Source organism: Salmo trutta, chromosome 24 (assembly GCF_901001165.1).
Source record: "Salmo trutta chromosome 24, fSalTru1.1, whole genome shotgun sequence".
In the NCBI taxonomy this organism is placed as follows: Eukaryota; Metazoa; Chordata; class Actinopteri; order Salmoniformes; family Salmonidae; genus Salmo; species Salmo trutta.
The window spans coordinates 28241702-28302649 of record NC_042980.1 but is presented as its reverse complement, the minus strand read 5'-3'; the positions used below and the strand labels follow the sequence as shown (position 1 = coordinate 28302649).

At 41.8% G+C, this 60948-nt stretch overlaps 3 protein-coding genes and 2 non-coding genes across 7 annotated transcripts in view; 3 read left to right on the top strand and 2 right to left on the bottom strand.

Annotated features, from left to right (window-relative positions):
- The first annotated feature begins 1092 nt into the window (after positions 1 to 1092).
- Positions 1093 to 43072, top strand: LOC115161036 (WD repeat and FYVE domain-containing protein 2). The gene is made up of 12 exons (XM_029711713.1): positions 1093 to 1486; positions 7390 to 7457; positions 7711 to 7784; positions 8467 to 8521; positions 8800 to 8950; positions 19362 to 19474; positions 30990 to 31116; positions 31537 to 31642; positions 32084 to 32185; positions 32428 to 32558; positions 40173 to 40281; positions 40417 to 43072. The coding sequence occupies exons 1-12, from the start codon at positions 1350 to 1352 to the stop codon at positions 40444 to 40446; spliced, it is 1203 nt and encodes a 400-aa protein (XP_029567573.1). The 5' UTR covers positions 1093 to 1349; the 3' UTR covers positions 40447 to 43072.
- A 6299-nt stretch (positions 43073 to 49371) lies between these two features.
- Positions 49372 to 53252, bottom strand: dhrs12 (dehydrogenase/reductase (SDR family) member 12). Its single transcript, XM_029711711.1, has 10 exons — positions 53075 to 53252; positions 52667 to 52800; positions 52212 to 52294; positions 51426 to 51518; positions 51134 to 51215; positions 50948 to 51009; positions 50583 to 50687; positions 50344 to 50434; positions 50064 to 50201; positions 49372 to 49905 (listed from the first exon to the last, which is right to left on the bottom strand). Exons 1-10 carry the CDS (start codon positions 53128 to 53130, stop codon positions 49793 to 49795), a joined length of 957 nt encoding a protein of 318 aa, XP_029567571.1. The 5' UTR covers positions 53131 to 53252; the 3' UTR covers positions 49372 to 49792.
- A 220-nt stretch (positions 53253 to 53472) lies between these two features.
- On the top strand, positions 53473 to 53581 carry trnal-caa (transfer RNA leucine (anticodon CAA)). Its single transcript has 2 exons — positions 53473 to 53510; positions 53536 to 53581. It is a non-coding gene; the product is annotated as a tRNA-Leu (tRNA).
- Positions 53582 to 54049: 468 nt separating this feature from the next.
- Positions 54050 to 54160, top strand: trnal-caa (transfer RNA leucine (anticodon CAA)). The gene is made up of 2 exons: positions 54050 to 54087; positions 54115 to 54160. It is a non-coding gene; the product is annotated as a tRNA-Leu (tRNA).
- Positions 54161 to 54691: 531 nt separating this feature from the next.
- Positions 54692 to 60948, bottom strand: part of rubcnl (rubicon like autophagy enhancer) — a 7469-nt gene continuing 1212 nt past the window's right edge. For 2 of the 3 annotated variants that reach the window (XM_029711708.1, XM_029711709.1), the window contains exons 3-14: positions 60368 to 60948; positions 60149 to 60225; positions 58284 to 58476; positions 57903 to 57957; positions 57627 to 57762; positions 57223 to 57362; positions 57025 to 57089; positions 56199 to 56437; positions 55725 to 55786; positions 55225 to 55378; positions 55003 to 55093; positions 54692 to 54905 (exon numbers count right to left, since the gene is read on the bottom strand). The exon at positions 60368 to 60948 is cut by the window's right edge and continues 80 nt beyond it. In XM_029711708.1, coding sequence (XP_029567568.1) covers positions 54802 to 54905; positions 55003 to 55093; positions 55225 to 55378; positions 55725 to 55786; positions 56199 to 56437; positions 57025 to 57089; positions 57223 to 57362; positions 57627 to 57762; positions 57903 to 57957; positions 58284 to 58476; positions 60149 to 60225; positions 60368 to 60948 — 1897 coding nt within the window. In that variant the 3' untranslated portion in view covers positions 54692 to 54801. Of the gene's footprint in view, positions 54906 to 55002; positions 55094 to 55224; positions 55379 to 55724; positions 55787 to 55899; positions 55979 to 56198; positions 56438 to 57024; positions 57090 to 57222; positions 57363 to 57626; positions 57763 to 57902; positions 57958 to 58283; positions 58477 to 60148; positions 60226 to 60367 lie in introns of those variants that run through there. The other variant, XM_029711710.1, reaches the window with a different exon arrangement.

The window sequence follows — 60948 nt, the reverse complement described above, 5'->3', positions numbered from 1 at the left end:
TTCAGAAATGTTTTATTCAAGCCAATCAATAGAGCTTGCCAGCTTGTAGTCCTAAAAAACGGAAATGAGTTCTACCTCTGGTTCGTCGAACATTCCTATAGGGGAAGTTAATGGGAAAAGAATGGAGTTTTGGGATAATCACCAGAAATTAGGTTTGAGGTAGAAAATAAGGTCAGTGTTAAACACAGGCTTAGGAAATCTTATACGTTTTGTTCTATATGAGACAATAGCATTCAGTTAACATGACCTTTATGAATCCTTTGTGCTTGTTTTGATTACATAAATGCTTCAAAATTCACAAAGAGTGATGTTAGCTGATGAAGATTATCTCATAGATAAAACGTATAAGATCTCCTAAGCCTGTGTTTAACACTGACCTTATTTTCGGCGTTTATCCAAAAACCATACAAAACCCCCATTCATTTCCCCATAAACTTTGAAATGTCATATGTCATTGCTTTGACCATGGCGGACGGAGTTAGCCTGCCTCCGTTAGTGCCTACAAAAATATGGCAATAATATTGCTCTCTATTTTAGCCTTTTTTTTGCAGAACTGTTTACATAGTAGGGATGCTGAATATCACATAACTGAAATGATTTCATCAGTATGTGATCATTTTTAGAATTTGTACTATTTGCATATACAGTAACAAGTAAAACTTTTATAATATTGATTTTCCGGTAGCCTTTCCATTCTATTTTTTTCGATATCTATGGCGCGAACATGGGCGTCGTTGTTCAATGTCCTGTCAGCTGACTAGCAGCATCTTTGGCTGTTACACCACTCGAGTCGCTGTGTTCAAACAGTTTCTAGCTTGCTAGCTACTTACTACAACCTCGAACACCCATGCGGCTTGACTAGGGTGTTATGTTACGAAGGAGCTAAACACCTCCCTCCGGCTTTGCATTTCCCCATAGGCTTTGAAACGTCATTGCTTTGACCTATGAGCCATTGCAAATGTTGGCCTGCCTCCGTTAGTGCCTACAAAAATACGCCATTAATATTGCTCTCTATTAAGCATTTTTTTGCAGAACTGTTTACATATTAAGAATGCTGAATATCACATAACTGATGTGATTTCATCAGTATGTGCTCATTTCTATTTTGTTTTAACCATTTGTACATACAGTAACAAGTAAAACATTAATAATATTGCAACTTCCGGTGGCCTTGCGTTCTAGTACATGCGCGTCGTAGTAGGTGAATGTCTTGTCAGCTGACTAGCAGCAACACACGGGTCGCTGTGTTCAAACAGTTTCTAGCTACTACAACCTAGAATACCTATGCGGCTCGACTAGGGTGTTATGTTACGGAGAGCCAAAACTGGCGAAGGAGCTATACCTCCAGCATGGCGGCAGAAATACAACCCAAACCGCAGACTCGGACGCCTGTTCTGCTCAATAAAATTGAGGCTTCCCAAGATGTTGTGAACACGGCGGTTATAATTCCAAAAGAGGACGGGGTGATCAGCGTCTCTGATGACAGGTAGGATGATACTGCTTTACTATATCCTTTTATGAGACCATGTTTTCAAATATGTGACTAGCTAACGTTACAATATTACATGCATTTTGCACAATTTCTATATAAACATGTCGCTACTGACGCTATAAGATCCCTATCACTAAGTGGGTTTTCCCTGTGAACAGACCGCTCGGTCATTGCTCGGGTTTATTTATGTGACGTTAGCTGACTAAACTCAACGGTGAATAACATTTATTATTAACTCCACAAACGTTGAGCAGAGACCAGGCTTTGTGTTATTCAGTTCCGACGACATCGATTCGGTAAAGGTCAATACTTATATATTTTTTTTAGTCATTTAGCAGACGCTCTTATCCAGAGCGACTTAAAGTAGTGAATGCATGAAATGTATGCATTCACTACATTTTTTGTTGTTGTTGTACTGGCCCCCCGTGGGAATCGAACCCACAACCCTGGCGTTGCACACACCATGCTCTCTCTACCAACTGAGCCACAGTATATATATATACGTACCTTGTTCTTATGTTTGTCCTCTGTAGTAGGGTGTTGGGGGTAAAATAAACATCGCTTGAACTGAGCATAACCAATGATACAACAGAATCTCAGAAGCATAGTACACTTTGCTTCATGTATGTAATTTATTTCACCTTTATTTATCCAGGTAGGCAAGTTGAGAACAAGTTCTCATTTACAACTGCGACCTGGCCAAGAATATAGCAAAGCAGTTCGACACATACAACAACAGAGTTACACATGGAATAAACAAAACATACAGTCAATAATACAGTTGAAGAAAATCTTATCATTGCTGAGATAATACAATTTGTGTGTCCGAATTCTGGGTCAAAGGTTGTTAGAGAAAGTGTTTAACAAAAATGGCACCAAAATGACAAAGGTGGGCTCAGATTAACTAACAAACATTTCAGGATATGAATTTCCTATCAAAATGACATTCAGGGTTATACAATGTGCATTTTAAAATGAAATAGGATTAAATATATATACGTATGCATTTGGGTTCCCGAGTGGCGCAGCGGTCTAAGGCACTGCATCTCATTGCAAGAGGTATCACTACAGTACCTGGTTTGAATCCAGGCTGTATCACATCCGGCCGTGATTGAGAGTCCCATAGGGCGGCGCACAATTGGCCCAGCGTCATCTGGGTTTGGCCGGGGTAGGCCGTCATTGTACATAAGAATTTGTTCTTAACTGACTTGCCTGGTTGGATAAATAAATGAAATGTGCACATTGGCATGTAATATGCAATTTAGCTGTTAATTTATGCACATTTCATGTTGTACGCAATAAATCATTGACATTCAAGTTATTTATTTTGACCTAATGCAATTAATCACACACATATGCTACTGAACTAACTTTTAGGGTTTTAGTGTGTTTATAACAGCAACTCTTATGTAATTCAACTCAACATACTCATTATCTTTCTTCTGCCCATCCCTGCTCAATAACTTTTGAGCTAGAGACACCAAGCTAACATTACTGACTACTTCAAACTAGATTATCAGACAAAATATTTTTTATACTATTTCTACTTTTTAAACCATAGCAATATATGCATATAATTGAATGCATTCCAAAGGCCATAGATTTTCAATGGGGAAATTTCTGTTCGCAGCTCCTCCCACACCTTCTATGCTAGACTCACTAGATTTACCCCCCCCCCCCCCCCCCCCCTAGTCTACACAAAGTGTGTGTGTGGTGGCGGCTAACCTTCCTGAGCTACTCTAGCTAAGGTGAGGTTGCAGGTGTTCATAAATGTGTGCACAACAAACCACTTCCCAAAATAGATTCTTGGTTGGCCCAATTTTTGTTTTAGCATCGAAGGTATAATATTTCATACAAGCAGGTGTCATTACAGTAGGTGCATATCTTAATGGCAAAAAAACATGCCTATTAATATCAAACTAAAACAGAATGAGCATCTGTGCTTTTCACACAACATTAAACTGTGTGTGATTACATTATATACGGATTAATTGGTCAGAAGAGGCCATCTAGACAAGCAAGATATCTGTTAAACATGTTTCAAGTTTGAATGTCACATCCACAAGTACGGTGCAATGCCTTTCTTGCAATCTGTAAACCCAACAATGCAGTAATCAATAAAAACGGGGAGAATATCAAACAAAGTAGAATGAGCATCTGTAATGTCACACAACAACCAATGTGTAGATTGATAAGTTTAAGCTCTGAGCATAATGATCATTAACATCTGTCCCACCTTACCCCTCCCTCACATAGACTTAGACTAGTGTGTGTGTGTGTGTGTATACAGTTGAAGTCGGAAGTTTACATACACTTAGGTTGGAGTCATTAAAACTCGTTTTTCAACCACTCCACAAATTTCTTGTTAACAAACTATCGTTTTGGCAAGTAGGTTAGGACATCATCTTTGTGCATGACACAAGTCATTTTTCTAACAACTGTTTACAGACAGATTATTTCACTTATAATTCACTGTATCACAATTCCAGTGGGTCAGAAGTTTACATACACTAAGTTGACTGTGCCTTTAAACAGCATGGAAAATTCCAGAAAATGTCATGGCTTTAGAAGCTTCTGATAGGCTAATTGACATAATTTGAGTCAATTGGAGGTGTACCTGTGGATGTATTTCAAGGCCTACTTTCAAACTCAGTGCCTCTTTGCTTGACATGAGAAAATCAAAAGAAATCAGCCAAGACCCCAGAAAAAATTGTAGACCTCCACAAGTCTGGTTCATCCTTGGGAGCAATTTCTAAACGCCTGAAGGTACCACGTTCATCTGTACAAACAGTAGTACGCAAGTATAAACACCATTGGACCACGCAGCTGTCACACCGCTCAGGAAGGAGATGCATTCTGTCTCCTAGAGATGAACGTATTTTGGTGCGAAAAGTGCAAATCAACATATAGCACAAACACAAGGTACCAGTCAAACGTTTGGACACTTACTCCATTCAAGGGTTTTTCTTTATTTGTACTATTTTCTACATTGTAGAATAATAGGGAAGGCATTAAAACTTTGAAATAACACAGCAATTGAGACTGCATTGATTCCATGTATCTTTTTCCACAAAACCCATATCGTCCAAAAAGTTAGACTTTTGAATCATCTGTCCATAGAACATTCTTCCAAGACTCCCGATGCTTTTTTTTAGCAAAGTTGATTAAACTTTTTGGATGACATGGGCCCCATTATGCCTGGCAAAAAACAAACACAGCGTTCTACAGTAAGAACCTCATACCAATGGTCAAGCATGGTGGTTGTAGTGTGATGGTTTGTGGATGCTTTGCTGCCTCAGGACCTGGACGACTTGCTTTAATAGAAGGAACCATGAGTTCTGCTCTGTATCAGATAATTCTACAGGAGAATGTCAGGCCATCTGTCTGTGAGCTGAAGTTGAAGCGCAGCTGGGTCATTCAGCAAGACAATGATCCAAAACACACAATCAAGTCTACATGGAAATGTCTAAAAAGCAACACATTTTACGTTTTGGAATGGCCTAGTCAAAGTCCAGACCTAATACCAATTGAGTTGTTGTGGCAGGACTTAAAATGAGCAGTTCATGCTTGAAAACCCAAAAATGAGTTAAAGCAGTTCTGCATGCAAGAGTGGGCCAAAATTCCTCTACAGCGATGTGAGAGACTGATCAACAACTACAGGAAGCATTTGGTTGCATTCATTGCAGCTAAAGGTGGCACAGCCAGTTATTGAGAGTGTAAGGGGGCAATTACTTTTTCACACAGGGAATTTGGGTGTTGCAGAACTTTGTTAAATAAATAAAATACGTTTTTTTCTCTTATTTGTAAGCTCAGGTTCCCTTTATCAATTATTAGGTTTTGGTTGAATATCTGGTTACATTCAGTATAAAAAATATGCAAAATCAGAGAATCTGAAAGTGCAAATATTTTTTCCACAACGCTTTATTTCAGTAACATTTATTGAAAAAGTATGGTTTTCAGCAAACAAAGGCATACAACTACAGAAGACAAAATTAGGCACAAGCATCTCATATTTTTTGTTGTTGAAGTATTGACCTTGGGTGAAATCGCTGTATCCAAAGCTGACTTCCACAAAACCTGGTCTCTGCTCATATCTGTTGGTTGAGGTCATCAGAAACTTCCTTCACAATGGAGTTTAGTCAGCTTGAGCTTATTTTGTATGCAGCATGTCGTCATGGCTCTTTCTGGCTGGTCGTGGTCACCTAGCGTCTTCGCTCCGTTAGACCTGTACACATTGGTCTTGATGTGTACCAATGTCACCCCGCTTTAAAACTAAGAGGCAGAGAGAGAGATGTATCTTATCAGAAACCTGACTTCTACACTGTCTGTCTATCGACCACTGATGTACTGTCATGCAGACGTTGCAGAAAAACAACCGGGCTTGTCAGTCAGCTGACATGAAAGCCCACTGGTCATCTCTCTCTATTGTGTAATAAAATCCCCACAGTCTCAACCACATGCTCATTCCAGTCATTCAAAGGTCACATAAGTAACAAGTAATGATCGACCTGTCAATTCGTTATTGTGATTTTACTCGTGTTCATTTTCTTTATGAATTATTAAAGGGAAATTTAAAAAATGTTCAACTTCATATTCATCATACAGTATGTGAAAATTGCACATTTCTATGTTTTGTATTAAAAAAGATGGAGGAAGATAGAATCAACCAATTTAGTAGGCAATGCCTACTCATAATTGGTTAAAATAACATGATGTAATTGTTAACACTTATTATTCCCCTCGTATTTTCCACAAAACATAGAAAACGCTCCATTTTCACATACAGCTCTGGAAAAAATTAAGAGAACACTGCAGAATTATCAGTTTCTTTGGTTTTACTATTTATAGGTTTGGGTAAAATGAACATTTATTTTATTTTATAAACTACTGACAACATTTCTCCCAAATTCCAAATAAAAATATTGTCACTTAGAACATTTATTTGCAGAAAATGATAACTGGTCAAAATAACAGAAAATATAGTGTTGTTAGACCTCGAATAATGCAAAGAAAATAAGTTAATATTCATTTTCAAGCAACACAATACTAATGTTTTAACTTAGGAAGAGTTCAGAAATCAATATTTGGTGGAATAACCCTGATTTTCAATCACAGCTTTCATGTGTCTTGGCATGCTCTCCACCAGTTTTTCACATTGATGTTAGATGACTTCATGCCACTCCTGGCACAAAAATTCAAGAAGCTCGACTTTGTTTAATGGCTTGTGACCATCCATCTTCCTCTTGATCACATTCCAGAGGTTTTCAATGGGGTTCAGGTCTGGAGATTGGGCTGGACATGACAGGGTCTTGATCTGGTGGTCCTCCGTCCACACCTTGATTTACCTGGCTGTGTGGCATGGAGCATTGTCCTGCTAGAAAAACCAATCCTCGGAGTTGGGGAACATTGTCAAAGCAGAAAGAAGCAAGTTTTCTTCCAGGACAACCTTGTACGTGGCTTGATTCATGCGTCCTTTACAAAGACCAATCTGCCGATTCCAGTCTTGCTGAAGCTCCCCCAGATCATCACCGATCCTCCTCCAAATTTCACTGTGGGTGTGAGACCTGGAGAGGCCTACAAGCCACAGTGTTTCGCACCCACTGTGAAATCTGGTGGAGGATCGGTATTGATCTGTAATTATGCATTTCTGTGTAGTACAGATCAGGGACCCATGATGCAATTTCGTTACCGGGTCTAAATCCACTTCAACAAAATCGTTTTTTTTTTTTCAAACTCAAGGTGCCATGTTATAGCTGACACCCCATTCTTTCAGCAGACATCTTTTGAATCTTAATTTCGGAGCAGATATTTAAGAGTTTTTGGGAAACGTGGTTGCATAAAAACCAAAGGGAGATTTTACCGTAATACCGTTACCAAAGTTTGCATCTGACCCGCAGGACGATCCGGATATGGTTGAAGAGAGACAGTGGCCAGTACTGGCCCAGCATCTATCACACTATGTCAGGTGAGTACTCATCTCTCATTAGCTACTCATGCATGCATGGAGTTAAGCATCTAGGCCTAGCAACTCCATTGGCCTCATTTTGTGAGCTGTCATTAGCTATTCTGTCTGTATGGAATCTGTTTTAGCATCTGTTCCAGTTTTAATAAAGTATAGGATATATTTCATTGTAACGTCATGCTGGGTGCCTTTTTGCTCCCACACACTTATATACACACCAACTTTTCTTAGACTTGTCATTTCTTTCTTTTTGTAGCTTCATGCTCCTGTATGTCCTTTAACCCAGAGACCAGGAGGCTGTCTGTGGGAATGGAGAATGGAACCATCTCTGTAAGTGACAATTTCTGTAGTTTTAACATGCACTCATGTATGGGCGTTACATACTTTTCTACTAAGCACCCAGCCTCAATCCTGACACACTGGCTACCAAAGCTTGTACCCCAGTGTCAGGGTCAGATTGGGGGCTGGTTGTCATGGTTTCACATCAGCGGGTCACTGAGTAGCTACTGTGTGTTACTCTTTCACCGAGTCTTTGCTTCTCCAGACATCCAGCACTGATCGATACTCCCAGAGGGTTTGCATCTCTGAGTAATCTCTTGCATGATTGGCTAAGCAGTTAGGTGGATCAATCAACACTGGGATAGTAAATATGCTTTCATCTTCAGGAATGGCTTGGTCATCCAGGCAGTTTCACTGGGACATTTAAGCGAGTTATAGAATAATTGCCCTCACAGTTTTGTAATTGGTGATCTTATTGGACGTGTAGGCCTGGGTTGCTGTAAAACCCTTTGTCATTATGTGTAGATTATGGGATTTATTTGCAGAATAAATTGCATGTCTAAAAATAACATGGATATAATTTTAAAGCTAAGCATTTCCCTTTTTGCTTAGAGCTCATCGTAAGGTTATTTTAAGCGTTGGGTAATTTTAACCCAAAAGTATGTCCCATATCAAATAAATATTGCGCTACTTCTTGGGAAAACCTGTGAGTGACATACTTCCTGTGTTTCAGGAGTTCATCCTGTCTGAAGACTACAACAAGATGACCCCGGAAAGGACCTATGAGGGTGAGAAAGGAAGTGTAGACAGGCTGTGTTCTCTGTGTGACTCAGCTGACTCCGGTCAATGGCAGGAAGGGATTAAACCAGTCAAAATAATGGATTTTTTTCTGTTCATGGCACTTTGCTTGGTTTTATCTGCAAGACTTCTAAAAGCAATAAGCTAAGATTGAGGATGCAAAGAACACCAGTCCATCTACTGTATACTATGTTTGGTCATATTTACCAGAATTTTTTTGTTTATTATCATGACATTGTGTTTCATAATTGTGTTTTTTTTTTTTTAGCCCACCAGGGCAAAGTGACAGTGGTGCTGTTTGTGTTGGAGATGGAGTGGGTCCTTAGTACAGGACAGGACAAGAACCTCACCTGGCACTGCTCTGAGAGTGGAACACAGCTGGGGTTATACCGCACCATAGCCTGGGTCTCTGGACTACAGTATCCTTCATCAGTTAGAAACAACCTATTCTACTCTTTCTATGCTATTCACATGATGTTGCTATGCCACACATGCAGTCGTGGCCAAAAGTTTTGAGAATGACACAAATATTAATTTTCACTGAGTCTGCTGCCTCAGTTTGTATGATGGCAGTTTGCATATACTCCAGAATGTTATGAAGAGTGATCAGATGAATTGCAATTCATTGCAAAATCCCTCTTTGCCATGCAAATGAACTGAATCCCCCAAAAACATTTCCACTGCATTTCAGCCCTGCCACAAAAGGACCAGCTGACTACATGTCAGTGATTCTCTGGTTAACACAGGTGTGAGTGTTGACGAGGACAAGGCTGGAGATCACTCTGTCATGCTGATTGAGTTCAAATAACAGACTGGAAGCTTCAAAAGGAGGGTGGTGCTTGGAATCATTGTTCGTCCTCTGTCATACATGGTTACCTGCAAGGAAACACGTGCCGTCATCATTGCTTTGCACAAAAAGGGCTTCACAGGCAAGGATATTGCTGCCAGTAAGATTGCACCTAAATCAACCATATATCGGATCATCAAGAACTTCAAGGAGAGCGGTTCAATTGTTATGAAGAAGGCTTCAGGGCGCCCAAGAAAGTCCAGCAAGCGCCAGGACCGTCTCCTAAAGTTGATTCAGCTACGGGATCGGGGCACCACCAGTACAGAGCTTGCTCAGGAATGGCAGCAGGCAGGTGTGAGTGCATCTGCACGCACAGTGAGGCGAAGACTTTTGGAGGATGGCCTGGTGTCAAGAAGGGCAGCAAAGAAGCCACTTCTCTCCAGGAAAAACAAGGGACAGACTGATATTCTGCAAAAGGTACAGGGATTGGACTGGTGTAAAGTAATTTTCTCTGAATCCCCTTTCTGATTGTTAGGGACATCAGGAAAAAAAGCTTTTTCGGAGAAGACAAGGTGAGCGCTACCATCAGTCCTGTGTCATGCCAACAGTAAAGCATCCTGAGACCATTCATGTGTGGGGTTGCTTCTCAGCCAAGGTTGTGGGCTCACTCACAATTTTGCCTAAGAACACAGCCATGAATAAAGAATGGTACCAACACATCCTCCGAGAGCAACTTCTCCCACCATCCAGGAGCAGTTTGGTGACGAACAATGCCTTTTCCAGCATGATGGAGCACCTTGCAATAAGGCAAAAGTGATAACTAAGGAAACTCCTCAGACCTTAATCCCATTGAGAACTTGTGGTCAATCCTCAAGAGGCGGCTGGACTGACAAACTCCAAGCATTGGTTATGCAAGAATGGGCTGCCATCAGTCACGATGTGGCCCAGAAGTTAATTGACATCATGCCAGGGCGGATTGCAGAGGTCTTGAAAAAGAAGGGTCAACACTGCAAATATTGACTCTTTGCATCAACTTCATGTAATTGTCAATCAAAGCCTTTGACACTTATGAAATGCTTGTAATTATACTTCAGTATTCCATAGTAACATCTGACAAAAATATCTAAAGACACTGAAGCAGCAAACTTTGTGAAAATGTATATTTGTGTCATTCAAAACTTTTGGCCACGACTGTACAATGCCTTCAGAAAGTATTCACACCCTTTTACTTTTTCCACATTTTGTTGTTACAGCCTGAATTTAAAATTGATTAAATTAAAAACATTTCCCGGCCTACACGCTACCCCATAATGTCGAAGTGGACTAATGTTTTTTTAAATGTTTACAAATTAATTAAAAATGAAAAGCTGAAATGTCTTGAGTCAGTAAGTATTCATCCCCTTTGTTATGGCATGCCTAAATAAGTACAGGCGTAAAAATGTGCTTAATAATAATATCTCACAAGTTGCATGGACTCACTCCTGTGTGCAATAATGGTTTTTAACGTGACTTTTGAATTACTATCTCATCCGTACCTGACACATACTATTATCTGTAAGGTCCCCCAGTCGAGCAGTACATTTCAAACACCGATTCAACCACAAAGACCAGGGAGGTTTTCCAATACCTCGCAAAGAAGGGCATCTATTGGTAGATGGGTAAAAAAACAGACATTGAATATCCCTTTGAGCATGGTGAAGTTATTAACTACACTTTGTATGGTATATTAATACACCCAATCACTACAAAGATACAGGCATCCTGACTAATGCAGTTGCCAGAGAGGAAGGAAACTGCTCAGGGATTTCACCATGAGGCCAATGGTGACTTTAAAACAGTGTTTTTAATGGCTGTGATAGGGGGAAAAAATGAGGATGGAGCAACATTCTATTTACTCTACTATACTAACCTAATTGACAGAATGAAAAGTAAGCCTGTACAGAATAAAAATATTCCAAAACACGCATCCTGTTTGCAACAAGTCACTAATGTAATATTGCAAAAAAATGTGGCAAAGCGCACAACTTTTTGTCTTGAATACAAAGTGTTGTGTTTGGGGCAAATCCAACACATGACTGAGAACCACTCTCCATACTGTCAAGCATAGTGGTGGCTGCATCATGTTATGGGTATGTTTGTAATTGTTAAAGACTGGGGAGAAGAAATGGCGCTAAGCACAGGCAAATCCTAGAGGAAAACCTGGTTTAGTCTGCTTTCCACCAGACACTGGAAGATTAATTCACCTTTCAGCAGGACAATAACCTAAAACACAAGACCAAATCTACACGATTTGCTTACCAAGAAGACAGTGAATGTTCCTGAGTGGCCGAGTCACCCTTTGCCTTGATGACAGCATTACACACTCTTGGCATTCTCTCCACCAGATTCATGAGGTAGTCAACTGGAATGCATTTCAACTAATAGTTGTGCCCTTGTTAAAAGTACTTTGTGGAATTTCTTTCTTTCCTTAATGTGTTTGAGCCAATCAGTTGTGTTGTGACACGGTAGGGGTGGTATACAGAAGATAGCCCTATTTGGTAAAATACCGTGGACATATGGCAAGAACAGCTCAAATAAGCTAAGAGAAACAACATTCTGTCATTACTTGAAGACATGAAGGTCAGTCAATGCGGAAAATGTCAAGAACTTTTAATGTTTCAAGTGCAGTCGCAAAAAACATCAAGCGCTATGATGAAACTGGCTCTCAAAAGGACCGCCACAGGAAAGGAAGACCCAGAGTTAGCTCTGCTGCAGAGGATAAGTTCATTAGAGTTACCAGCCTCAGAAATTGCAGCCCAAATAAATGCTTCACAGAGTTCAAGTAACAGACACATCTCAACATCAACTGTTCAGAGGAGACTGCGTGAATCAGGCCTTCATGGTCGAATTGGTGCAAATAAACCACTACTAAAGGACCCCAATAAGAAGCTGAGACTTGCTTGGGCCAAGAAACACGAGCAATGGACATTAAACCGGTGGAAATCTGTCCTTTTGTCTGATTAGTCCAAATTTGAGATTTTTGGTTCCAACCACCGTGTCTTTGTGAGACGCAGAGTAGGTGAACGGATGATCTCCACATATGTGTTTCCCACTGTGAAGCATGGAGGAAGAGGTGTTGGGGTGCTTTGCTGGTGACACTGTCAGTGATTTATTTAGAATTCAAGGCACACTTAACCAGCATGGCTACCACAGCATTCTGCAGTGATACGCCATCCCATCTGGTTTGTGCTTAGTGGGACTAGCATTTGTTTTTCAACAGGACAATGACCCAACACACCTCCAGGCTGTCTAAGGGATATTTGACCAAGAAGGAGAGTGATGGAGTGCTGCATCAGATGACCTGTCCTCCACAATCACCCGACCTCAACCCAATTGAGATGGTTTGGGATAAGTTGGACCGCAGAATGAAGGAAAAGCAGCCATCAAGTGCTCAGCATATGTGGAAACTCCTTCAAGACTGTTGGAAAAGCATTCTAGGTGAAGCTGGTTGAGAGAATGCCAAGAGAGTGCAAAGCTGTCATCAAGGCAAAGGGTGGCTACTTTGAAGAATCTCAAATATAAAATATATTTTGAGTTGTTTAACACTTCTTTGGGGTACTACATGATTCCATATGTTATTTCATATTTTTGATGTCCACTATTATTCTACAATGTAAAAAAAATAGTTAAAATAAAAAACTCTTGAATGAGTAGGTGTGTCCAAACTTTTGACTGGTACTGTAAATCTGCTTTAGAATCTATGGCAAGACTTGAATGGTTGTCTAGCAAAGATCAACAACCAATTTGACAGAACTTGAAGTATTTGGAGTAGAATGGGCAAATATCTTTCTACCCAGCTGTGCAAAGCTCCTAGAGACTTATGCAGAAAGACTCACAGCTGTAAATGCTGATTAAGATGATTCTAACATGTATTGACTCGGGTATGAATACTTATGAGATATTTCTGTATTTCATTTTCAGTACCTTTTCAAAAATGTCGAAACATGTTTTCACCTGTTTATTTAACCCTTATTTTACCTGGTAAGTTGACAACCTGGGGAATAGTTACAGGGGAGAGGAGGGGGGGTGAATGAGCCAATTGGAACTGATGGGGTATTGTGTGTAGATGGATGAGGAAAAAATAAATACATTTAATCCATTTTGAATTCAGGCTATAACACAACAATGTGGAATAAGTCATGGGGTATGAATACTTTCTGAAAGCACTTTATCTTAACAGATACTTATGTGAAATGTAAAGCCATAAAACATACACTGCTCAAACAAATAAAGGGAACACTTAAACAACACAATGTAACTCCAAGTCAATCACACTTCTGTGAAAACAAACTGTCCACTTAGGAAGCAACACTGATTGACAATAAATTTCACATGCTGTTGTGCAAATTGAATAGACAACAGGTGGAAATTATAGGCAATTAGCAAGACACCCCCAATAAAGGAGTGGTTCTGCAGGTGGTGACCACAGACCACTTCTCAGTTCCTATGCTTCCTGGCGGATGTTTTGGTCACTTTTGAATGCTGGCGGTGCTTTCACTCTAGTGGTAGCATGAGACGGAGTCTACAACCCACACAAGTGGCTCAGGTAGTGCAGCTCATCCAGGATGGCACATCAATGCGAGCTGTGGCAAGAAGGTTTGCTGTGTCTGTCAGCGTAGTGTCCAGAGCATGGAGGCGCTACCAGGAGACAGGCCAGTACATCAGGAGACGTGGAGGAGGCCGTAGGAGGGCAACAACCCAGCAGCAGGACCGCTACCTCCGCCTTTGTGCAAGGAGGAGCACTGCCAGAGCCCTGCAAAATGACCTCCAGCAGGCCACAAATGTGCGTGTGTCTGCTCAAACGGTCAGAAACAGACTCCATGAGGGTGGTATGAGGGCCCGACGTCCACAGGTGGGGTTTGCTTACAGCCCAACACCGTGCAGGACGTTTGGCATTTGCCAGAGAACACCAAGATTGGCAAATTCGCCACTGGCGCCCTGTGCTCTTCACAGATGAAAGCAGGTTCACACTGAGCACGTGACAGACGTGACAGAGTCTGGAGACGCCGTGGAGAACGTTCTGCTGCCTGCAACATCCTCCAGCATGACCGGTTTGGAGGTGGGTCAGTCATGGTGTGGGGTGGCATTTCTTTGGGGGGCCGCACAGCCCTCCATGTGCTCGCCAGAGGTAGCCTGACTGCCATTAGGTACCGAGATGAGATCCTCAGACCCCTTGTGAGACCATATGCTGGTGCGGTTGGCCCTGGGTTCCTCCTATTGCAAGACAATGCTAGACCTCATGTGGCTGGAGTGTGTCAGCAGTTCCTGCAAGAGGAAGGCATTGATGCTATGGACTGGCCCGCCCGTTCCCCAGACCTGAATCCAATTGAGCACATCTGGGACATCATGTCTCGCTCCATCCACCAACGCCACGTTGCACCACAGACTGTCCAGGAGTTGGGGGATGCTTTAGTCTAGGTCTGGGAGGAGATCCCTCAGGAGACCATCCGCCACCTCATCAGGAGCATGCCCAGGCGTTGTAGGGAGGTCATACAGGCACATGGAGGCCACACACACTACTGAGCCTCATTTTGACTTGTTTTAAGGACATTACATCAAAGTTGGATCAGCCTGTAGTGTGGTTTTCCACTTTAATTTTCAGTGTGACTCCAAATCCAGACCTCCATGGGTTGATACATTTGATTTCCATTGATTATTTTTGTGTGATTTTGTTGTCAACACATTCAACTATGTAAAGAAAAAAGTGTTTAATAAGATTATTTATTTCATTCAGATCTAGGATGTGTTGTTTAAGTGTTCCCTTTATTTTTTTGAGCAGTATATTTCAAGTGGTAATGGCTTTTGACTGTCTCCTTCACCTCAAACAAGTGTATGTTTTTATAACAACGAAGCGCTGTGGGGTAGACCAGAGAGGGAGCCAGATTAGAGTCCAAGTAGTTTTTCTTATTGGGGGATGCTAACAACAGCCTTCAGTCATACGGTCACCATGGCAACGGTCCAGAGAGTTTTCTGTAATTGCGAGATGAAAGGTTTGGGTCCACTCCACTGTGGAGGGCACTCAATCCCAACCAGCTCTGTGAGGTCATAAGACTGACTACTTCTTCAGCCAGGGATAAACACTTCCCATGTTAAATACAGCAAAGCAAAACGACGTTGGATTTCAGCTGACATCATTCGTATGGGCGCCATTTTTTTTGCTTTGTTTGCCTTATTACAAACCTAAAGGAGGCACTGTCCAAAATTGTTGAAATTTAAAAAAAATCGGCTTGGAACGTGTATTTTCTTTAGTATGTCATCCAGCTAATTCTCCATAACAGCCACTGTTCTGAGTTGGCCTAGGGTCAGATTAGTACAGCAACCTTTTTCAGAAGAAGGAGAAATGACATGCTCTGTGAGAAGATTTGTCTTTTTTTCTCTCTGACTGTTATTGTTCTGGCCTCTTGTATCCAGGTCACAGGGAGAACTGTGTTCCTGGCTGCGCCCTCAGGTCACTGAAAGGACTCTCTTGAGCTCAGAGACTAAGTATATATGATTTTGTAGCTAATGAACAGTTGATTGTTGTGGTAAGTTTACTGAAATGGGATCTTTAGTTTTTGTTGTATATGCAGTCAACCTTTCTCTGACTAGAATGAACCACATACACATATCAGATCCAGGTTTCAACAAGGTAACACTTTGAGAATAGAGTAAATGTGTGTGAAGTTGCTCAGATGCAAATTGTTCAGTTAAAGCAGCAATCCGTAGTTAAACAATGATAAAGCATTTTCCAGCCCATGTTTAGGTAAAAAGATTAGAAATGTAACTACTCAAATTCATAGACAGAGCTATGGATGCAAGGACTGACCATTCATGATATCACAATTATAGTTTTAACCATGTTCTTTAAAAAACAATTTACATTTACTTTATTTACTTACATTGGAGTCAAACAAGCTCATTATTTTCAGTTCTGATGTGGTACGACAGTTGAACTAAGGTCATGAGGCATTTATATGTTCTTCCTTAATCTATGGGTACATATCATTCATTTATAAAGCCAAAAAATAAATAAAAAAGATGTATATTTCACCTTTATTTAACCAGGTAGGCAAGTTGAGAACAAGTTCTCATTTACAATTGCGACCTGGCCAAGATAAAGCAAAGCAGTTTGACACATACAACAACACAGAGTTACACATGGAGTAAAACAAACATACAGTCAATAATATAGTAGAAAAATAAGTCTATATACAAAGTGAACAAATGAGGTGAGATAAGGGAGGTGAAGGCAAAAAAGGCCATGGTGGCGAAGTAAATACAATATAGCAAGTAAAACACTTGAATAGTAAATTTGCAGTGGAAGAAAGTGCAAAGTAGAAATAGAAATAATGGGGTGCAAAGGAGCTAAATAAATAAATAAATACAGTAGAGGAAGAGGTAGTTGTTTGGGCTAAATTTTAGATGGGCTATGTACAGGTTTAGTAATCTGTGAGCTGCTCTGACAGCTGGTGCTTAAAGCTAGTGAGGGAGATAAGTGTTTCCAGTTTTAGAGATTTTTGTAGTTCGTTCCAGTCATTGACAGCAGAGAACTGGAAGGAGTGGTGAACGAAGGAGGAATTGGCTTTGGGGGGGACCAGAGAGATATACCTGCTGGAGCGCGTGCTACAGGTGGGTGCTGCTATGGTGACCAGCAAGCTGAGATAAGCGGGAACTTTACCTAGCAGGGTCTTGTAGATGACCTGGAACCAGTGGGTTTGGCGACGAGTATGAAGTGAGGGCCAGCCAACGAGAGCGTACAGGTCGCAGTGGTGGGTAGTATATGGGGCTTTGGTGACAAAACGGATGGCACTGTGATAGACTGCATCCAATTTATTGATTAGGGTATTGGAGGCTATTTTGTAAATGACATCGCCGAAGTCGAGGATCGGTAGGATGGTCAGTTTTACGAGGGTATGTTGGGTAGCATGAGTGAAAGATGCTTTGTTGCGAAATAGGAAGCCAATTGTAGATTTAACTTTGGATTGGAGATGTTTGATGTGAGTCTGGAAGGAGAGTTTACAGTCTAACCAGACACCTAGGTATTTGTAGTTGTCCACATATTCTAAGTCAGAACCATCCAGAGTAGTGATGCTGGATGGGCGGGCAGGTGCAGGCAGCGATCGGTTGAAGAGCATGCATTTAGTTTTATTTGTATTTAAGAGCAGTTGGAGGCCATGGAAGGAGAGTTGTATGGCATTGAAGCTCATCTGGAGGGTAGTTAACACAGTGTCCAAAGAAGGGCCATAAGTATACAGAATGGTGTTGTCTGCGTAGAGGTGGATCAGAGACTCACCAGCAGCAAGAGCAACATCATTGATGTATACAGAGAAAAGAGTCGGCCCAAGAATTGAACCCTGTGGCACCCCCATAGAGACTGCCAGAGGCCAGGACAACAGGCCCTCCGATTTGACACACTGAACTCTAACAGAGAAGTAGATGGTGAACCAGGCAAGGCAATCATTTGATTGCCTTGCCAGATTTTGCAGCTCTTTCAGAACATCAGCTGACTAGATTTTGGGAGAAGGAGAAATGGGGAGGGCTTGGGCGAGTTGCTGTGGGGGGTGCAGTGCTGTTGACCGGGGTAGCCAGGTGGAAAGCATGGCCAGCCGTAGAAAAATGCTTATTGAAATTCTCAATTATAGTGGATTTGTCGGTGGTGACAGAGTTTCCTATCCTCAGTGCAGTGGGCAGCTGGGAGGAGGTGCTCTTATTCTCCAAGGACTTTACAGTGTCCCAGAACTTTTTTGAGTTTATGTTGCAGGAAGTAATTTTCTGCTTAAAAAAGCTAGCCTTGGCTTTTCTAACTGCCTGTGTATATTTGTTTCTAACTTCCCTGAAAGGTTGCATATTACGGGGGCTGTTCGATGCTAATGCAGAACGCCACAGGATGTTTTTGTGTTGGTTAAGGGCAGTCAGGTCTGGAGAGAACCAAGGGCTATATCTGTTCCTGGTTCTACATTTCTTGAATGGGGCATGCTTATTTAAGATGGTGAGGAAGGCATTTAAAAAAATTAACCAGGCATCCTCTACTGAAGGGATGAGGTCAATATCCTTCCAGGATACCCGGGCCAGGTCGACTAGAAAGGACTGCTCGCTGAAGTGTTTTAGGGAGCGTTTGACAGTGATGAGTGGAGGTCATTTCACCTCTGACCCATTAAGGATGCAGGCAATGAGGCAGTGATTGCTGAGATCTTCGTTGAAAACAGCAGAGGTATATTTAGAGGGAAAGTTGGTTAGGATGATATCTATGAGGGTGCCCGTGTTTACGGCTTTGGGGTGGTACCTGGTTGGTTCATTGATAATTTGTGTGAGATTGAGGGCATCAAGCTTAAATTGTAGGATGGCTGGGGTGTTAAGCATGTCCCAGTTTAGGTCACCTAGCAGCATGAGCTCTGAAGATAGATGGGGGGTAATCAGTTCACATATGGTGTCCAGAGCACAGCTGGGGGCAGAGGGTGGTCTATAGCAGGTGGCAACGGTGAGAGACTTGTTTTTAGAGAGGTGTATTTTTAAAAGTAGAAGTTCAAATTGTTTGGGTACAGACATGGATAGTAGGACAGAACTCTGCAGGCTATCTCTGCAGTAGATTGCAACACCGCCCCCTTTGGCAGTTCTATCTTGTCTGAAAATGTTGTAGTTAGGGATGGAGATTTCAGAGTTTTTGGTGGTCTTCCTAAGCCAGGATTCAGACACGGCTAGGACATCCGGGTTGGCTGAGTGTGCTAAAGCTGTGAATAAAACAAACTTAGGGAGGAGGCTTCTAATGTTAACATGCATGAAACCAAGGCTATTACGGTTACAGAAGTCATCAAAAGAGAACCAGAACAGCAATGGACAAGGCATATTGACATTAAGGAGAGGCATGCTTAGCCAAGTGATCAAAAGGGACCAGTGAGTAGTGAGGTCGGTTGCGGTCATGTCGATTCAGACAAAAATGAATGTAGCAACTGCAGATTGCCTCTTTAAACAGTCATTGCCACTGTCACGTTTTTGCTGGAGACCGTCCTTGACACAACCTCTCCCAGGTTTGATGTGGAGACAAGGCACGCCTTTGTGGGTGACCACTCTGGTCAGGTGACCATCCTGAAGCTGGAGCAGGACAGCTGTAGTCTGGTCACCACCTTCAAAGGACACACAGGTACTACTACTACATCCCACATTGGAACACAACACTCGTCCCCTACTATCCCATCCTCCACCAGCCTTAAAACTCCAGCTGGGGGGGTTCGCCCTTTTTGGACTACTCCATTGGTTCATTGTGGAAGCCAAATAAAGTGACCCTAAATATTTGAAAGAAAACAAAATACTATTTTAAACCCAGGTCTGGAAAAATCATGTAGATTTTACAAGTAGGTCTGTTACCCACTGACTGTCCCTCCCGACCACTCGATCCCCTGCCAGCAATGACAGAGCTAATGAGCTGTGTGAGATATACAACCCGGAGGACAACCCTCACAGCTATTTACAAACCATATGTTCTGATCTGGGGTCAGCTGTTGTAGCATAGTCACATCTCCTCCTTCCTATATTGACAGAAGCGCGTGTGACTGACAACTGCTGACAGCACCACTATTCCAGGCCTGTCTCTTATCAGTAGAGTTACACATTAGGGTTGAATATTTTCCCTGTATTTTACAAATGTTCCATCCTGAGAATAAATCACTTTTCTCCTGGGTAACCAAGTATTTCCCTACATAACCGGAAGTGTCATTCAAAAGCATTATGAAGCATATAAATATGTCTGGGTTTTATTAGGGCTTTGATCAGCATGAAATTTATACCTTTCATAATACACTACTCAAAAAAATAAAGGGAACACTTAAACAACACAATGTAACTCCAAGTCAATCACACTTCTGTGAAATCAAACTGTCCACTTAGGAAGCAACACTGATTGACAATACATTTCACATGCTGTTGTGCAAATGGAATAGACAACAGGTGGAAATTATAGGCAGTTAGCAATACACCCCCAATAAAGGAGTGGTTCTGCAGGTGGGGACCACAGACCACTTCTCAGTTCCTATGCTTCCTGGCTCATGTTTTGGTCACTTTTGAATGCTGGCGGTGCTTTCACTCTAGTGGTAGCATGAGACGGAGTCTACAACCCACACAAGTGGCTCAGGTAGTGCAGCTCATCAAAGATGGCACATCAATGCGAGCTGTGGCATGAAGGTTTGCTGTGTCTGTCAGCGTAGTGTCCAGAGCATGGAGGCGCTACCAGGAGACAGGCCAGTACATCAGGAGACGTGGAGGAGGCCATAGGAGGGCAACAACCCAGCAGCAGGACCGCTACCTCCGCCTTTGTGCAAGGAGGAGCAGGAGAAGCACTGCCAGAGCCCTGCAAAATGACCTCCAGCAGGCCACAAATGTGCATGTGTCTGCTCAAACGGTCAGAAACAGACTCCATGAGGGTGGTATGAGGGCCCAATGTCCACAGGTGGGGGTTGTGCTTACAGCCCAACACCATGCAGGACGTTTGGCATTTGCCAGAGAACACCAAGATTGGCAAATTCGCCACTGGCGCCCTGTGCTCTTCACAGATGAAAGCAGGTTCACACTGAGCACGTGACAGAGTCTGGAGACGCTGTGGAGAACGTTCTGCTGCCTGCAACATCCTCCAGCATGACCGGTTTGGCGGTGGGTCAGTCATGGTGTGGGGTGGCATTTCTTTGGGGGGCCGCACAGCCCTCCATGTGCTCGCCAGAGGTAGCCTGACTGCCATTAGGTACCGAGATGAGTTCCTCAGACCCCTTGTGAGACCATATGCTGGTGCGGTTGGCCCTGGGTTCCTCCTAATGCAAGACAATGCTAGACCTCATGTGGCTGGAGTGTGTCAGCAGTTCCTGCAAGAGGAAGGCATTGATGCTATGGACTGGCCCGCCCGTTCCCCAGACCTGAATCCAATTGAGCACATCTGGGACATCATGTCTCGCTCCATCCACCAACGCCACATTGCACCACAGACTGTCCAGGAGTTGGCGGATGCTTTAGTCCAGGTCTGGGAGGAGATCCCTCAGGAGACCATCCGCCACCTCATCAGGAGCATGCCCAGGCGTTGTAGGGAGGTCATACAGGCACGTGGAGGCCACACACACTACTGAGCCTCATTTTGACTTGTTTTAAGGACATTACATCAAAGTTGGATCAGCCTGTAGTGTGGTTTTCCACTTTAATTTTGAGTGTGACTCCAAATCCAGACCTCCATGGGTTGATAAATTGGATTTCCATTAATAATTTTTTTGTGATTTTGTTGTCAGCACATTCAACTATGTAAAGAAAAAAGTATTTAATAAGATTATTTTTTTGATTCTGATCTAGGATGTGTTGTTTGTGTTCCCTTAATTTTTTTTGAGCAGTATATTTCCCCTAATGATATTAGCCTACCTCTTTCTCTCTCTGTTGCTTTATTCCTTCGTCGCTTTCAACATTTAAATGAAATACATTTCGTTGTCCTTATCTTCATCATTCTAATGGGGTCTTTGAATAATATAGGACTAGTATTAGATGCAGAAGGCTTTCACTTGTCTTCATGAAGATTGAATGGTTATGGGTCTGAATAAATAACTGTTATAGCCTACCACCATCATGCGTTCACACTTCTTTCTAACTACCCATGAGTTATATTGGCTGTTGTATTTAACATTCAGCAAAAAACAGCTTGCATCTCTCCTCGAATAGTCTATTGGTATAAGAAATGCTAAAGAAGTTATGTCCCGCAAGCGATTCTAGTCTAGCTGTTCCTGCATGGGACTCCAAGAGTTAAGGAGTGTTTTTTAAGGAGAGGCCAGCAGAGCACAGGAGCTTCCGTTGTGCGCAAGAGACAGAGGCTATAAGTTAGAAGCTTATAATGCATAACCCATTAATTAGTTCAACATAAGGCTAATACATTGAATTTATTACCTGAAAGAGTAGGCTAGGATACAGTGGTTTCTGAAAGTATTCAAACCCCTGGACTTTTTCCACATTTTGTTAGGTTACAGCCTTATTCTAAAATGATGAGGGGAAAAAACGATTTAATACAATCTACACACAATACCCCATAATGACAAAGCAAAAACATTTTTTTGTTGCAATTTTTGCTAATTTATATACTTTTTTAAAAACTGATATCACATTCACATAAGTATTCAGACGCTTTACTCAGTACTTTGTTAAAGCACATTTTGGCAGCGATTTCAGCCTCGTGTCTTCTTGGGTATGACGCTACAAGCTTGGACCACCTGTATTTGGGGAGTTTCTCCCATTCTTCTCTGCAGATCCTCTCAAGCTCTGCACAGCTATTTTCAGGTCTCTCCAGAGATGTTCGATTGGGTTCCAGTCTGGGCTCTGGCTGGGCCACTCGAGGATATTCAGAGACATGTCCCAAAGTCACTCTGGCATTGTCTTGGCTGTGTGCTTAGTGTCGTTCACCTTTTGGAAGGTGAACCTTCGCACCAGTCTGAGGTCCTGAGCACTCTGGAGCAGGTTTCCATCAAGGATCTCTCTGTAATTTGCTCCGTTCATCTTTGCCTTGATCCTGACTAGTCTCCCAATCCCTGCCGCTGAAAAACATCCCCACAGCATGATGCTGCCACCACCATGCTTCACCGTAGGGATGGTGCCAGGTTTCTTCCAGACGTGACACTTGGCATTCAGGCCAAAGAGTTAAATCTTGGTTTCATCAAAACAGAAAATCTTGTTTCTCATGGTCTGAGAGTCTTTAGGTGACTTTTGGCAAACTCCAAGTGGGCTGTCATGTGCCTTTTACTCTTTTACTGAGGATTGGCTTCTGTTTAGCCACTCATAAAGGCCTAATTTGTGGAGTGCTGCAGAAATGGTTGTCCTTCTGGAATGTTCTCCCATCTCCACAGAGGGAATCTAGAGCTCTGTCAGAGTGACCATCGGGTTCTTGGTCACCTCCTTGACCAAGGCCCTTCTCCCCCGATTGCTCAGTTTGGCCCGGGCGGCCAGCTCTAGGATAGAGTCTTGGTGGTTCCAAACTTCTTTCAGTTAAGAATGATGAGGCCACTGTGTTCTTGGAGACCTTCAATACTGCATAAATGTTTCTGTGCCCTTCCCCACATCTGTGCCTCGACACAATCCTGTCTTGGAAGTCTACGAACAATTCCTTCGTTTTTACTTTGTCATTATGGGTTTTTGTGTGTAGATTGAGGAGGAAAAAAAATATTTTATACATTTAGAATAAGGCTGTAACATAACAAAATGTGGAAAAAGTCAAGGGGTCTAAAATTATTTTCAAATGCACTGTATAGAGTAGAGGTCGACCGATTTTTTAATGATTTTTCATCGCCGATACTGATCAATCGGCCGACTAAAAAAAATTTACAAAAAATAATAACCTATAAATTACAAAAAAAATTATATAAATAAAGAAAAAAGTAAAATATTATATATATATATATTTGTTATATATATGTGTATGTATGTATGTATATATATATATATATATATGTATATATATATGTATGTATGTATGTATGTATGTGTATATATATATTATATATATATATATATATATATATATATGTGTGTAATAATGACAATTACAACAATACTGAATGAACACTTTTATTTTAACTTAATATAATACATCAATAAAATCTATTTAGTCTCAAATAAATAATGTAACATTTTCGGTTGTAGTTATTTTTGGAATTATAGGACTATTTCTCTCTATACCATTTGTATTTCATATACCTTTGACTATTGGATGTTCTTATAGGCACTATAGTATTGCCAGCCTAATCTCGGGAGTTGATAGGTTGGAAGTCTTAAACAGCGCAATGCTTGAAGCACAGTGAAGAGCTGTTTGAGTGAATGCTTACGAGCCTGCTGCTGCCTACCACCGCTCAGTCAGACTGCTCTATCAAATATGAAATCATATACTTAATTATAATATAATAACACACAGAAATACGAGCCTTAGGTCATTAATTTGGTCAAATCCGGAAACTATCATTTCGAAAACAAAATGTTTATTCTTTCAGTGAAATACGGAACCGTTCCGTATTTTATCTAACGGGTGGCGTCCCTAAGTCTAAATATTGCTGTTACATTGCAGAACCTTCAATGTTATGTCATAATTATGTACAATTCTGGCAAATTAATGGTCTTCACACAGTTCGCAACGAGCCAGGCAGCCCAAACTGCTGCATATACCCTGACTCTGCTTGCACAGAATGCAAGTGAAGTGACACAATTTCCCTAGTTAAAATAAATGTATGTTAGCAGGCAATATTAACTAAATATGCAGGTTTAAAAATATGTACTTGTGTATTGATTTTAAGAAAGCATTTATGGTTAGGTACACATTGATGCAACGACAGTGCTTTTTTCGCAAATGCGCTTAAATCATCACCCGTTTGGCGAAGTAGGCTATGATTCGTTGATAAATTAACAGGCACCGCATCAATTATATGCAACGCAGGACAAGCTAGATAAACTAGTAATATCATCAACTGATTTAACTAGAGATTTATGTTAAGATTGATTGTTTAATGCTAGCTAGCAACTTACCTTGGCTCCTTGCTGCACTCATGTAACAGGTAGTCAGCCTGCCACACAGTCTCCTTGTGGAGTGTAACCTTTCGGTTACTAGTCCAACACTCTAACCACTAGGCTACGCTGCCGCCCCTGTTAGCATAGGGTTATACTGTATATCAATCTAGACCAGGATAAAAAAAATAATGGAGTTGATAGAGAGACTGCTGGAGTGTGCTCGCTGTGCACTGATTTAAACCGGCGATATTCGAGTGAAAGGCTGTTTTAAATCTCTGCAGCTGCAATAAAAAATGTTATGTTTACAATTGAAAAAACAAGGTAACCCTGAAAGTCAGATGGAGATTGTTAAGATGGCGCTGGAGGGGATGGCTGTTTCATGGGTTCTTAACCAACCGTGCTATTTTGTTTGATTTTTGCATTGTTTGTAACTTATTTTGTACATAATGTTGCTGCTCCCGTCTCTTATGACCGAAAAGAGCCTCTGGACATCAGAACAGCGATTACTCACCTTGAACTGGACGAATACTTTGTCTTAAATGAGTCGGACAAGAGGGATTTAATCAAGACACCTGAACAGGCCCTCATCCGTCATTTGCAGGAGAAATAGACAGAGGTTTTGTAGAAGGAGATCGGGGTGCCTTGTGAGGATCCGGCGATGAGTGGCTAATCTGCCTTTGCCATCAGTACTACATATTATTTTTTGTCTTTTTAGTATTTTTTATTTTATAAAACATATTTTTTTTGTGGGTGGATCAGCTTTGATATTGCAGATGGTTGCTTCCATCAATGTAATTGTCTGCATCATTTCCAATCCCCCATATATTTTTTGTGGTAAATATATACACACACACTACCATTCAAAAGTTTGGGGTCACTTAGAAATGTCCTTGTTTTTGAAGGCAGAGTTCCTCTGTCCAGTGTCTGTGTTCTTTTGCCCATCTTAATCTTTTCTTTTCATTGGCCAGTCTGAGATATGGCTTTTTCTTTGCAACTCTGCCTAGAAGGACAGCATCCCGAGTCGCCTCTTCACAGTTGACGTTGAGACTGGTGTTTTGCGTGTACTATTTAATGACGCTGCCAGTTGAGGACTCAATTACCTTGACTAACCAGTACCCACTGTATATAGCCTCTCTATTGTTATTTTACTGCTGCTCTTTAATTATTTCTAAATTTAATTTTTTTTGTATTTTATTTTTTATAAAACTGCATTGTTGCTTAAGGGCTTGTAAGTAAGCATTTCACTATAAGGTGCATTTCACTACACCTGTTGTATTCGGCGCATGTGACAAGTAAAATGTGATTTTATTTGGAGATGGGTAAATTAGACACGCATTCTGTCTTTAGATTACTGTAGCATAGGCTATGCTGCAGCAAATGTAGGCCTACCTGTCACAAGAAAAAGAAGTGACCGTGTTGGAATGATAGGTCTACATGCATTGTGAACTGCGCTTCATACTGCGATGGGTCTGTCCCCACTCTGAGCGTTGATTCAGCATGCAGAGGTGGTAGAGAAGCCAGATTTAGACATCGCATATAATTGAACTGTTCCATTTCACGCCATGCTGTTCATATAAATAATTTATTATAATTTACCGGTTTCTCTCAGTTATTTATTCCGGGAAAAGGGAGTGGTTTTGGGCGGTAAATCTCGGTAACCGGGTTCTCGCCATTCAACCCTATTACACGTTTGCCATTATGCAATTATCTGCCTGTTAAACACACCTGAACATAAGTAAGAATTAAACACGAGGGTGCTCAAGCATATGTTTATTACAAGAAACACATCTAACTGACCTTGAACATGAAAAATTACAAATAAAGTGAATAGGCCAATTTTACTATTCTTCCTTTAACTCCCAAGAGCAGAGGGGTTGCCATCCTCAAAAAATAAACACTATTTAAACTTTTTTTTTTTAAGACAGAAGGGCACTTCATCTTAATTCATGGTACAATCAACAATCAATCATACACCATACTGAATTTATATGGTCCCAATACTGGCTGTCCTCAATTTTTGTATTTAATCTTCAAGCATTTACAAGAATTCTAATTGGGAACTTTAACACTGTTCTTGACCCACTAGTTGACAGATCCCATGGCACATGCATTCAACAAGCGCCCCAGGACCATTAAAGACTACATGATAGAACAAGGTATGGGGGATATTTGGCACCTCTTCAATCCAGACGAGAGAGTATACCTATTTCTCACCTCATCATAAAACGTATTCCCGTATAGACCTTTTCATCAGTAATGCATCTTTGATGTCCCAAATGTCCAATGCTACGATGGGAAACTGCTAAAGTTGTACTTAGAGTAAAAATGATCTCATTCTGCTCAGCAAAGAAGGAAAATAAAATAGGAACTTGAGAAAAATGTCAATGCTCTTGATACCCTCCTTGCATCCATTCAAACCAATGATATTCCTAAGCGACTATTACAGGCCAGACTCAAACTTAATTAAGTTCTTATTTCAGCAGAAACAGGCGTTTAGTTATAAGAACACAACAAAATAGCCATGAACTCAGGAATAAGTCTGACAAGTTCTTGCTCTCGAACAATTAACACATTCTGTAGTATCTCAGGATATAAGATTAACTGGGGCAAATCAGAGATCCTCCCTATAAATCTATTTTATTGGGACTCTAGACAAAAATGTCCCCTTCAGATGGTCATCTCAAGGCATTAAATATCTCTGAGTACAAGTACCACACAGGCTAGATAAATTGTTTGAATATAATTTCCCTCAACTATTGAGACAGAGAAAGGCTAGAATTAAACTTAATATATTACAATACTGTAAACCCAATGGCAGACTAGCAGCACCAGACTTTCTAAATTATTATTTGGCCTTTGAAATTCAAATCAAATCAAATGTATTTATATAGCCCTTCGTATATCAGCTGAAATCTCAAAGTGCTGTACAGAAACCCAGCCTAAAACCCCAAACAGCAAGCAATGCATGTGAAAGAAGCACGGTGGCTAGGAAAAACTCCCTAGGAAAAACTCCCTAGAAAGGCCCAAAACCTAGGAAGAAACCTAGAGAGGAACCAGGCTATGAGGGGTGGCCAGTCCTCTTCTGGCTGTGCCGGGTGGATATTATAACAGAACATGGTCAAGATGGTAAAATGTTCATAAATGACCAGCATGGTCAAATAATAATAATCATTGTAGTTGTCGAGGGTGCAACAAGCACGTCCGGTGAACAGGTCAGGGTTCCGTAGCCGCAGGCAGAACAGTTGAAACTGGAGCAGCAGCATGGCCAGGTGGACTGGGGACAGCAAGGAGTCATCATGCCAGGTAGTCCCGAGGCATGGTCCTAGGGCTCAGGTCCTCCGAGAGAAAGAAAGAAAGAAAGAGAGAATTAGAGAGAGCATATTTAAATTCACACAGGACACCGGATAAGACAAGAGAATACTCCAGATGTAACAGACTGACCTTAGCCCCCCGGCACATAAACTACTGCAGCATAAATACTGGAGGCTGAGACAGGAGGGATCAGAAGACACTGTGGCCCCATCCAATGATACCCCCGGACAGGGACAAACAGGCAGGATATAACCCCACCCACTTTGCCAAAGCACAGCCCCCACACCACTAGAGGGATGTCTACAACCACCAACTTACCGTCCGAAGACAAGGCCGAGTATAGCCCACAAAATCTCCACCATGGCACAACCCAAGGGGGGGCACCAACCCAGACAGGAAGACCACGTCAGTGACTCAACCCACTCAAGTGACGCACCCCTCCCATGGACGGCATGGAAGAACACCAGTAAGTCAGTGACTCAGCCCCTGTAATAGGGTTAGAGGCAGAGAATCCCAGTGGAAAGAGGGGAACTAATTAATAACATAGCCAAATGACCCAATTATCGAAGTGTAAACTCTCCTTCCTGGATTGATATAGAAGACTCCTGCGTAAAACCACTTAAGATTCAAAATCTTCCCAATATTTTTCAATCTGTTGAAAACTGCCCTTTTCCAATCCCTTCACATTAAATACACTGGAAGCATGGACAAGCATCCACCAGTTACTTAATAAAGGACATTTAATTTAAGTACTGAACAAAAATATAAAACGCAACATGTAAAGTGTTGGTCCCATGTTTCATGAACTGAAATAAAAGATCCGAGAAGTTTTCCATACGTACAAAAAGTGTATTTCTCTCAAATTGTGTGCACAAATTAGTTTACATCTCTGTTAGTGAGCATTTATCATTTGCCAAGATAATCCATCCACCTGACAGGTGTGGCATATCAAGAAGCTGATTAAACAACATGATCATTACACAAGTGCACCTTGTACTGGGGACAATAAAAGGCCACTCTAAAATGTAACACAATACAATGCCACAGATGTCTCCAGGTTTTGAGGGAGCATGCAATTGGCATGCTGACTTCAGGAATGTCCACCAGAGCTGTTGCCAAATAATTTAATGTTAATTTCTCTACCGTAAGCCGCCTCCAACGCTGTTTTAGAGAATTTTGCAGTATGGCCAACTGGCCTCATAACCGCAGACCTCATGTAACCAGCCCAGGACCACCATATTCGGCTTCTTTACATGCAGGATCGTCTGAAACCATCCACCCGGTCAGCTGATAAAACTGAGGACTATTTCTGTCTCTAATAAAGCCCTTTTGTGGGGAAAAACTCATTCTGATTGGGTGGGCCTGGCTCCCCATGGCTGCGCCCCTGCCCAGTCATGACATCTATTGATTAGGGCCTAATTCATTTATTTCAATTGACTCATTTCCTTCTATGAACTATAACTCAGTAAAATCGTTGACATTGTTGCATGTTGCGTTTTATATTTTTGTTCAGTATAGATACAGAAAAGGATTCATTTGAATAGCTCCTCAAGTGTTCAGTACTTACAGATTAAACAGCTACTTAAATCTAAATCGCAATTCAATCCGAAGCAACAACATATCTCAGAGCTAAGCCGATTGCTCTTAGACAACCCAAGTTCAATAAATATTACTTCCAAAATGTTTCCTCCCTAGAGAAATGGAACCAGCGATTTGGACATCTCCCTTAACAGGGAAGCCCAGAAGAAAGTATTTACCACCGCCCACAGCATCTCATGTAATACGAAAATTAAACTTATCCAGTACAAAGTCCTACATAAATTCCACAATATCTATGGAACTTGGTGGCTGATGGGGCTTGTTGATTCGCTTCTGTGACTTTTCTGCCAAAAACACCTTCCCGACACTCATCTCCATGCGTTCTGGCTTTGTCCCATCATTGAGAATTACTGGAAAAAAGTTCTCAGCATTGTCTGTCATCCTCCATATTACCATGTTTTCATCCCCTTCACTCTGTATACTACACTATTTTGATGATGACGACCCCTGTATTTCTTCTAAGGACTATTTTGATCTCATTAACAATCAGAAAAAAAGTGATACTGTTCAGCTCGAAAAGCAGATCCAATGTTTCAACCATACACTGGCTTAGTTTATGGTCTGACCTAGCCTCACTGGAGATATCCATCTTCAAACTAAATAACAAACTGAAGGACTTTTACACAATCTTGGAACCATTTCTATCCTACACTGCCCCCAGGCAACCCCAAATATGGCACTTCCTACCTAATTATTATATCTCTTCTAACTGGCTACTTATCTACTAGTCTGGTCCTTTGTTGTCCCCTCCCGTCTTGTCCTGTCTGGTCGTCTCTTGTTTTGACTTCTCCCTATTTTCTTTAAATCATTTTTATTTTATTTTTACCCTACTTTTCTGCTCTTTCTTACTTTTTGGTGGTAATTTACTTTCACAATAATAAACAGTTATATGTACATGGGATGGTGGAAGAGCTACGGGACTGGAGTGGGTGTTAAGAGGACAATAGATAATATTTGGTGCCTGGTGTACTGGCTTATATATATATTTGACGTGATGAATTTGCACCATATTTTAAAATTACAAGTAAATAATCAAGTTCTCCTTCTGTTATGGGGGGGTGGATGTGCATTTGCTGTCTTACCAAGAAGTAGAAACTCAGTGAACCGTTTTAGTTTGTTTCTTTAGTTTGTTCCACTTGGTGCAGCCTTGACCAGGTCAAGTTAAAGATCCAGTGGCTGGGAATGTTCGTTATCACCAGCACGATCTAAAGAATGTGTGTTAAGTGTTCTGCTCTCTCTAGGCAACGTGACGGCACTGTGTTGGGACCCGGCCCAGAGAGTGTTGTTCTCTGGCAGCTCAGATCACTCCATCATCATGTGGGACATCGGGGGACGCAAAGGCACCGCCATAGAACTGCAAGGACACAAGTAAGACTTGCACACTGAATGTCAACATGGTCGTCCAATATAGTCTTCAAATGTAATCCCAATGTAGTATTAAAACCTCAATGTATTCATCTGGATGATACAGTCTTAGAAACGGTTGAAATGCCTCTAGTAGTCTCCTAAGGGGCGTTTCTGTTAAGTAATGATCCATAACTTTAGGCTGATACATGTATAGTCATGCAGTTGGAGAAGGTGTCTGAGTCCGCAAAATGGAAAACCGAGAGCACTTGTGGATAGAATGTGTGAAATGTAATCATCAAATCAAGCTTTATATACTGTGTGTGTGTGTGTGTGTGTGTGTGTGTGTGTGTGTGTGTGTGTGTGTGTGTGTGTGTGTGTGTGTGTGTGTGTGTGTGTGTGTGTGTGTGTGTGTGTGTGTGTGTGTGTGTGTTAACTATGCAGTGATAAGGTCCAGGGCCTGTGCTATGCGCCACACACACGTCAACTGATCTCCTGCAGCTCAGACGGCGGCATCGTCATCTGGAACATGGACGTGACCAGACAGGAGGTGAGGGAGGGATGGATTGATAAAGTTAGAGGGATGGAGCAGAAGTAGGGAGGAATTGAAACCTCAAGGCAGTGAGACGGATGGCGGGGGGGTGTGAGAGAGAGACCTGAAACAGACCGAGTGGCTTTAAACCACAGCCATAGATGCACAGACAGAGAGAATGACAAACTGAATGAAAATGTGAATGTTCATGTACTGAATGCAAATGAGGTGTTCAGTGCCAACATGGCAGATAGTTTGCTGAATCTTTGTAGACTACCTATGGCTTTGGTTGGCTCTAACCATCTCTCACTTAGGTTATACCTAAGCACTGATTATGGGTCAGTTCCCTTTATTAACTCCCAAAGGTTAAAGGTTAGGATTGAGAAAGGGAAAGCTGATTCTAGAAAATGACTGTATTCAAGGTCTGTTTTCAACTTGTGTATCTGTGTGTTCCCACAGACCCCAGAGTGGCTGGACAGTGACTCGTGTCAGAAGTGTGAGCAACCATTCTTCTGGAACTTCAAACAGATGTGGGACAGTAAGAAGATCGGCCTGCGCCAGGTACAGTGGGCTCCATACTGTCACTGTCACTCTGGGGTGTAGTTCACCTATTGTCCATAAAAGGGCAGGAGAAGTCCTTATTTTATGTTCTTCCTATGGCATGGTGAAATACAGAAAAACAGCCCTGGTGTGGCCTCATCTGTTTGTGAGTCTACATGAGTGAGATATATGCACATTGTCGTTATCTTCCAGCCGAGTAGGCCCAACCCAAGCCTCAGTATCTCCTATCTCCTCTCCCCCAGCACCACTGCAGGAAGTGTGGGCAGGCTGTGTGTGGAAAGTGCTCTGCCAAGCGCTCCACCATCCCTCTCATGGGCTTCGAGTTCGAGGTGCGGGTGTGTGACAGCTGCCATGAGTCCATCACAGAGGAGGAGTGAGTAACACACACAACTGTGCACAAAAAAGCTAATAACATCAGTGGTGTAAAGTACTTAAGTAGAAATACATGACTTTGCCAAAAGTATGTGGACACCTGCTTGTCGAACATCTCATTTCAAAATCATGGGTATTAATATGGAGTTGGTCCCCCTTTGCTGCTATAACAGCCTCCACTCTTCAGGGAAGGCTTTCAACTAGATATTGGAGCATCCATTCAGCCACAAGAGCGTTAGTGAGGTTGGGCACTGATGTTGGGTGATTACGCCTGGCTCGTAGTCGGCGTTCCATTTCATCCCAAAGGTGTTCGATGGGGTTGAGGTCAGGGCTCTGTACAGGCCAGTCAAGTTCTTCCACACCGATCTCGACAAACCATATCTTTATGGACCTCGCTTTGTGCACGGGGGCATTGTCATGCTGAAACAGGAAAGGGCCTTACCCCAAACTGTTGCCACAAAGTTGGAAGCACAGAATCATCTAGAATGTAATTGAATACTGTAGCGTTAAGATTATGTGTTGGAGTTAGTGTTGGAGTGTATCCCCTGACTATTCTTTAATAAAAATAAAATAGTGCAGTCTGGTTTGCTTAATATAAGGAATTTGAAATTATTAATACTTTTGATACTTATGTATATTTTAGCAATTACATTTACCTTTTGATGCTTAAGTATATTTTAAAAGAAAATACTTATTTAGATAGGTAGCTCTCTATCCACAATATAGCAGAGTATGTAAAGCCATAACACATACTTTTTTTCAGCAACAGATTATGATCGATAATATCGAAAGCTGAACTGAAGTCTTAACAATACAGCTCCCACAATCTTCATATTAATTTCTTTCATCCAATCATCGGTCTTTTGTGTCGGTGTGTCAGTGCTGTACACCGTTCTGTGCCATACATGTTAGACGACCTTCCCCATAAAGCATGCTGCTGTTAATCAGTTTACAGTGAAATAAAATTGTATCTGGTCAAACACCATTTTTTCCAAAAGTTTACTAAGAGCCGGTAGTAGGCTGATTGGTCGGGTGTTTGAACCAGGTAAAGGGTGCTTTGCTCTTCTTGGGTAGCTGAATGATTTTTGCATCTCTCCAGGTCTGAGGTCACACACCTCTTCCACACTCACTTTACAGAATTCAAAATTACAATGCTTGCCTTTCATTATCAGGTCAGTTCTGCATGAATATGAAGACTAAGTTTGTTGTTGGCATGTCATGCCTAACATGCTGACCAAACCGGCCATCGTGCGCACGTTGATTTTGTTCACTCACACCAGAAGCGATCAGGACACGCAGGTTGAAATAGCAAACAAACTCTGAACCAATTATATTAATTTGGGGACAGGTCAAAAAACATTAAACATTTATGGCAATTTAGCTAGCTAGCTTGCTGTTGCTAGCTAATTTATCCTGGTATGTAAACATGGGTTGTTATTTTACCTGAAATGCACAAGGTCCTCAACTCCGACAGTTAATCCACAGGTAAAACGGTCAACCAAATTAGTTTCTCGTCATGTCCCCTCCTTCCTTAAGGCTTATTTTCCTTCTTTGGACTTTATATGGTGGTTGGCAACCAACTTTACAGCATTACTACAACCTACTGGAGTGTGGCTATAAGTTCATCTTTCAATCACCCACATGGGTATTTGCTCCTAAAAACCAATGAGGAGATGGGAGAGGCCGGACTTGCAGCGCGTTGAGCGTCATAAAATAAAACCATTTTTTCTATTTTAGCGCCTGGCCACGCAGACGCTCACTAAGGTGTGCGAGCAGTGTGGGTGCAATGATTGAATAACATGTATGTGTACATTTATTTTGCAACGCTCGCGCACGCGACCCGAGCGCTGTGGTCACCATGTAAGTTTGCTAGTTTGGGCAATGATAAAGTTATTCAAGTAGTAGGCAATATCAGAGGGTTTTGTGATGAATGAGTCATTTGATTCAATGAAGGATGGAGCAGAGTTTGCCTTTTTGCCTAAAATGTCATTTAAGGTACTCCAAAGCTTTTTACCATCATCCTTTATCATTTATCTTTGTTTCGAGGTAGTGTTTCTTATTTTTGATTAGTCACATGACTTCTCAATTTGCAGTATGTTTTCCAATCAGCTGTGCTGCCAGACTTAATTGCCATTCCCTTTTTCCTCGACCCTCTTAACCATATCGTTTTTCAATTCCTCATTAATCCACTGGGATTTAGCAGTTTTGACAGTCAGTTTCTCAATGGCTGAATGCTTATTGGTAACTGGAAGAAGCAATTCCATAAGTGCGGTATCTGGTTGCTCCTCATTAAACACAAAAGACCAGCAAATATTTTTTACATCTTCAACATAGGAATCCCTAGAAAACATTTTGTATGATCTCCTGTACACTTTTTTAAGACCAGCCTTTGGAACTTTGGTTTTTCTAGATATGGCCACTATATTATGATCACTACATCTGATGGGTGTGGATACTGCTTTAGAGCAGATTTCTGCAGCATTAGTAAAGATGTGATCAACACACGTGGATGATTTAGTACCTGTACTGTTTGTAAATATCCTGGTAGGTTGACTAATAACCTGAACCAGATTACAGGCACTGGTTACAGTTTGAAGCTTTCTTGAGTGGACAGCTTGATGAGAACCAGTCAATTTTTAGGTCACCCAGAAAATAGACCTCTGTTGATATCACATACACTTTCAAGCATTTCACGCATGTTATCCAGATACTGACTGTTAGCACTCGGGGGTCCTTATAGCAACTTCCCACAAGAATAGGCTTTAGGTGAGGCAGCTGAAATTATATTAAATCAACAGCATTTGACTTGAGATCCTCTCTAAGCTTTACATGAATATGACTCTGAATATATACAGCAACACCTTCCCCATTGGCATTTCTGTCTCATCTGTAGATGTTATAACCATGTGTTGCTACCATTGTGTCATCAAATGAATTATCTGAGAGTTTCAGAGATACCCAGTATATTTTTTATTTTTTTATTTCACCTTTATTTAACCAGGTAGGCTAGTTGAGAACAAGTTCTCATTTACAACTGCGACCTGGCCAAGATAAAGCGAAGCAGTGTGACAGAGACAACAACACAGAGTTACACATGGAGTAAACAATAAACAAGCCAATAATACAAGCAAGTCAATGACACAGTAGAAAAAAAAGAAAGTCTATATACAGTGTGTGCAAAAGGCATGAGGGGGTAGGCAATAAATAGGCCATAGGAGCGAATAATTACAATTTAGCAGATTAACACTGGAGTGATAAATGAGCATATGATGATGTGCAAGTAGAAATACTGGTGTGCAAAAGAGCAGAAAAGTAAATAAAATAAAAACAGTATGGGGATGAGGTAGGTAGATTGGGTGGGCAATTTACAGATGGACTATGTTCAGCTGCAGCGACCGGTTAGCAGCTCAGGTAGCTGATGTTTAAAGTTGGTGAGGGAAATAAAAGTCTCCAACTTCAGCGATTTTTGCAATTCGTTCCAGTCACTGGCAGCAGAGAACTGGAAGGAAAGGTGGCCAAATGAGGTGTTGGCTTTGGGAATGATCAGTGAGATATACCTGCTGGAACGTGTGCTACGGGTGGGTGTTGTTATCGTGACCAGTGAACTGAGATAAGGCAGAGCTTTACCTAGCATAGACTTATAGATGACCTGGAGCCAGTTGGTCTGGCGACTAATATGTAGCGACATCCAGCCGACTAGAGCATACAGGTCACAGTGGTGGGTGGTATAAGGTGATTTGGTAACAAAACGGATGGCACTGTGATAGACTGCATCCAGTTTGCAGAGTAGAGTAATGGAAGCTATTTTGTAGATGACATCGCCAAAGTCGAGGATCGGTAGGATAGTCCGTTTTACTAGGGTAAGTTTGGCGGCGTGAGTGAAGGAGGCTTTGTTGTGAAATAGAAAGCCGATTCTAGATTTGATTTTGGGTTGGAGATGTTTAATGTGAGTCTGGAAGGAGAGTTTCCAGCCTAACCAGACACCTAGGTATTTATAGTTGTCCACATATTCTAGGTCAGAACCGTCCAGGGTGGTGATGCTAGTCGGGCGGGCAGGTGCGGGCAGCGAACGGTTGAAAAGCATGCATTTGGTTTTACTAGTGTTTAAGAGCAGTTGGAGGCCACGGAAGGAGTGTTGTATGGCATTGAAGCTCGTTTGGAGGTTTGTTAGCACAGCGTCCAAGGAGTATACAGAATGGTGTCGTCTGCGTAGAGGTGGATCAGGGAATCGCCCGCAGCAAGAGCGAGATCATTGATATATACAGAGAAAAGAGTTGGCCCGAGAATTGAACCCCATAGAGACTGCCAGAGGTCCGGACAACATGCCCTCCGATTTGACACACTGAACTCTGTCTGCCAAGTAGGTGGTGAACCAGGTGAGGCAGTCATTAGAGAAACCAAGGCTATTGAGTCTGCCGATAAGAATACGGTGATTGACAGAGTCGAAAGCCTTGGCCAGGTCGATGAAGACGGCTGCACAGTACTGTCTTTTATCGATGGCGGTTATGATATTGTTTAGTACCTTGAGCGTGGTTGAGGTGCACCCGTGACCGGCTCGGAAACCGGATTGCACAGCGGAGAAGGTATGGTGGGATTCGAAATAGTCAGTTATCTGTTTATTAACTTGACTTTCGAAGACTTTAGATAGGCAGGGTAGGATGGAAATAGGTCTGTAACAGTTTGGGTCTAGGTTGTCACCCCCTTTGAAGAGGGGGATGACCGCGGCAGCTTTTCAATCTTTAGGGATCTCGGACGATAAGAAAGAGAGGTTGAACAGACTGGTAATAGGGGTTGCAACAATGGCGGCGGATAGTTTTAGAAAGAGAGGGTCCAGATTGTCTAGCCCAGCTGATTTGTACGGGTCCAGGTTTTGCAGCTCTTTCAGAACATCTGCTATCTGGATTTGGGTGAAGGAGAAGCTGGGGAGGCTTGGGCGAGTAGCTGCGGGGGGGGCGGACCTGTTGGCCGGGGTTGGTGTAGCCAGAAGGAAGGCATGGCCAGCCGTTGAGAAATGCTTATTGAAATTTTCGATTATCATGGATTTTTCGGTGGTGACCGTGTTACCTAGCCTCAGTGCAGTGGGCAGCTGGGAGGAGGTGCTCTTGTTCTCCATGGACTTTACAGTGTCCCAAAACTTTTTGGAGTTAGAGCTACAGGATACAAATTTCTGCTTGAAAAAGCTAGCCTTTGCTTTCCTGACTGACAGTGGGTATTGGTTCCTGACTTCCTTGAACAGTTGCATATCGCGGGGACATTTTGATGCTATTGCAGTCCGCCACAGGATGTTTTTGTGCTGGTCAAGGGCAGTCAGGTCTGGAGTGAACCAAGGGCTATATCTGTTCTTATTTCTGCATTTCTTGAACGGGGCATGCTTATCTAAGATGGTGAGGAAATTACTTTTAAAGAATGACCAGGCATCCTCGACTGACGGGATGAGGTCAATATCCTTCCAGGATACCCGGGCCAGGTCGATTAGAAAGGCCTGTTCGCAGAAGTGTTTTAGGGAGCGTTTGACAGTGATGAGTGGTGGTCGTTTGACCTCAGACCCATAGCGGATACAGGCAATGAGGCAGTGATCACTGAGATCCTAATTGAAGACAGAGGAGGTGTATTTGGAGGGCAAGTTGGTCAGGATAATGTCTATGAGGGTGCCCATGTTTACGGATTTAGGGTTGTACCAGGTGGGTTCCTTGATGATTTGTGTGAGATTGAGGGCATCTAGCTTAGATTGTAGGACTGCTGGGGTGTTAAGCATATCCCAGTTTAGGTCACCTAACAGAACGAACTCTGAAGCTAGATGGGGGGCGATCAATTCACAAATGGTGTCCAGGGCACAGCTGGGAGCGGAGGGGGGTCGATAGCAGGCAGCAACAGTGAGAGACTTATTTCTGGAGAGATTAATTTTTAAAATTAGAAGTTCGAACAGTTTGGGTATAGACCTGGAAAGTATGACAGAACTTTGCAGGCTATCATTGCAGTTGATTGCAACTCCTCCCCCTTTGGCATTTCTATCTTGACGGAAAAAGTTGTAGTTGGGTATGGAAATCTCATAATTTTTGGTGGCCTTCCTAAGCCAGGATTCAGACATTGCAAGGACATCAGGGTTGGCGGAGTGTGCTAAAGCAGTGAGTAAAACAAACTTAGGGAGGAGGCTTCTGATGTTGACATGTATGAAACCAAGGCTTTTTCAATCACAGAAGTCAACAAATGAGGGTGCCTGGGGACACGCAGGGCCTGGGTTTACCTACACATCACCCAAGGAACAGAGGAGGAGTAGGATGAGGGTACGGCTAAAAGCTATCAAAACTGGTCGCCTAGAGCTTTGGGGACAAAGAATAAAAGGAGCAGATGAATGTTGGGGACAAAGAATAAAAGGGGCATATGAATGTTGTCTACTGTTAGAAAGTTATCGATTTTATGAATTTGTTTGATGTGGGCTATTTTTAGCCCTTTTCTGTGCTGCGTGTTAGGCTTCCCAAGGAAAGCACAAAAAAACTATCAGAGGTAGACATGTCAATGATATTTCCATTTGAGCCAATAGTACTGGGTGAGCTGCACACAGTGGGCTTCCTAATAGTCCAGACAGTTTTTGCTAACAGTGTAATTCAGGTTTATAGGCACAATATTACTGGTATCAACAAGGTCCTTATTTTCAATCAAACTCTGCACGTTTAAGTGCAACATCCCAATCCTCTTACCTGATTTGATAACCAAGGGAATATCCGTATTTATGGAATTCACATTTGAACTAATAGCTCTGGTTGAGCTTGTGCTAGCCACAGTGGGCTTCCCATTTAATTTCACGGTCATGGAGCTAACAATGGGAATCAACTTTATGGGTACAAGATTATGACTGACAACATCTTGGAATATGAACATCTGTAACAGTCTTAGGATGGCGCTGTGATATAATGGTAGGGATTACCTGAGACAGCACCGATTTCTGCTGCTGTGGTGGAGGGAAGGTGATAGACTCATGAGGGCATGGGCTGTGACTGTCAGAGTAAGCAGCTGTTTTATGCTGGAAGAGAGCCTGTGCGCCGCGGTAGTTGGGATGTATTCTGTCCTCACTGAAACAATCCCTCAGTTTCCAGCACCGGTCAAAATTGTCAATGAACGCCACTTCCACTGAGGCACAGTACATTTTCAGCTAGTGATGCATTTGGAGGAGTCTGCTGATGCAGTTAGACCCATGGGCTATTTTCTTATTTATTTAACCTTTTTATTTAACTACGCAAGTCAGTTAAGAACAAATTCTTATTTACAATGACGGCCTACCCCAGACGACGCTGTGCCAATTGTGCTTCTGGATTGTGGGAAGCTTCACTAAAATATCATGAATTTTCGCTCCAGGAAAGCACAAGGTTCTGGCATCCTCAATAGCTACATGTCTTACCATGGAGCATCCCATGGTATGGGGGGTGGGGGTGCTGCTAGGAGTACTGTTGCCTATAGGGCCACTGCCTCGGAGAGGGGGGGCTGTCGCAGGGAGCTGTCGCGGGGATCGACGAGGGCCTCTGTTGGCTCGGTGGTCCGGTGTCGCGTTGGTATGGTGATCCTTTGTTTTTTCCTATACGTTTGGTGATAACTGTTTTCCCCCCTCCCCGTCTTACAGCCGGGCGCCCACGGCGACATTCCATGACAGCAAGCACAGCATAGTTTACATGCACTACGAGCCCACCACAGGCTGGCTGCTGACATCTGGGGCCGACAAAGTCGTCAAGGTGAGACAGACACGACCAGACACTTTGTATCTAATACAGGAGGATACATTTATACAAAGTATTTTCTTGGGTGCGTATATGTGTATGAAGGAGTCTGCTTTTTTATACAGCTTATGTTTGTGTGTGTGTCAACAGCTCTGGGACATGACTCCAGTGGTCTCCTGAGGGTCATCATTGACAGGGAGCAACATGGAGCTCCATCCACCTATCAGGGTAGAGCTTACAGCCTGGTGGCTGTCATCCTGAGAGGAAGAGGGAATGTCAACAAGAACAACCACCACCACAACAACAGCTAAACAACTTACAACAGCAGAGCAACATCCACAGAACCTAGAAACACCAGGCCTTTCTTGCCTGTCCTCGTCCCTCTTGGTGACTAAACGTGAAAAGCTTTACACTGGCTGCATAAATAATTCCCTATATTCTTTGGTTTATTATTATATTTATAACAATAGTTTTGTAGTAAAGGGAACTCAGTTTACCTACTGAACATCAAATACAGCTAGGTGGGCAAATATAAAGCTTATATTGAAGTGCCTTCCTCTTATCTTCTTATAACTTTCCCTCCGGTAAACAGAAAGAATAAACCAATAGTTCTAAAACAAATTGAAGCACGAAATGTACCTGGGTTGTGAATATCAGTTAGATATGTAACTTGTATGTACAGCAACAAGATGGAATACTCTAATATATTCATGAAACTCCAGAAGGTCCCAAAGTTGACCTTATAAGGCTCATTGGATTGATTCTTTGCTTTTAAGTTGCTGTAACATTGTTGCAGTCTGCAGAGGGCAAAATACAACTGTTTCTAGGTGGACCCTGTTTCAGTTGGTGTCAGGAGGGTCATAGCATTATTTAGGGGAATTAAGCTCTTACCCTACGAGGTACGAAGCCTGCTGGTTTCCTGTTGTACCTGATAATTAATTGCAACCACCTGGTGTCCCAGGTCTAAATCAGTCCCTGATTATAGGGGAGCAATGAGGTCCAGAGGTGAATTTGAGGGTACTACTGTATAGCTTCTAGGCTCTCTGAAAGTCATCATACATACACACACAGCTGGTGAACAAGTCTACATATGGTATCTCACTGTCAGGTAATGGTTGACCGCCACAGATGTAGACTTGGAGAAAGAAATGTTTTTCTTTTGTTTATTTTTTATGAATACTGTATTACAAACTGAAGTTCTAGTTTAGGCTTGCCAATTGAAATTGTAAATCATAAAGAAGTTCATTACTTTACTTTATTGTAGAGTTATTGAAATGTCACTTACCACACTTTTGACTTTGGTAGTGGACTTAGGGTGGCAAAATTCCAGAAACATTCAATAAATTCCCTGGTTTTCCAGAAATCCTGGTTGGTTGTTGGATACCGGATTTCCTGCTTATTCCGGGAATCTTCCAACCGGAATTTCGGGAAAACCAGGGAATATATTGAAAGTTCCCGAAATGTTGCAGCATTACTTAAACATGATTCACCACTTGTAGTCTCTTCTAGATTATTTGCACTTCAGTTGTTACGGTTTTATTTCTCAGAGAACAAAATCATAACAAAGCACTTTTTATTGTCCAATACATACACTTACATATGTTGTCTACAGACTCAAATGACATAGGGTTGTAGGCTGAAAAGATTTATTTTCCATTGATGTGAGGGGTATACCAGACTGGTGATCAGTTGTTAGTGGATGTGTGTGTGTCAAATGTATTTGTGTTATGATGAGTTTATTTATTGCTGTGTGTGTGTGTTACTGTAGCCTCCAAGTTAGACATCTCTCATGTAATACACACACGTCATCAAGGTCATTATCATTGACTGATAGTGTGGCTATGAATCAGGACATTTGTGTGTATTGATGGTTATGATATGTGTCATATCCTGGATATAACTACAGTTGTTCAAGTTAAGTTCATGCACTGGATTTGTTTTCTAGGCAGAGCCACTATTGTAAAACCACAACAACCTGTCTGCATGTTTATGTTATACAACCATAATTAGCCATGGTAATTTTTCATGAATACTAGCATGTTGATTAATCCGTCACACATATCTTGGGCCTAAGCTAATACATATCTACTGGTGGAGAATGGCTGTATGAGGCTCTAATGCTATTTACTGTAGTAGTCAATCACTGACTTGAGAATTATACTATTCCTATCCGTTTCCTCATTTAATGACCTCTACAGTAATCATTGTTGGGAGGCAAAAAGGTATGAGTTCCATGTTGATTCATAAACCAAGATTGATTTACAATATCTGAATGACTGCTGATTTGATTTGAAATACGTTTACCGTGTTATGTTTTTATGTAGCCTGGATACCAGTCTCTTTCTCTGCTTTCGTCAGCATGTTGTCATTGGCAACACTGATACTAGTGTTGTTAAGTGGATGAACTGTCAGTCTGTCACCTAGGCATACCGGTTTTGTGTGATGCAATATGATTCTCACAGGTTGGTGCTGTACTGTGTGTTATCACAAAGCAGGATCTGGGATCAGAAAATCAAGAGCTACAGTATATCTGTTTATCAAAGAAAGGTAGCTAACTCCTTGATCCTGCTCTGTGCCATTTCCCTCAGGTCTTAATGTGCAGTTTGTCCAAGCAGTAGATTATTGGAGATTTTCTAGTATTTTAGGATATCATTCCTGCATGTCTCATCCAAGTCCTAAAGCTGATCTGGGTACAGGTCATCTGAGTAGAGATGTGTGCTCATATCATTCCATAATTTTATTTCCCCTTGTTGTACTGCTGCTGATGTACTCATGTTTGTATTTCATAAAATGTATATGAGTGTTACGTACGTTGTTGGAATGAGACCAAGGTGCAGCGTGGGAAGCGTACATCTTTCCTTTATTAGATGACCACCAACAAAATACAAAAACCGAACGTAACGTTCTGCAGGCTTTACAGCAGCTATACAAAAACTAGATCCCACAATCACAGGTGGGAAAAAGGGCTGCCTAAGTATGATCCCCAATCAGAGACAACGATAAACAGCTGCCTCTGATTGGGAACCATACTAGGCCACCAAAGAAATAGAAACATAGATATGCCCACCCAAGTCACACCCTGACCTAACAAAATAGAGAATAAAAAAGGCTCTCTAAGGTCAGGGCGTGACAATGAGGTGACTGAAAGACAGGATGTGTCTTCATGTGAATGCCTAGTATTCATGTAGAGATTCAGCTGAAGTCTTCATTTAAAACAAGTTATTCAGCTCATCAGCTCTCTCCATTGTTCAATCTGTCAATCACGCTTTGTCCAGAAAGTCAATGCAAGGTTATTCAAACAGCAATCACAATGAGTTACAAATCGTCAAACAAATTTGCTGAAGAGATGTTTGAAGAGAAAAAAACAATGGTATTGGAGCTAAAGTTTTACTGTAGTCCTCTAACAGAAAAGTACAAAACATAAAGAATTGTATTTTTATTCTAATCTAAGAGTGTCGGTTATTATCTATTTTATTTATTTAACCATTATTTAACTAGGCAAGTCAGTTAAGAACAAATTATTTTTTACAGTGATGGCCTTGCAGAAGACAAAAGGACTCCAGCGGGGACGGGGGCTGGGATTTGTTTTTTAAATGAATATAAAAATATATATAGGAGACCTCTTCTTTGTCTACACCCATTCAGCATCGTTCACACCCTCTTAAAGCTTTAGTCTCACCCGTCTTTAACGGTTGATCCGGGCGTTCTGTCCTAACACAGCAGTCAAGCACCAAAGCTAACTGGTTTACTATTTAACTTCATATGGAGGAACAGGGTTGGGGAGTAACGGATTAAATGTAATATTGAATTCAGATTACAGATACGTTTGAAAAACTAGATTACTTCGAGGATTACTTTTGAATTCATTAAGGATGTTTGCGAAAAAAAATCTTTGAAACTTCTCTGTTTTCTCAATGACATTCAAATCAGCATTTTAAAAAAGCGTAAATTTAAGTTAGTTCCACCTGAGCGAGTCTGAAAACAAGTCAGAGACACCTATGATGACACATGATGGATCGTGGGAAAAGAGCAGGAATAGGTTTATGTAGGCTAAAGTCCAAGCTATGTCTTCCAATGGTGCGACTGCTGTCAGCATCCAAAGATGATCCAACTTGAATAAACGCTTGGAGGTAAAGATGACAGCAGTGGTGCAGTCTACGGCGATACGGATATAACGTATTATTGATATCTCCATTGCGCATTGATGTGGTACACTGCTTCTCTCTCATTTAGCTATTTGCGCCTTACGAATTGTGGTTGGACACATGCTCAAACTTGCACTTTTGATAGACTTGAAGGGGCAATATGTAGTTGCTGCATCCATTTTTGGACATATCCAAAAGAATCCATTGATATCCAAAAGAATCCATTGATTCTTGAAGACTATAACTTATACATGCCTCATGAGCTTAGTTCAACTGTCACACTCAACGAGAACCCAAAATATAAGCTTTTTTTACTCCAATGTTTGTAAACATTGTAAATGTAAACAAACACTGTAAAGCCTCAAAATGATTAAAACAATACTTTTTATATCATGGATGGTCAGTCCTTGCATCCATAGCTGTCAATTAATTTGAGAGTGGTTACATTTCTCCAGGCCCATCCCTCAGCAAAACAGAGGCGGGGCGTTCATTTTGTTATTGTTTCATTTGTGGATTTGCCCTTTAAACAGCTGCATATTATCAAGATATCAAAGTGTCACCAACAAAAAGGTAAACAATAGGCCTATAGCAAATGCAGCATATGGCATTCATTTTTCACATGTAAATAGCACTTTCAGTAGTGCTCAAAGCATGCCATTCCATGAGCACAGCGTTTATTTTTCAACTCGAATCAATGAGCCATTTTTGTATTCTTCTAATGCCTCCTAAGGGGAAAGTAAACTAAAAGTAATGGAATGTAGTCAGATTACATTACTGAGTTTGGGTAATCCAAAAGTTACGCTACTGATTACAATTTTGCACAAAACTATTTAGGAAATAAGGATTGCATTTGGAATATAATCCTTCATTTCATTTTCAAAACAGATTGGTGGTCTAGAGTTCTTACTCAAATGCAACTTTGATGTGAGTAAGATCCCTATTAAGCTTGCTAACTTTCATAAACAAGTACTTCTAACTTGGAACCTCATGTACAACAATAATTTCCTGTTTGACAACAGTATTATCTGGGTTAAAACATTATTGAATAACGATGGACAACTATATGATTATCCAGAAATCATGAGAACACACAATGTTACATTCACTCCTGAGGAGTTTCAAATAATTGTTAGAGCTGTCCCTAAAGGTGCTATTCTTCTTTTAGGAGAATATAACAGTACTCCAAGTTCAACTGTTGAGGATTTTGTAGCCTCAATACATCTAGAAGGAGTTGACATTTTAAACTATAAAATGTAATAACATGTATGTAAGAAAACTATATCAAGATGTTACTATTCCCTCTGCTAGAATATACTGGAATACAGCCCAATGACAAGTAAACTGGAACAAAGTATCGTTGTTGTCTTGCAAATATTGCATATCTAATAAGATGAAAGAAGTATCATACAAACTCATTCATAGACTCTAACCTGTAAAGACCTTTATTATACACAGATTCAAAATAGCTATCGATAACAAATGTGTATTTTGTGGTTGTGACCCAGAGACTCGACCATTTATTTTGGGACTGTTCTTATGTCAGAAGATTTTGGAGTGAGAATATTTTATTTTAAAAGAAACGAGTATTAATGTTAATTTGAAAGACTGATATTATGTTTTATTTTGATCCAAATGATATGGATGATTTAACTTTCATTGTTAATTTGTTTAGTTTTCATGGCAGATTCTTTATCCATAAAATAAAGTGGGCGGAGAAGATAATTTAAATATTACTTAGAAATTATATTTAAGTGTAAAAAATGTAAAAATAAATAAGAAGCTAACTGGCTTACGTTGGCTAGCTTCTTTTAGACACAAATGAGAGAACAGCTCACTGACCATTTTACTTGCCCTAACAGATCTGGCTAGGCTTTTTTTTATGTCATCCAGGGCGTTGGTGACTGCAACTGTGCTGCTGGCAACAATTTACGCTTTTTTCCAACGTTTACTGACACCGCATATAGGGTGTTGAGCGTAAATTCGTCAAATATTCTGCGCTCTGGCACACACAGACGAAAGTGCTCTGAAATCGGAGTAGATAGCCAGAGTGAATTTACCAGGTATGTATATCAACAGTTGTCGAAATGACATTCTACTGAAATGGTTACTTGTATAGTGGAGTCTTTTTTTGTTAAGACATGTAGCTAGCTAGCTAGGTAAACAATTAACCATAATCCCAACTCATGACGTTACTACCCTGCATAAATCTGCAGGTAGCTAACCAACCAGGTTCAATGTTAGCTAGCTAACATTAGGCTATAACTAGCAAAGCAAATGGCTCTGAGATACGAATAATAAGATCATACACGTAACGTTAGCTAGCTAAAAGTATTAACATGAAATGAAAACAACTTTGTCAAAATTAGAAACGTGTAATATGTTGAACTGATGTGATGTTGAAAGTTAAACATACAGTGTGTTGTGGTTCCAGACTGAAGATGGACTGAAGGAATACCTGGAAAGAAAGGCCAGCATTGGCCAAGCCATCCTGTAAGCAGACCAGTCCCTCACTGAAGCAGAGAGCAGAAGGTGATATAATAGATATAACTCAAATCTGCCAAATCAGTGTGCTAAAATCCAAATGACAATACACATTTACCCCCACCCGCATGTACATACTGTATTACCTCAATTACCTCGTACCCCCTGCACATTCACTCGATTCTGGTACTCCTTGTATATCACCTCATTGTTTTTAATTGTGTTACTATTTCCTTTTTAGTAAGCAAATATTTGTCTTTTTGAACTCTGCACTGTTGGGAATGGGTCTCTAAGTGGGCCTCTCTAGTGTAGCCTAGTGGTTAGAGCATTGGACTAGTAACTGAAAGGTTGCAAGTTTGAATCCCCGAGCTGACAAGGTATAAATCTGTCGTTCTGCCCCTGAACAAGGCAGTTAACACACTGTTCCTAGGCCGTCATTGAAAATAAGAATTTGTTCTTAACTGCCTTGCCAAGTAAAATAAAGGTAAAAACCCCCAAAAATACTAGAGGTTGACCGATTAATCGGAATGGGCGAAAAAAAAAATACATACATACATGTATATACATATAAGTAATTTGCATGACAAATCATGACAAAATCAAGCTTTTAGAAGGCATGCTGAAAATATAAGATTGAAATATTTATTAGTGCCTTTTATTATTTATTATTTAATGCACCGGACATTCTACACTAGTGTGTACAGTGGTATGTTAATAAAAAGATCAATAATAGCCTTGGCTTTATTTGTGCTCTTAATAAAACACATTTCTGCTCACAGGCCCTGGTTTGATTAACAAGGATAAAATAATTTTAAAGAAAGTATGTCAAATTTCTAAACCACGTAAAACAAGACAAACAACATGTAGCTTTAAGAACAGTATCTCAATGATTCTCTGGACAAGTCAAATATAAAGACTGACTGTTTGTTCTGGTTGTACTGTAAACTAACAATAACAGAATACAAAACAGTTGTAATGACACTATTACCGCTGACAACAGCCAGAAGCACCTTTGAACATGAGCCCTTGTTAAAACCTGATGAAAACCTGTGTGTATATGACCAATAAAATTTGATTTGATTTTGTAAAAATGCTGTGGACGGTATACACTGCTAAATCTGAGTTAAACATGATTTATTCATCCATCAACCTAAACCAGCTGCCAGGCTAGAGCACATTCTGAAACAGAAGGTCCAGTTTCCATAGAAGTTCTGACGTAATCACTATGTACTGTATTAGTACTGAACTGTACGTAGTATGCAACATTCAAGCTAATGGAAAAGCCTTTGTAGAATAATTTTAGAGGAAAGTAGTATGGTGTAAAAAGTTATGAAGCGTCAGAAGACACCAAACTAGAGGTCTTCACGGATCCCCCTGTACCCGAATTCCTGATACCCGGGTCCAGATCCAGAATTCTAAATAATGTCACGGGTCTGGGTTGGATCTGATTGTCACTGGTCTCGGGTATGTGTAATGTTAACTGACTTGTCCAGAATGACCATAGAGATCTGAACGCGACTGCTGCAGTAGAGAGAAATGGTATAATTTATGCAGCTGCTCTTTCCTCTTCAGGAGAGTGGCGCATGTAGCTTGTTGTTGTTGGCCAGTCATAAGTCATCAAAGCGGCAATAGGCTATAGTCATATAGCCTCCGTGTGGGGCAAAAGTTAGGAGACAGCTAATCAATGGAAAATTGAATTAAAAGTTAAGAGGAGAATGATAGGCTACAACGACGAAGAGCCCACAGGTAGGCTGCTACTTTATATTCTGAATGGAGCAGTGGCGGCTGCTTAGGGGAGAAGGGCTCATAATAATGATGGAATGGCATCAAACACCTGGAAACCATGTGTTCAGTTGCGGATTTAGGCATAGGCGACATGGCCAGCATCTTGCCGGGGGCGGCCGCACAATTTTATTTTAATAATAATAATCTGAATGGTGACATTTGCCCGATCGGTTTTCTATCGCGCATTTGCACGTCACGTCAGTGATATCATGTCACCGTGTGGGACTGTGGGTCAATTAACCTTGTCGGAGTGGGCGCCCTGATTCTAGGGGGTACACGCCCAAGGAGCCATACAAGCTAGAACCGCCGCTGCATGTGTTTGATGTATTTGATACCATTCCACTGATTCCGCTCCAGTCATTACCACAAGCCTGTTCTCCCCAAATAAGGTGCCACCAACCTCCTGTGGAATGGAGTCATTGTTGTTTGTAAATGTGTAGGATGAGAAAGTGCATGCAGCCTCAATTAGCCTAGCTAGCTTCTCCCGGTTTGGTGCAGTCAAGACAGGTACTACGTAACCATATTGGATGATAAATAACCTAGCAATGGAAGCTATTATTCTACTATAGCGCGAGTCGGCTTGGTTGGTCGCGGTTTCTCTCCCCCTCCTCCCATGTCACTCGCTCACCCTCACAGAAGGCTACACACACAGCACGGCCCCTGCTAGAGCGTCACCGCTCTCTCCCTCCTCTCCTTTTTAATCAGCTCCGGTTAATAAAGTAGCTTAAAAATGGACTTTTCTGCTGCTTGTCTTACTCGGAACGGACCGGGTCTGGATCGGACCAGACCAGGTCTATACGGAACGGGTCTAGTTGTCCACGGGTCCTTTCGGAACAGGTCTCTATTTTTTTTAAACAAACTTATGCATATCAGGTCTGGATGGGAAAGCCCCAGGTCCATTTCAGAATGACCAGTGAAGGCCTCTACCCCAAACATGAGCCATTGAAATGTTCTGTGTGGCTACACAATCATCATCATAAATAGAAAATGGTTGTAAAAATATTAACGCTATGTCCGCTTTATACAGTGCATATCTATAATGAGGAGTGTTTATCAACGGACACATGGGCTTGAGGGTCTGTCTGTTCATAACCTTTTGACTGCTGTAGGAGAGGTCAAGGTTTGAACTTGTGTGCGAGCTGCTCCAGTATTGCCTGCAGTTTCTCCTCATCGGCCGGAGAGGACCTGGATGAAGCCAGCGGAAGGTGTGTGGGCACCGCCATTCGGTCTGGGGCATTATGGGAAAGAAAATAGAGGAGCAGATGTAAGAGATAGCAGGACGGTATCTGAACAGCTAGGATGTATCTATCAAGGAGGCATTTCTCAGCAAAAATACCCCCTCCCCTTCCTGTTCCACCCTCAGCCCTCTCCATCCCGGTGTCTCACCCTGGAAGAAGAGTCCACTTGGCTGCTTGGAGGCCACTGCTGAGACAGCCAGCCACACCACCGTGTCGGCCCCCATGGACTCCGTACGCAGCTTGTTCTTCATCTTAGCATGGAAGTCAGGCATGGACAACTGGACAGCTACAGGGAACACAGAGACACAGATACATTAGCAAGTCAACAGATGCTGGGAGTTTTTCCAACACAGAATAATCATTAAGAAATGCATGGAGGCTTGTACTGATGAATATTTGTCTAGATTTCTGACTTTAGATAAGTGTACCTGGAGTATCAGCCCAGCCAGGGTGCATTGATGAAAAGTGGATCTCTTTATGCTGGGACGCCCATCTCTCGGTCAGTATCACCTGTTGTCTCTGTCACCACAACACACAGCACATCACTTTCACAGAGAATATAACAGAACTGTAACATACTTTTTTACAGATTTATTTTTGTGGTCATAGGCTAGATAATGCATTTGCTCAGGGGTGAGTGGGTAGTAGAGATGCACCATATCCTAACTTTATTCTGAGCGTAGGCCATAGTGCCGTCGAACATCCCCTTTTCAGACTGCAGGTCGTCTACTTTCATCTTCTGGACCAGCATGCCCCCTGAAGACACTGTGATCTGGAGGAGAGGGGTGATTATCATCGTGACAATATGGGCTGTTAGACTGCTAGACAGATGGAACATGTCCTTTTGTTGTTTTTGTAATATGTAATAGATTCCTTTGATGCATTTGTTCAGACACACTAGGCCCTCTGCAAACACAAACACAGAACTAATGGCAAACACAGAACTAAAGGCCATACAAGAGCCACTTTTCAAACTTTTCTCATTTCATTGATTGGGCCAATGTCATCTGTCTAAGGCAGGACATTACTCACCACTCGTGGGTCCTGTGCCTGTTTCAGGGCTGGTATCAACGCTGTGGTTAGGATGAAGGTACCTAACCAAGTGAACAGTAATGATGAGGAAGAACATTGTGAGAAAACATATCAACCTATATAAGTAAGTGGTGTGCATTGTTTCCAATGAGACGTGACTACTGCCCTTGGGTTGATCTTACTTACCGAGAGTGTTAGTAGCAAAGTTCTTCTCTACACCTTCCTCTGTCAGCTCTTTCTGGTTTACCATACACCCTGCATTGTTGATCTGGGGGAGAAAGAATCATAATTAATAAACTTGTACTGAATTAATTCAATGAATCTAATCACTCATGTTGAATCATACCCAATCACTCATATTGAATCATTCATATATCATCCTATTCAAACTAGCAGCCCATCAACCCTTTAATCTATTCAATGGACTAACCCATGTGTGGGGCTTGGAGATGATTCACCCACCTAACAGATACCTTACCAGTACATGAATGCTGTTGCTTTTTGAGAAGCTCTCTGCAAACTCCCACACTTGTCTTGCACTGGACATGTCAACGATGTGAACATGGACATTCTGCAGAGACAAAGAAAATGTCAATGAAAAAGAAACAACATAGAAGCACATTAAGTGCTTCTACACCTGCATTGCTTGCTGTTTGGGGTTTTAGGCTGGGTTTCTGTACAGCACTTTAAGATATCAGCTGATGTAAGAAGGGCTATATAAATATATAAATACATTTGATTTGATTCTGAACTATTACGCTGGCAGTTGGAAAGATTGATTACAGTATTCAAATTGGATCACAAAGAAGCCAAACATGGAATTTTGGGAGTGTGAGCCGGGGACTTGAGTATAGACACAGCAGTGTTACTTTTCTACCAAACCAGAGGCGTAACAACCCCCAGACATGACTGTGCAGGAACTATCAAACCATCCTCTGTTTCTGTTTGACTAAGTGCTTGTCCACAATAATCAGTCTAAGCAAGGCAAGAAACAGATCATCTCATCTGTAAATCACCTCAACTTCCACCCAACTGGGCATAAAAGATCCTTATCATTGTTAGATTAGCCTAGCTAATTTGTGCAGCACCTAACTCATGATGACCCCATGAATATGCCACATTGTGACCCCGTGAACAAAGCTGTTCACAATTTACTCAATGGCTTGCTCTTCATCCTTCACCAGACCTTTGCTGGGCATGAATAAACATGTGTGGTGTTATTTTCTGTACTGATTCCTTCTTTGTGTCGTTCAGTCCTCGTTACCTGGTTTTTACTATGTTCCACTATCTCCTCTTTCGCCTCCTGTGCCCGTTCCTTGTTACGACACACCAGGTGGACAATCCCTCCTGCAATAAAACCATAACCGTATATCAAACACTGGGTAAACTATAATGACCTCAAAGAACCCCTTCACGCAACTAATGATCAGCCACCTGAGGAGTTGAACACCATATTGTCCTCATGATTGGTCTGTGAGTCTGTCTATATAAACCTCTATGAGACCTCACCTTGAGGTTAGTTGCCATCTGGCCCACCTACTAGCACTCACTCATAAATCTACTGTTAATCATCAACTAGCCTTTCACTCACTGTAATGGAATCTAAAAATGTGTACAAACAATGGTCAACAGTTATATTAGATTAGTGGCGTACATTTCAAGGTGAAAACCATATTCATTGTTGTTTTAAACACTCATAGGACATTGACTTTGCCTTACCTCTTTTGGCTATTTCATGGGCTGTAGCTTTTCCAATGCCGCTGTTGGCCCCAGTGATTACAAAAGACCTGCCACTCAGGTTCACGTCCAGGTCCCCAGTATTAAACTGCTTAGCTGCTGCTTCATATCCGCTTCTGTTGATCAAAAGAAAAATACATCTCAACATAAGGTTAATGGTGATTAAGGAACTGAGATAAAATAAAGCAAACACATGTTTAAAAAGGCAACGTAAAGGCAGTTATATTGAGGTTGTCAGCATAGTAATTGTATGACTACTAACAAATACATGGATTCTTTAGTAACATCAATATGTACTGTGAAGGCATGTGCGCGTGTTAGTCATTCAAACCTATACAATTCCAACCTTCTATTTTTGTGCAACACTAGCTAGCAAAAACCGAAACTCACTTTGTGTATTCTTGAAGTCCTTTTACGAACCAAACGGCGTTTCTGTAAAACGACATCTTTAGGAAGCTAGCTGCTTTAGCTGGATAATTATTTTAAGTAGAGTTATATAGCTACTGTAACATTGTATAACAACACTAGACAAAACACGCCTCTTTTTACATTTTATAAGAATGACTCGTTACTTCGTCCAACGCGGGTGGGGCAAACAGTCACATGGGGTAACGCGTCTTTAGTTAAATACAGCTAAAATAACAAATGTGTAAATACTGGTAAGTCTTTAGTCAACAGTAAACTGTGTAGCGAACCTAAAACCCCAACAAATCTAATTATTATCTAACTTATAAAATGGCTGTTATATTTATCTTTATAAGTAATATTGCTCTCTTCAAAGTTCAGTTGTCAGGATGGCCGAGTGGTCTAAGGCGCCAGACTCAAGGTTCAACCTTCCATAGTAATGGGGTTTCTGGTCTCCGAATGGAGGCGTGGGTTCAAATCCCACTTCTGACAGTCTTTTTTTTCGGGGAGAAAATTAGTAAAAAACAGCAACCAACGACAATTTATCAACCCTTAAGAGCAAAGCCGATAAAGTGCCATATCTTGTATAATGTTGATTTTAAACTAAGCTCAACCACTGACAATGCATACATCATACCAAATAAAATGTTATTCTACATCTTAAGTTATTATAATATATTATTTCTTCATTTCCAGTGTATATGTTATATGTATGTTTGCTATAACACTAGTAGTACGATATCTAGCTAACGGTAGCTATTTCCAAACAAAATGCTAACTAGCCAGCTAGATTTGCTAACAAAAAGGAAATGGTTAGCTAGCGATATCGTAAGGTTCACATTTTTTGGCTGTGAAAAGCTACTGTAGCTATCATGAAAATGAGTATCTTTAAGAAATTATCTCGATAATCACTCATCGTTGAATGAATAGATGCTCTGTTTTCTCTCACTTATCTGAGTTGTCAGGATGGCCGAGCGGTCTAAGGCGCCAGACTCAAGGTGAAAATCCTTCCTGGATAAGGGGTATTCTGGTCTCTGCATGGAGGCGTGGGTTCGAATCCCACTTCTGACAATATTTTTTGACCTTTCATCCTTCAATATAGGCTAGTAGGTGAGTATATACATGTCTTATTGTGATAGTTACAAGATAATGTCAATTGTAAAGTGGATGATATTTCAAAGCTTGATATCAGGGCATGTCAACTGGGGTTATTCAGCAGACTGCTTTAGGCTATTTCACCCAATACAAATGTTACAGTCCTGGGATACAGCATAATGAGTGAATAGAGGTCGAAATTATATCACTCTGACATCAGTGCATGGCATTGTTTTATGGCCATTAGAATGTGAGGTGATTCACTCAAATGTCCAACAGATGTCGCTATGTTCCACATTTTTTGTTGTAATACTGAGCAGAAGGTACAGTATTGTAATTCCGAAAATGATAGATAAACACAATCCCACTCTGATTCATAAAACCCATTGTGATATTCGGTCTAAGCAGCATCTTCTCTTCTTGGTAAAATGGGGAGGGTCCGTACCTGACTCAGTACCTGCTCCTTTCATGTGACATGCTTAGTGAATTCAAATATAAATGATACTGTTACATTTTAATGCACAGCATTTTATTATTGGGAATACTCTGTATTCAGATTCAAAAGACAAACACATGTAACAATGTGAGGATATTTTCCCACACTTCCAACATGTACTCTAGAGGCAGAACGTGTCCATCAGCTTTTTTCGACATTGGATCCGTGCACATTTAGGGCACTCCTCATCTCTGAAGCAGTCTTTGTGGAAACAGGCCTTGCACACTAAAACGAGAGAGATGCATCGTTATCAGATTTATATGGATTTAAAAAAAAGTAAAGGTGAAAAGGGGGCTGTCTGTCTGATCAGAAAAACACTTGCCTTGACAGCGTGTGCAGGTCTCGCTCTGGAAGGGAAATAACACATCCTTCTGCTTGCAGAACTCACAGATGAAGCCTCTAGCCAGGCAGACCTGGGGTAAAACGCAACAGATCTTAGTCTCAACAATTGAACACTGCATAACTGCTGAGGTTATAGGTGAAGTCAAGATATTAGAATATAACTTTATTTGTCCATCTGTGATTTTGCAACTGGTGGATATACCTGACAGCTCTCCACATGGTCGATGGCCACCCGGAGCATGGCCCTGGCCAGCGGCACCAGCTGACCCCGTTTAACCCTCAGGAGGTCATCCATGGAGAACACGTGTTGCTCTTGTGTCAGGTGATCAGGAAGCTGCTCAAACTCCTTCAGGACCCTGAGCATGATAACAACAGCACAAGGGGGGGGGGGGGGGGATTAAGAACATTGTCAAGCACCAAGACTATTATGGCTATTCATAATAAATCTAAATCAATACCCAGGCTAGATCATAACCCTTTTATCTGTCCAGATAAAAACGTTCTTAACTTCATCTGTACAGCGAGTTATGGCTCAATCAATTAATACTTGGATGGTTGCCGTCTGCAACCTACAGCCAACAGATTGATGCAGTTTATCTCTAAATAAGGCGAAAAGTGCCATGTGTGGTGAAGAAGTTGGCATGAGAAAGTAGAGTGTGAGAGATATTGGTGAAGGGAGAATAATTAAGTGGATGTCTTTACCCCTCAGATAATCTGCATGCTTTCAGCAGTCTCTTAATGCCTAGTAGCTGCTCCTGCAGGTCCTTGGGAGGGGAGAAGAGTGTTAATGTAATCAATATGTGTGTGAGGATTTGCCTCGGCAACATTCCCTGCATGTCGCCACTGAATATTAGGAGAACTAATCAAAGTCACATACTAATCCACATTCTCCCAGTGACTCCGAGATCCCTATTCTGAGTTTCCTCTTCGTACAGACATGAGCACCCCAGACACTGCTGAAGAAGAGATTCACCACTGCTGTAAAACTGATCCCAGACCATATCTCTCATTGTCTATAAACCTGCAGCTGTTAGCTTGAACCTAAACCACTGACATGCCCAGTTTGTATTCTCAGTCGACAGTCACACACCGCACTCAAGCATAATAATAAGAACTGACCCCAGACTAGTTGAAACTCTGTATACAGTATCTTAGCTCCTAAAGGAGTCTACTTACCCTGAACCTGCCCAGTTCTCGCACCCTGCTGTAAAGGGTCTTGCCAACACAGGTCAGGTCGAAGAGAGGCTGGTGCCACACAGAGTCTAGCAGCTGCTTGGAAAAATCACTGACTGGGTACCTTCCAAAGTCCCACTGGGTCAGCACCCGGCCTGGTATCACAGACTCAGCACCGCCATGGCAACAGTCACAGAAGTACTTGCTCAGGTATTCACAGTAGCGCAGCTTCTTGATGTATCCTGAGGTATGAGAGCAATGTGATCTAGATGGACTGATATTCATATAATGTAGAAAGCAACAGGATAGATCATACTAAGGCTTTGATAACTGCAACACTGTATGATTTTTGTTTAGTTCAGAAATGAATTCACGAGGTGGAGTAAAAAGGCTACAGTTAAGCAGTTAAACTTGGATCTTCAACCTTAACAACAACATAATCTCCTAGCAGACCAGCAGGCCTCTGTCAGTGAAAGCCCAGCAGTGTGTGTGTGTGTGTGTGTGTGTGTGTGTGTGTGTGTGTGTGTGTGTGTGTGTGTGTGTGTGTGTGTGTGTGTGTGTGTGTGTGTGTTTGAGAGAAAGAGTGAGACTGTATGCAGTGTGTGTGGTCCTCTCACAGGTAATATACAGCAGGTGAGCTCCGTAAATCATCCAGTCACACACGTCAGAGAATTCCTCCACAACCACCCAAAAACATGAAATCTCAGAGCGCCACACAGCAAAGGAAATATGTACAGAGCTCTGCCTCAGATTTGACATTAAAGGGCTTGCTGTGGCTCCAGGTGGATCACCCAGATTGTACAGCTCTCTGGACTAGAGTAGTACTTACTGGGTTCTATTTCAGTTCCACAGCCTGCACAGAGGAAGTGCTGGGAGGCAACAACCTCACTGCGCCTGGGCAGGAGACAGAATTATGAGGAAAACTGATTAACAGACTTATTGCAGATTGATTCACATACAAATGAAGAGAACAAATGTATTGTAGGAATAGTCATCATCAGTGAAGTCAGTGTGACCCCATACTGACCTCTGGCTGGGGTGGACGCTGAAGATGATCTGGAACCGGGGCGGGGCCCAGTTCAGAGTTCCCCTCATCCTGGTTCTCTGTCTGATTTCCTCACTCAGACTAAGACGGGCATCACTCACCATACAAACCCCTCCAGGAAGCTGGGGATTGAGTAGGACAATCAGTCAAATTGCTACAGTGATTGGTAAACACTCTTCCTGTCTGGTGTAAACATCCTATTGAAGTCATTTCCATTTCACAGTCATTCCTCATGTGTCAGTGACGATATTTCACAAATCTACTCTGTTGCAATTTTCCAGCTAGCCGGAATAGAACTGTCAACAGAAGGTTTGCCTGTTAAAATGTGCTTTTGTATTTGTGTGTTTGACTGCAGGGGCACATTTTGTAACCACAGTGATTCTCACTTCCTGCAGCGAGGTTCTGATGCTCTGACGGCCGCGTTTCAGCTCCTGTGTGGGAAACCACTGCTTCCTGAAGTCACACACCAGCTGCTGGGCTAGGCCCTCAGCAGAGCAGCACATTATGGGAAAACCCAGGGAACTGAGTATGGACATAATGGGGGTAAGAACAAGACTCAAGATGAATAGGAATGATTTTGTAGGCTGTTGTATGAAGACTATGATGAATACAATCACAGTTAATCAGAGGTGTGATGGTTGTAGCTGTTTGTTTGTTTCTACCTTTTAAAGGACATATTAGCGCCTCTGGTTATTGGTCTATTGTTTGCGCCACAACCTACAATGCAAACAGAGGTGATATGAAACACATTAACTCAGAGAACACTCTTCTCTCACATGGTCCCACTGACACATCCTTCTCTGTCAAGTCCTTGTCTCCCACACCCCTAAATGGCTTTCTATCTAAATCCTGTATGACCACGCATCTGATATGACCGGGTGGGTTGGTTGTGTTTGCATAAATTCTCTACACACCAAGAACATTGGTCGGCAATGAAAGGAAAGCATTCAAGATGATCTTGTCCAAAATGTTAATGACAATTTCATGACAATTCATAACTATTTTAAAGCCCTCTTCCATTACTACATCCTCTTGCTCCCTACCTTCATATCCACTGTCAGTGGAAACAAGAGAGTGTGTCTTTGAGGGGTGGTTGCAGATTTGGGCCCCTAAGTCCTCCGAGGCCTCTGTATGGTTCCCCATAGCCTCACAGCTCTTCTGACTCAGACTCACAGCCCACTTCACCCCCTCCAAGGCCTCCAGCACCATGTCCACCACTATGAAATGAGCATTCTCCTACACACCAGGCAAAAAGCATCATGTCAGAGTTCATATTGTGCCTTTGGAAAGTATTCAGACCCCTTGACCTTTTCCCCATTTTGTTATGTTACAGCCTTATTGTTATACTAAGGATGTAACCCCCATAATGACAAAGCAAAAACAGGTTTTTAGACATTTTTGCAAATGTATATATAAAAACTAAAATAATGAAATATCACATTTACATAAGTATTCAGACCCTTTACTCAGTACTTTGTTGAAGCACCTTCGGCAGCGATTTCAGCCTTGAGTCTTCTTGGGTATGATGCTACAAGCTTGGCACACCTGTATTTGGGGAGTTCCTCCCATTCTTCTCTGCAGATCCTCTCAAGCGCTGTCAGGTTAGATGAGGAGCATTGCTCCACAGCTATTTTCAGGTCTCTCCAGAGATGTTCGATCAGGTTCAAGTCCGGGCTCTGGCTGGGTCACTCAAGGACATTCAGAGACGTATCCCGAAGCCACTCCTGCATTGTCTTGGCTGTGTGCTTAGGTTGTTGTCTTGTTGGAAGGTGAACCTTCGCCCCAGTCTGAGGTCCTGAGCGCTCTGGGGCAGGTTTTCATCAAGGATCTCTCTGTACTTTGTTCCATTCATCTTTGCCTCGATCCTGACTAGTCTCCCAGTCCCGGCCGCTGAAAAACATCCCCACAGCATGATGCTGCCACCACCATGCTTCACCATAGGGATGGTGCCAGGTTTCCTCCAGATGTGATGCTTGGCATTCAGTCCAAACAGTTCAATCTTGGTTTTATCAGACCATAGAATCTTGTTTCTCATGGTCTGAGAGACTTTAGCTGCCTTTTGGCAAACTCCAAGCAGGCTGTCATGTGCCTTTTACTGAGAAGTGACTTCCATCTGGCCACTCTACAATAAAGGCCTGATTGGTGGAGTGTTGCAGAGGTAGTTGTCCTTCTGGAAGGTTCTCACATATCCACAGAGGAACTTTAGAGCTCTGTCAGAGACACCATCCTTCTCCCCCAATTGCTCAGTTTGGTCGGGTGCCCAGCTCTAGGAAGAGTTTTGGTGGTTCCAAACTTATTCCATTTAAGAATGATGGAGGTCACTATGTTCTTGGGGACCTTCAATGTTCCAGAAATGTTTTGGTACTGTTCCCCAGATCTGTGCCTCGACACAATCCTGTCTCCAAGCTCTACGGACAATTCCTTCAACCTCATGGCTTAGTTTTTGCTCTGACATGCACTGTCAACTGTGGGACCTCATATAGACAGGTGTGTGCCTTTCCAAATCATGTCTAGTCAATTGAATTTACCACAGGTGGACTCCAATCAAGTTGTAGAAACATCTCAAGGATGACCAATGGAAACAGGATGCACATGAGATCAATTTCGAGTCTTATAGCAAAGGGTCTGAATACTTATGTAAATAAGGTATTTCTGTTTTTTATTTTCAATAAATTTGCTAAAATTTCTAAAAAACGGTTTTCGTGTTGTCATTATAGGATATTGTGTGTAGATTGCTGAAGGAAAAAAATATTTTATCAATTTTTGGAATAAGACTGTAATTTAACAAAATGTGGAAAAAGTCAAGGGGTCTGAATACTTTCCGAATACACTGTAGATGCTTAAAAAATAAACAAATATAAATAAGCAAATATAAATAAGCGAATATGTTTCAGAGAGGGTAATTTACCTTGTCCAGGTCACAGCCAGTCTTAATGTCTGCAGAGCAGTGTGTAATATCGCTTGATCTTTTATCCTTAATAGGCACTTTAATGTCAAAGCACAATGACAAAAGCACATCAATCAGTGAACTAGACATAAGGAACCTTGAGTTGTCACTTTCTTATTTTCCCTCTGCACCTGTAAATACCTGTAAAGTCTACCATATCAGGACAGCTGAAAAGGTTACCTAATTGTGGATGGGCATCAGAGGTGGAGCGTAGTCGGGGACCCTCCTCCTGGTCCAGCCCTGGCCCCTGGGAGCCCCTGAAGGGCAGATGGAGCCCGCTGGTAAGCAAGCGGTTCAGGTTGGCAGAGATGGAGACACAGCGTGGCTTATCTGACTGAGATATAGTAGGACAGTGACAGGGGGTAGACTCTGCCTTTACACTACCAGTTGACCTCTCTGCTGCCAGTGGGGGCTCAGTAAGATGAAGATGATATCGGTCAGATGTTGATGGGGGGTCACTACTAAGACCCAGAGGGGCCAAAGTAGTAGGGGTCAATGCAGACAGAGACAGCCCTGTATCTCCATGCCATGTTAAGGACTTCCTCCTGCGGGAGATAACGGAGCTACTTCTGGGCAGGTGATATTGGTCATCACCTGGGGTCAGCAGAGAGGTGTCCTCTCTGTTTGAGTAACTCCCTGGTGCTTCATTACTCTTAAAGTGTCCTTCATCATCATCATCATCATGAGAGGACTGCCCTGTGCTCTTTTCTTCCCCGCTGCTTTCTGTGTCAGTGCAGTGTCTGTGTTTTGGACTTAGATAG

Excerpts from the sequence above, each read along its gene's own strand:
- dhrs12 (XM_029711711.1), bottom strand. The coding sequence starts at position 53,130 with ATGTCGTTTTACAGAAACGCCGTTTGGTTCGTAAAAGGACTTCAAGAA. Across the intron at positions 50,435-50,582 it reads TGGCCTACGCTCAGAATAAA|AGACAACAGGTGATACTGAC; the intron begins GTTAGGATATGG and ends TTGTGGTGACAG. Across the intron at positions 50,202-50,343 it reads TGGCTGGGCTGATACTCCAG|CTGTCCAGTTGTCCATGCCT; the intron begins GTACACTTATCT and ends TGTTCCCTGTAG.
- LOC115161036 (XM_029711713.1), top strand. The coding sequence starts at position 1,350 with ATGGCGGCAGAAATACAACCCAAACCGCAGACTCGGACGCCTGTTCTG. Across the intron at positions 7,458-7,710 it reads CATCTATCACACTATGTCAG|CTTCATGCTCCTGTATGTCC; the intron begins GTGAGTACTCAT and ends TTCTTTTTGTAG. Across the intron at positions 7,785-8,466 it reads TGGAGAATGGAACCATCTCT|GAGTTCATCCTGTCTGAAGA; the intron begins GTAAGTGACAAT and ends CCTGTGTTTCAG.